The sequence below is a fragment of the Phytophthora cinnamomi genome (genome assembly GCF_018691715.1).
Source record: "Phytophthora cinnamomi strain GKB4 chromosome Unknown Contig21, whole genome shotgun sequence".
Lineage (NCBI taxonomy): Eukaryota > Oomycota > Peronosporomycetes > Peronosporales > Peronosporaceae > Phytophthora > Phytophthora cinnamomi.
The window spans coordinates 2,961,963-3,018,027 of NW_027150954.1; the positions used below are offsets into that span (position 1 = coordinate 2,961,963).

At 51.6% G+C, this 56,065-nt stretch overlaps 7 protein-coding genes across 8 annotated transcripts; 1 reads left to right on the plus strand and 6 right to left on the minus strand.

Moving 5' to 3' along the window:
• Positions 1-17,650: 17,650 nt before the first annotated feature.
• Positions 17,651-18,547, minus strand: IUM83_03827 (uncharacterized protein; the record flags this gene model as incomplete). The annotated part of the gene is made up of 1 exon (XM_067927858.1): positions 17,651-18,547. One exon carries the CDS (start codon positions 18,545-18,547, stop codon positions 17,651-17,653), a length of 897 nt encoding a protein of 298 aa, XP_067795356.1.
• Positions 18,548-19,458: 911 nt separating this feature from the next.
• IUM83_03828 (uncharacterized protein) lies at positions 19,459-19,719 on the minus strand (the record flags this gene model as incomplete). The annotated part of the gene is made up of 1 exon (XM_067927859.1): positions 19,459-19,719. One exon carries the CDS (start codon positions 19,717-19,719, stop codon positions 19,459-19,461), a length of 261 nt encoding a protein of 86 aa, XP_067795326.1.
• A 4,045-nt stretch (positions 19,720-23,764) lies between these two features.
• Positions 23,765-24,256, minus strand: IUM83_03829 (uncharacterized protein; the record flags this gene model as incomplete). Its single annotated transcript, XM_067927860.1, has 1 exon — positions 23,765-24,256. The coding sequence occupies one exon, from the start codon at positions 24,254-24,256 to the stop codon at positions 23,765-23,767; it is 492 nt and encodes a 163-aa protein (XP_067795515.1).
• A 2,885-nt stretch (positions 24,257-27,141) lies between these two features.
• Positions 27,142-29,577, minus strand: IUM83_03830 (Kinesin heavy chain; the record flags this gene model as incomplete). The annotated part of the gene is made up of 2 exons (XM_067927861.1): positions 27,142-27,520; positions 27,917-29,577. 2 exons carry the CDS (start codon positions 29,575-29,577, stop codon positions 27,142-27,144), a joined length of 2,040 nt encoding a protein of 679 aa, XP_067795568.1.
• Positions 29,578-30,288: 711 nt separating this feature from the next.
• On the minus strand, positions 30,289-30,957 carry IUM83_03831 (Reticulon-4-interacting protein 1; the record flags this gene model as incomplete). Of its 2 annotated transcripts, none has more annotated exons than XM_067927863.1 (1): positions 30,289-30,957. In XM_067927863.1, the coding sequence occupies one exon, from the start codon at positions 30,955-30,957 to the stop codon at positions 30,289-30,291; it is 669 nt and encodes a 222-aa protein (XP_067795569.1). The 2 variants fall into 2 exon arrangements, with proteins under 2 accessions (XP_067795569.1, XP_067795570.1); XM_067927862.1 differs by having other exon boundaries at positions 30,289-30,726.
• A 432-nt stretch (positions 30,958-31,389) lies between these two features.
• IUM83_03832 (Reticulon-4-interacting protein 1) lies at positions 31,390-36,776 on the minus strand (the record flags this gene model as incomplete). The annotated part of the gene is made up of 2 exons (XM_067927864.1): positions 31,390-31,905; positions 36,618-36,776. The coding sequence occupies 2 exons, from the start codon at positions 36,774-36,776 to the stop codon at positions 31,390-31,392; spliced, it is 675 nt and encodes a 224-aa protein (XP_067795567.1).
• Positions 36,777-38,966: 2,190 nt separating this feature from the next.
• Positions 38,967-43,788, plus strand: IUM83_03833 (uncharacterized protein; the record flags this gene model as incomplete). Its single annotated transcript, XM_067927865.1, has 2 exons — positions 38,967-39,125; positions 43,603-43,788. The coding sequence occupies 2 exons, from the start codon at positions 38,967-38,969 to the stop codon at positions 43,786-43,788; spliced, it is 345 nt and encodes a 114-aa protein (XP_067795573.1).
• Positions 43,789-56,065: the final 12,277 nt, after the last annotated feature.

Here is a 56,065-nt window from a genome sequence, read left to right on the forward strand (position 1 = left end):
CGGGCTCCGCACAACAAGAAGACGGCGCAAGCGGAAAACGCTGCGCAACTCTCGGTCCGGGACCGAGACGCAACAAGAGCAGTCTGCTGGGCAGACTGTGGCGGTGACGCCGAATGTCAAGACGCTAAGCGTCTTGACGCGCACCGATACTGGATTCCAGTATCGTGACATGGAACTCGCTAGTCCTCCGACGACGGCGTCGGAGTTGACTTCGCTTCCAGCCATGAGCTGGAAGCGCTTCACGCGCGACTTGCACGATGGACGCATCGAGCAAGTCTGCGTTCTTTCGGACAGCGAAAGAACGGAGAGCGAGAGCGAAGAGCTGAGGCAGCTCTTCATGGGAAGTACCACTGAGAGTGAAGACACTCTCAGTGCGAAGACGAAGCGAGAGCGCTTCGAGGAACAAGGCTGGGACTCGCTGAAGTCGAGTCCCTATTACGAATTGCTGCGGGAGTACAAAGACGTACTCCCGGAAGAGATTCCTACGGAGCTTCCGCAGGATAAGGGCATTCAGCACGAGATTGATCTCGTGCCGGGCACGAAGTACTGTGTCACGCGACAGTGGCCACTGCCGCGAGAGCAAGTAAAAGCAATCGACGACTTCTTTGAAAGTCGTCGCAAAACTGGACAAGTGCGGGAATCGAAGTCCCCGCACAGTGCTTCGACGTTCTGTGTCAAAAAGCCACAGGGCGGATGGCGCATCGTTCATGCCTACAACAAGCTGAACGATGCGACGGTACCGGCGCAGACGCCGATACCACGAAAAGCTGTTATCGTCGATTCGATGGCCGGGAGCGCCGTTTACAGTGCCCTCGACTTACGAGATGGATTCTATCAGATTCTAGTGCGTGAGAGCGACGTCCCTCTCACGGCAGTGAGCACGCCAAGTGACATGCTCTGGGAGTGGTTAGCAATGCCACAGGGGCTTAAGAACACCCCTGCTGCCTTCAACAGGTGCGTGACGCACTTGTTGCGCTCGGTGCGCGACTTCGCGCCGAGCTACTTCGACGATGGGTTCATCCACAGCCGGGCTGTGGACGGGAAGACCGACGTAGAGATGCACAGGGTGCATCTCCGGAAGCTACTTGATCTTATGCGAAAGCATATGCTCTACGCGAACCTGAAGAAGTGTATCTTCGGGGCGAGCGAGATACCCGTCCTCGGGTGTCTCGTAGGGAAAAATGGCGTTCGCCCTGACCCGAAAAAGGTCAGAGTGATTAATGAATGACCAACACCTTCAAGTGTCAAGGAACTGAGGCAGTTCCTTGGCTTGGACACGTACTTGTGCAAGTACGTGGAGGATTACGCGGGCAAAATCCGCCCGCTGTCACAACTTCTTAAGGAAGAAGCTGTGTGGGAGTGGACAACCGATTGCCAAAAGGCATTTGATGCAGTCAAGCAGGGCTTGACTGAGGCGCCGATCTTGGCAGTGGCTGACCAAGATCGCCCGTTTCACGTAGTGTGCGACGTATCCGACTTTGCGATCGGATGCGCGTTGATGCAGCACGATCACGAGGGCCGTGATCGTGTCGTCTACTACCAATCGCGTCAGCTGAAGCCAGCTGAGCGCAACTATCCGGTGCATGACAAGGAACTCCTTGCCATGAAGTACGCACTCGCAAAGTTCCGAGTGTATTTGCTTGGGAGTATACCATTTGTGGTCTACACCGACCATGCATCACTGCACACTGCGGTGAAGTCGCCACACATATCACAAAGAATGGCGAGATGGCTCTCATTCTTTGCGGAGTATAACTTCCGGGTCGAATACAAACCCGGAAGATTGAATGTGGTGGCCGACGCGTTATCACGTCGGCCGGACTATGCAGAAGCGGTTGACGTCAATGCCATTGACGCCATACGATCGAGCAAACCCACGTCGTCTCTGTTGGATGATGTGAAGGCCGCGTTCGCGCACGACGCGGACGCGAAACTCTTGCTGGCGTACGGCACAGCGCCTTCTGACAAGTCTCGTCAGAAGCTGCCCAAGCACCTTCGTGCGCGTGCACACCGCTTTCGAGTGCACGACGGAATACTGCTTTATAGTGCAGTCGACGACAACGCGGATCGCGTTGTCGTGCCAAATGACCATGACCTGCGACTCAGGATCATGTACGAGTATCATGATGCCCCGACTGCGGGACATCTCGGACGTGAGAAGACTTACGTCCTTCTCACGCGCGACTTCTACTGGCACCACCAGTAAAAGTGGGTGTGCAAGTACGTCCGTGCTGGCGAGGTATGGCAACGCGTGAAGCTTGCGCCATTCGCGCAGGCTCCTTTCCAATCACTACCGACTCCGTCGGAGTGTTGGAAGTCCATGTCTTTGGACTTCATCTTTGGTCTTCCCCCGGACAGCGGACGGAATACCGGTGTTGTCGTCTTCGTCGACCGCTTCAGCAAGTTGGTACATCTTGCTGCGGTGCCGGCAGAAGTGACCGTGAAGCAGACGGCCCGTCTGTTCGTCGACATGGTGTTCCAACACCATGGCATGCCGACCGACATCGTGTCGGACAGAGACCAGCGCTTCACAGCGCACCTGTGGCAAGAAGTGTTTACACTTCTTGGGAGCCAACTTTCCATGTCGACTGCGGATCATCCGCAGACGGACGGTCAAACCGAGCGCGTGAATCGCGTGCTTGTCGATATGTTGAAGAGCTACGCTCACTCGTTCCAATACTGGAGCGAGTGCTTATCGATGGCAGAGTTTGCCATCAATAACTCAGTGCATGCCTCGACCGGGCATACACCGTTCTACGTGAATGCCAAGCGGCATCCACGTCTACCGAGTTTACTCGGAGTGATGGCTCCCACTTTAAGTGGGGGAGGATCTACGACTGCAATACAGCAGCCGCAGAAAACCACTGACACTTGCACAGTGTCAGCTGCAACAACGAACAAACCACGTGAGTCTGCGCTGGGCGTAGACTCCTCCAACAACAAGGACAATGACCACGGGTCTGCGCAGGGCGCAGACACCGCGAAGAACCACGCAGAGGCCGGGCCTCTAGCGGAGAGCGAGCTGAATGACTTCAGCTCGGATGCATTCAACTTCATTACCAAAAGCCAAGCCGTAATTCGGTTTGTCCAGGATGCAATAGCAGCTTCTGTTGACCAACAGAAGCTGAACGCAGACAATGTGGGCAGAGGCAACACAAATGAATTCAAAGTTAGTTCATTGGTTTTGTTAGCTACGCTAAACCTGCCTAAACATGCATTTTCGGATTTCGGAGCAAGCAAGCTTGCTCCGCGCTTCATCGGGCCGTGCACTGTGTTGGCACGGTACGGCAACGCTTACACGCTATACATACCGTCTAGCATGCACCTCCATCCGGCCTTTTACGTCGGGTGGCTGAAGCCATACCTGCAGCACGAGCCATCTAGCTCGGCTGACCCGAAGCCTCGGCAGGAGCCGAGGCAGAAGCGGAAGCCTTGGACTCGTCGACGAGCAGCCTCTCCTCCGTCATCAGGGTCCCCAACTCGACCTGGATATTCGAGGCGGTCTGCGAGACCGCAGCGACCTGAGCCTTCTGGTTCGCCAGCTCCTGTTTCAGGGCGGCGAACTCAGCGCCCTGCAGACGCTCCACGGCGGTCACCCGGTCGTGGAGAGGAGCGAACGGATCAGCGCGGGGCTGATCATACACGGGGCGTGTTCCCACCCCCGCCACCGCCGATCCGTGACGCCCGCGGCTCAACCCGCTGGATTGTTGAGAGGATTTGTTGGCCATAATATCCCGAAAACGAACCCTCATGGGGCTCGTTTTCGTATTCGTTGGAGAGGATTTCCTCCCCATCAAGATTCATGGGAGCCGCGGAACGTCTTGCTAGAGGACGTTCCGGAAATGGTGAGGGCGAGCAAAGACCAATACGCACTGGCTTGACAGAAGTAGAAGGAACGCTGCGATCATCAACAACGCCCGGAGCCTCACGTGCTAAGAATTTAGCACGGAGCTCTTTGAGACTCTCGGTCACACGGAACGACGTGTACCCGTTCAGGTCGCGGTCGCTCAAGCAGACCGCGCCTGGGAAGCACTTCGTGCATTGAAAGCCCTCGGGCACAGCGCACGGCACATTAGCCTCCTCCGCAGCAACGTGGAGTTGCTCCAACTTTCCACGCTTCGAGTACGTCTCGAAGCGATCACGCGCTTGCTTAATCCGATCACGGTAAGCACTCGGCCTCTTGTTGAAGTTTTCAACAAAGGCGTTCCAACTTTGACAAAGTGCCTGCCATTCGGGCACTTTGCTGCGAGAAGATGTCTTCTTCCTTTGAAACCATCGGAGCTCATGGAAGAGTCCGATGTAGTAATCGCGCCTTTGATGCGTTTCCGCATCAAAGTGCAGCTCGGCAGCCACAGCGTCATCTTTGATGGCGCTGCATACGTACAGCGGCACCTCATTCGGAGGCACCGAGTTCCCATACGGGTCCGCGATCTCGGACGCGGACGGCATCCACGGATCGCGCGCTGCAGGCGCAGCGCGCGGAGAGCCTTGAGCTTTGAAATCACGCGCTGCAGCAGCAGCGCGCGGAGTACTGAGAGCCCCAGCGGAAGCGAGTGGGGTATCGCTCTCAGTACGCGAACGCTTCGAACTCGAAGCGTCCGATTCGTCCCCTTCACGCGGACGAATGTTCTTGGCATGAGGGTCGAGCGATTCGCTCGACACTGATTCCTTGCGCTTAGAGGGCGAGTCCTCCTCGCCCTCCATGTCTTCATCGTCGTCGCCGAAGTCGACGACGTTGCAATACTTCGCAGTCTGGCGATCGAAGTAGTCATCGATGGAGAGATGACTCTCCACCGCCTTCGGAGTCTTCTTTTCTTGGGGCGCGCTCATCGTTGTATGAGCGCGGGTTTCTTCTCCAAACGCGGAGAATTGACGAATGGTGAATTCAGAGATTGACGAGCGAGGACCCTGCGCGTCTAACCTTAAGGGGGGTAATGGGGCTACACGCACAAGTGGCTACAAGCCACTTGTGATTTTTAACAGATAAAATATTTGCTAAGAGTTTTAGATACTTCCTCACCTTGGTGTAAGTCACACCAATGGATACATTGAAGTGGGCCACCACAATGAGTGGTCCACACCTACCCAAAGATCCTATTGGTAGAAAGCAGTATCTTTCTACCAATTAGAGACGTGCATATTGGCGGGGCTCTGACAGCCAGCCGCAGTCAACCCCTTTCATAGATGATAAACATTTTTAGCAGATTTAGGATGAAGATCAATTTGCAAACAATACAGTTCTCATTTTACCTAAACAAAGTCAATTGGAGTCTTTATTTGACGTATATTATACTTGTGTACTCAAGTATAATTAACTCAAGTTATTAATAACTTCGCTTCCTCACCCACGTAGCGCTATGTGTAAGCTAAAGTAGTGAGTCAAGTTAGACCTACTGCAATGCTAGATAGTGAGCGCCATGCATTTACATCAAGACAAAGAGAAATATACTCAGTTTGGGATTAACATTCAAAGTGTCTTGTGTTGACTCTTGGAGTCCGTAGGATGTACGGACTCGTACGTCGTTCTGGTATTAGAACGACCGCTACCGTTAGGTAAGACTCGGTGACTCAAACCCGTCTTCCTCTGACGCAACGCTGCGACGGCACCGCTTCAGCCTCTCCCAGATTACAACAAGTGCTACCAGATGTAGGGACTGGTGAAATGGAGCAGAGGAAGAAGATAACTAGTACGAAGATCCACAGAAGATGGCTCGAAGAGTTGTTATGCGCGGTCTTGGTGGAGGAGGCTTCAGAATCTTTGTGGAGACTCGAGCCGAAGTTAGTTAAACGAAAAGTGGTATTCAAATGGTTAGTTGCTATGGGCTACCTTGAGGAATGTACTCCGTTGTTACCCTACGTAATTATATGCGTTTCACTATACTAGATTCTCCGTAATCCTTGAAATTGAATCTCGAAGGTAGGTAAGCTGAACCGGTCCGAGGTCTTACTTGAGCCGTGCATAGTAATTTCAAATGAAAGAATGAATGTAGAAGTCGTGCACTCCTTAAGTTGGTCATCCGAACATAAAGATTACCTGTGACCAGAGGGCGTGCCTGTACAGTAACTTAGTGGTTGAAATTATTATATAATGAGTACTACTCGATGCCTCAGCGCCCTGCTCGGCCCATCGTTGCACTGTAGGAATACTACAGTAATTAGTCTGGCCCAGACTAAATTTGAACATCGATTTTTTTCACTCACAATAAATAGTCTGTCTTCAAAAGGACAAACTAATTTTGAATACCTAAATAGTATGCTGATGGTAATGAGAACGTGTATTTATGTAGTTAAGACTGCCGTTTGCAGTGCCAGGTTTTGTATAAATGATGGACATGGTTTTTTTTTTAATGTACTGTGTACTGAGAAAATAAATTTCAGTGGTTCCGCTAATGCGGCTGTTTCGGGTCTCCTTTTATAATTGGTGGCTTCGCAGATTTGATATGGCCCATCCTGCCGAATTAGAGATGCACGACTGCATTCGAAGGCGGGCGACGAGCATTCCAGGGACTCGCGCATTGCACTCGCCAGACCATATTATTTTTATAGCGCGAGCAAAGCGAGCCGCGAGGACGCCGAAGAGGCGCCCAGCCAAGCGGAGTGTGTAATGCGCTAAGCAGGAGTTATTGTGGTTTTATGTGCTGGTCAGGTCCTCTCAACCAGGGCTGGCAAAACCATGGTATTGCGGTTTTAGTGGTTTTATGTAAATCCATGGTTTAATGGTTTTAAAACTAAAAGAACCATGCAAAAAACCAAATAACCACGGTTTTACTGGGTTTTCGACAAAGAGCCGTTTCACGTAAGCTTGAAGTTGCAACAACGCTGTCAGAAGATCGCACTCGCACTCCACGGATCTTTCCCCAGTGAGAAGTGTCAGGCCCACCTCTGGCCTGCTGAGCAAGCAAGCCAGAGCGATGCGGCGCAAAGGCTCTGGCGTGCTTGCTCGCGGCCAGAGGCTTGAAGTTCCTGTGGCAGTTACCCGAGAGGGTCAGCCGTCACAGTGAACATGCATTTTGTAGGAAAAACATGAAAAAGAAACATGGAACATGCATTTAGTAGAAAATAAATGAAAAGAAAACAAAAAGACGCAGGGTAGTACATAGTCAAGGAAAACCCCAGAAATACGCAAAGAGAGCCCTGTGCTCGCGTAGGAGCACAGCGAGGCATGCATGTTAAGCTAGCAGTAGCAATTCAGTATTAAATAAACCGTCTACCCCACACATCGACCACAACTACCGCGCTTCTCGACAGGACCAACACTCGCACCCACTTCAACGACAAACACTCTTCGGGCCCAACGCGACATCTGGTAGCACTTGCGGGGGGAAGGCTCGCTGCTGCACGGCACTCAAGGGGAGGCTTTTTCAGCTTGAGGTGTAAGTGTCACGTCAGCGTGACCAACCCAGCTGTTGGGGAGACTTTGTTACATTAACAGGACAACCTATTATTGTACGCTGACCGTGGGAAATAACTGGAGGGCAGCCGTGGTGCAAATTTGTTTTGCATCTGGCCCCGGTGACAGCCCATTTGCCCAAGTAGCTACTGTTCTCAAAAGACTGCACCGCATATAAATCAAGCACTATAAGTCTCGAAGCCTGTTAGTCAGTTTTTGTTCTTAGTAGCCCGGCACAGCAAAATTTTGGCGAAGCGAAGACCAGGACGACAACCGTCAGCGCTCGACCTCTCACGCGTCATCGACCTCTCACGTGTCATCGACCTCTTCAAAGGCATCGAAGAAGTCCAAGACCTCCCACAGCGCATAACTCGGTCAATTTTAGGAAGTAGCGTAGGCTATTTTCTTTAACAGGTTTTTTCTTTTACTCTCTTTTAGTCAGTGCCCCTAAAAGTAGATTGCTCCCACCGGTATCAATTTTCAAGGGTGAACACACAAAGTACGAAGTTTTCGCGTGTTTAAGATGGCGGATCCGGCCCAACTAATGCATAGTATGTTGGCGGCCATGGAGAAGCAGACAGAATTGATCGACGAGCTGCGCAAGTCAAGGCAGCTGTCGCAACTAAAGCTGGATGGGGTAAAAATGCCCAGCTACGGGGGGACGCTCAAGGAATCGTTCCAACTATACCGGGAGCAGGTGGAGCAGTACTTTTTAGCTAAGGGCATAGACTGGAAGGATAGTAAGTTGAGTGGACGCATTTTGGCTGTGTTAGCGGGATCGCTGAAGTATGGAGCCGCGCAGTGGTACATCGTCAAGAAGGACGATGTGAAGAGTGTGGAAGACTTCTTTTTGAAGCTGGAGGAAGAGTTCGTGCCTCCGGATCTGCAAGAACGTCTTCGGGACCAGATGAATGACTTGAAGGAGCGTCAGTGTCGAGACTTGCCCGATTATATCAGCAAGTTCAGGCACTTGATTACTCAAGTCAAAGAGATGAGCGAACTGGACAAGATCATGTACTTCTTGTGTGGTCTGCCGTCAAGTATTCGGGAGGAAGTCCAGTATCGCAGGAGTGCAACGTTGACCGACGCTATTACCATAGCGCTCGACTATGACCGGTCTCACACGCATCGTGGACGCTCGGATGGAGCACGCGACAGACCGAGGTACCGATCGTACGACAACAGACGATCGAAGAGCAACAACGATGGACCAGTGCCGATGGAGATCGACAACGTAAGGGTACCGTCGAAGGAGGAATGTATGCGCCGAAACCTGTGTTTCCGGTGCGGGAGTAGCGCCCATCGGGCTCGTCAATGTCCGATACAGCCGCAGCAGACGCAAATGGCTAAGCGGAATGTGCAGAAGTACAACAACTCGGGCAGTAATCAAGGGCGTAAGCCGAGGATGAACATGGTCCTCGAGGATGACGAACAGGTGGATACTGTCGTCATGGATCGCGTGACTATGAGTGTGGCTGACATCCAGGAACAAGCGGATGGGTTACAGGCATTCATGGACAAGGCACGTGTACAAGTGGAAGAGACTGTCACTGCAGCGTCAGAAATGACGGAAGATGCTGGCTCGTGTGGACTACAGCCAGTTGAAGAACCGAGTTTGCATGCGATGCAACCGGAATTGGAGTCTGGTGTGTGCGGATCGCCGCCAGAGCAGGAAGCTGAGTTGCATGAGAAGCAGCCAGTGAAGTTGGTTCAGCAAGGATCGCAACCAACAAGTACAACGGAGACCTTGAAGGTTAACGCAGTGAAGTCCGAACGTACGAGTACCCTTTTCATCAGGAAGGGTCGCATCAATGGCAGAGATGTCCGAATTCTGTTGGACACGGGTGCAAGCACGAACTTGATTATGCCAGGGTTGGCTAGTAATGTGCTTCTGTCAAGACGACTTCAAGCTCAGCGCTTTGATGGCACGTTGACGCCGGCGACGGATGTCAAACACGTGGAAGCGCCAGTGAGCATGGATGGGTACTTCTTTCCAGCGATCGAGTTCGTGGAATGGAAGTTGCCGGAGTCGCACGACGTCATTTTGGGGAAACCGTGGTTTAAGGACTACAACCCTCAAGTGGATTGGCAAAAGGAGGAGGTTGTCATACCTGACCGGATGCAATTCATCGACGTCGATGCACCGTCGTTCTCGCACAACTTGAAGGAAGGCGAGTATGAGCAGGTGTTTCGGGTGAAGATACAACTTGTGCCCGAAGTGGAATGAATTCCAGAACCGATCTTCGACGTAATCGGTAAGGAGTTCAAGGATGTGTTTCCGGAGCAATTACCAGACGGATTGCCTCCGATGCGTGAAGTCAACTTTGAAGTGACGTTGAAGAAGGGGGCTCAACCAAGCTCTCGTGCACCGTTCCGCATGTCGAAGATGGAACAGGATGCTTTCGAAGAATTTGTCAAAGACAAGTTGAAGAAAGGATGGATTGAAGTGTCGAACTAGCCGTGGGTTTCGAACATTTTCGCTATCCCGAAGAAGGACCCAGTCACAGGTCAAATGCCGAAAAGGGCTGAATGGTTGCGTAGCGGCAATTTGAAGATTCCGTTGCGTTGGGTGTTCGACTACCGCTATCTCAACAGCGTGACTGTCATTGCCAAGATCCCGTTGCCATTAATCGAGGAGTTGTTCGATAAGATGGTAGGTTGTGTCATCTACACGTTGATCGACCTTGCACAGGGATATCATCAAATGCTGGTGGTGAAGTCAAGTCGTCCGTACACTGCGTTTCGAACACACAAGAAAACGTATCAGTGGTGTGTAGCGCCCATGGGAGTGGCTGGAATGCCAGGGACATGGTCCAGGCTCATGCACAAGCTGTTCGACAAGTACGAATTTGTCGTCGTGTATCTCGATGACATCTGCGTCTTCTCGAAGAGTATGGAGGAGCATGTGGAGCTTCTGCGTGCAGTTTGTATGGTACTGCGTCGCGAGAAGCTTTTTGCGCACATGGCAAAGTGTTCGTTTGGTCAGTCCGAAGTGGATTTCCTAGGACATGTTGTCTCGCAGGCAGGAGTAAGCGTTGGTCCGCGTAAAACGGAAGCGATAGCCAAATATCCGACTCCGACGAATCGAAAGGAGTTGTTGAGTTTCTTGGGTTTGGCAGGATATTATCGCAGATTTATCTGTGATTTTGCCGAGATTGCTCGTCCGTTGAGGGATTTGACAAAGGGAGATGCCCCATGGAATTGGACGAAGCCTGTGGAGGACGCGTATTTGCATCTCAAGCTCGCACTTCAGCAAGCGCCTACGCTGAAGTTGCCAGACTTTGAGCGACCGTTTATCGTGACGACGGACGCGTCAGGACATTGTATTGGTGGAGTTCTGTCACAGAAGTATGATGGAGCAGATCATCCGATTGCCTTCTATTCGAAGAAGTTGGATAAACATGAGCGTGGATGGCCTACGCATGAGAAGGAGCTACTAGCTATCAAAGTGGCTACGGAGAAGTGGAGACACTATCTGCATGGACGCCCATTCGACGTCTACACGGATAACGCAGCGTGTTCGTGGATGTTGCATCACCCACGAGTGTCACCAAAGATGGCTCGCTTGTTGACGCACTTTTCGCAATACACGTTTACTTTGCATCATGTGCGAGGTAAGATGAACGTTGTAGCGGATGCGCTCTCACGGCTTCCACCGGATGGACTGGAAGACGAAGAGGAGAAAGAAGCACCTCTTCCGGATGTGACGTATACGGTTCATGACTGCGACGACGAATGCGCGAAGAATGCCGCACCAGTTCATGACCACCGTATTAAGTCTGCAGTGTTGCGCAACTTGTCAACGGATGATACTCACGTGTTACTCGACGATATCAACTTACGGGGGGAGGGTCGCCCGATTGGCGTAGCACAACAGCAAGTCAACAGCGTCGACTATCATTTTGTAAGTCCGCACTTGGCCCCTGAGACGAAAAGAGCGTTTCAGGAAGGATACGAATCAGACCCTGCTTTCAAGCAACAGTGGTCTAATGGAGCTGGAAAGGAGAAGTTCGTCAAGCACAATGGGCTTCTGTTTTTCAAACAGACGAAAGGCGAAACTGTCTACCGACTTTGTGTGCCGAAGGTAAAAGAGCTTCGCACAAATGTCATGATCGAATTTCATGATGGAAAGATGTCCGCACATCCTGGAAGTCGACGTACGTACCTGAAAGCAGCGCAATGGTACTACTGGCCGACAATGGACCGCGACGTAAGGGAATATGTTCGCACATGTGAGACTTGTGCACGATGGAAGTCCAGTAGCCAGAAGAAAAAAGGACTACTGATGCCGATACCAGTGCCAAAGGAATGCTGGGAAGTGGTGTCAATGGATTTCATCACGGGTTTGCCAGTGTCGGAAGGGTTTGATGCAATACTAGCTGCAGTGGACAAGTTGTCCAAGCGAGCGAAGTATGCACCAACGTATTCGACAGCTGACGCGAAGGACACGGCTAAAGTGTTTTTTGATGCAGTTGTTCGGCATCACGGATTGCCGAAGGTCATCATCAGTGATCGCGACTCGAAGTTCATCTCGGACTTTTGGAAGTCATTGATGAAGTTGATGGGTATCAAACCCAGCATGACAACTGCGCACCGAGCTCAGGCAGATGGCCAGACGGAGCGCCAGAACCTCGTGCTCGAAGATGCATTGAGATGTATGATCTCATATCACGGTGACGATTGGGTTAAGCACCTAGGGACTATCGAATATGCGCATTCGACCCTCGTCAACGCGTCTACGAAGTTCGCGCCATTCGAACTTGACACAGGACGTAAGGTGTCAAACATTGTGGCAGAGGAGATGAAAGACCAGCTGCAATCGGAGAATGATGTGACACTTGCGGAGTTCGCGAAGAACTTTGCGAAGGAGCGACAGGAGATCGTAGAACGTGCTCAGAAGAATTTGGAAGAAGCTCAAGCAAGACAAAAGGAGTACTACGATCGCAAGCGCAGACAAGTTGTCTTTAAAAGAGGTGACTTAGTGCTGCTCGACACGAAGAACTTACCGCTGAAAACCGTAAACAAGAACACGAAATTGAAGAAAGCGAAATTAGCGGCTAAGAAGGTTGGACCGTTCGTGATTGAACGTATGGTGAACGACAACGTGGCGAAGTTGATACTTCCGCGCACGATGAAACGTCTTAATCCGACATTCAACGTGGAGTTACTGACCCATTACCACACGAATCGTGAGGATTTTCCGAATCGACCGATTCCGAAGGCTGTACCTCTAATCTTGGACGAGGACACTGGAGAAGAACTCTACATTGTGGAGAAGCTGCTCAAGAAACGAACTAGACGTCGCAAACGTCAATGGCTCGTGAAGTGGCATGGGTTGCCGGAGCATGAGGCAACCTGGGAAAGCGAAGCGCAGATCAAGCACGTTTCGAATTGGCGTCAACTCCTGGATGAGTATCGACTCCGCCAACGCGAAGTCAACCAGGGGGAGATGTCAGGCCCACCTCTGGCCTGCTGAGCAAGCAAGCCAGAGCGATGCGGCGCAAAGGCTCTGGCTTGCTTGCTCTCGGCCAGAGGCTTGAAGTTCCTGTGGCAGCTACCCGAGAGGGTCAGCCGTCACAGTGAACATGCATTTTGTAGGAAAAACATGAAAAAGAAACATGGAACATGCATTTAGTAGAAAATAAATGAAAAGAAAACAAAAAGACGCAGGGTAGTACATAGTCAAGGAAAACCCCAGAAATACGCAAAGAGAGCCCTGTGCTCGCGTAGGAGCACAGCGAGGCATGCATGTTAAGCTAGCAGTAGCAATTCAGTATTAAATAAACCGTCTACCCCACACATCGACCACAACTACCGCGCTTCTCGACAGGACCAACACTCGCACCCACTTCAACGACAAACACTCTTCGGGCCCAACGCGACAAGAAGCCTCGCTGGCAATGGGACACCCCTCAAACAATGAGCGCTTGGAGTTCATCGACACTGGGGTGGAATGCAAGTTCAAGCGAACAGAGCATATCGGCAGACACTTTGAAGCTGATTATCGTGATCGGGAGAAGGAGCGAGATATCATCATCAACAAGAACAGGACCTTCGCGTCTGCACTAACTGTCCCTTCCTCGCTGGACAAGCCTCAGAGGATTCAGTGACGGATCGAGAATTATAGGAGCCATCTAAAGAAGTGCGCGTACTACAAAGCCTTCATTCAAGCCCATGGGAGTTCTCCGAGTGGAGCAGCCATATCACAAAGGTCGGAGGAATCCAACGCATCGGCACGTCCACGTGAAGATAATAGCGCACCTTCGTGGAACAGTGAAAAAAGGCAGAGGTGCGGCGACGACTTCTTCCGTGGCAGTTCTCGGGACGCTGAGTGCGCACGACTTCAGCGCACACTCGTTGAGTTTCTGGCCGACAACCTACTTCCTGACAGCTTTATCGAGCGTCTATCGACGAAGCGTTTTCTTCGTCAAGTACAAGCGATGAAGGAAGACATTGTTTCACTCCTTCCTAGTCGCAAACAGTTGGGAGGAGCCATTCTTGATGGGTACGCGCTGCAACGTTAAGGTGAAGACTCCAGTATTCTCAAGGATTATAAAAAAACAACAGGAGGGCGAGTGAACATCCTATCTGATGGCTGGGAAAACATTTCCAAAGCACAGTTAATGGGCTGTCAGCTGACATTGTTTGGACGTGAGATGACTTACGATCTCATACCTACTGGATCTGAGCACAATGGTGTAGTAATTGCAGAGCAAATGGACGGGGTGATTATGAGGATGATTGCTGACGGGTGGAATGCCGGAGCAATAATAACTGACAATGCAGGGCAATGTGGCCGTGCTCGACGAATTCTAAGTCTTCGATGGCCCCAGTTTGCATTTGTCTTCTGCTTTGCGCATGCACTAAACAATTTCGTGAAAGCTGTGTTGAACTCAGCTTATGCAACTGTCACCAAGCAAGCATCTGATGCAGTGAATGCTCTAAATGGATCAGCGACCAAGTGGTTGATGGAAGCTAAGAAGTACATGACCAACGGGTACGATAGATTTTGGAAGTTTATTTCGCTATGTGAGACGCGATGGAACAGCATGCAGGGGTGTTTTTCGTCGTTGCTTCGTGTACGGTGTGCTATGGAGACTTTGGCGCTGGTTAATCGCCTAAACACTAAATTTCCCAGTGCCTTTCTCGTGTTTAATGACCCCACTTCTGGGAGGATTTAGCCAAAGCAGAATCGATTGTGCGACCGCTTTCCTACGCATCGCTGAAGTTGCAAAGGGATTAAAATACTCTCGCAGATGTTGTTGGATGGTACATCGACATTTTTACGGGGTTTTCTGTTGAGGATGCCCTTGTTCGGGAAGCTGAGAGACGCTGGTATCAATGTGAGCAGCCCCTTATGCTTCTGGCACTATTCTTACATCCTGTGCTAACAACAAACGCAAAACAATTGCTTGATAAAACACCACTCACTTCAAGCGCCTCAATTTGTTACATCGGCGAGCACTACTATCGGCGATTTGTTGGTGAAGACACTGCTGGATTGATGGGGGAACTACTTAGCTGGGTTGAAGGAAACACTAAGTCGCCTGAGTACAAACAAGTCGGGGCAATCCCTGCATTTTGGAAGATGATAAGCAGAATGCACCTCAACAGCAAGTTACCAGCTCTAGCCATTGTGGTTCTATCGATTGGTGTGAATACAGCGACTTGCGAGCGCTACTTCAGTGAGCTCGCATTATTTCATTCAGCAAAACGCAACAAAATGGCACCACTGAAAGCCCGAAAGATTGCAGCTGTGCGCAAACAAGGGCGTGAATGGAATCGAAGCGAAACCAATACTGCCAACTCACGCAAGAAAAGGTTGGTTAACCCAACAGAACCCCGGCGTAGTGATGAAGGATTTGAGTACGTTCAAGTCACGGCTAACGAGAAAAATGACGACATGGAATCTGACTCATCCTTATTTAATGAAGGAGTCGCTCCTGAACGAGGGGTCGATCATTGGCGAGCTGTGCTAAGTGATTTGGACAACGACGACGAATTTTGGATGGATGCCGAAGAAGCCGCAGTAGCCGCACGTGATGCGGAGCGTGTGGAGCTTGAAAAAAAGGTTTTGGAGATAATTGATCAGGCGAAGGCTCCGATTCCCACAGGCGACAAACGGCCCTTTCCGGATCCTAATGACACTCGAGGCATTGACACGTTTCCACAAGAGAAAATGAAGGGTTTGCGTGCGCAGAAAGTTATGTTGGCTGCACTTTGCAAACAGGGTGACAGGTGCGAGGCACAACCAGGCTAGCTTTGGCTGCATCGTTTTATCTATGAAATCACAACACTTACTTTAACGTTTTGCAAACAGCAGCGCTCTTTATGAGCCCTCAACGCGTACCTCAGAGGAGGTAAGGTCAGCGTCTACAATGAATGAAGAGTTCACCAGTATGTAATCGACTGGGGTCGCAAACGCTGCTAATGCACAGCGGTGGTACTATGCTTGGTTGTCACCAAACGCAGCACCCATTCCCCTTCAGGAGTGCTCGTAGGAGAGAAGAGATGAATGTACTTCGTATTGCCACGGCTTACGTGCATATACATTACATGAACATCCTTACCAAAAAGCTTCACCTCACCATGGCCAACGCAGCAAATGCCGACTTTGGTTGTGCCAACAGCGAAACAGATGCGATAGGAAATCAAACTCGACCACCACATCGCCATCCTTTGCCGCGGGTGCAGAGTCGCGTTGATGCGGTGCGCGATCACCAGCACCGTATTGAACGTATCGAACATTTGCTAGCCGTGCGCTGGATCAGCGCGCCCGTGGCCGTGGCCTCGTCCAGTACCACCACCTTGTTGTCCTTGAGCAGTGCGAGCACGATGCAGATGAGCTGGCGCTGCCCCACCGACAGATTGCCGCCGCGCTCCGTCACCTCGAAGTCCAGCTTGGCGCCCCAGCCACGCAGGTATGCCGCCAAGCGCACCTGCTTCAGCACGCGCCACAGACCCTCGTCCGCGTTCTCGTGGAACGGGGCCAGGTTCTCTTGCAGCGGGCCGCTGAACATCACCGAGTCCTGCGGGATGATGGCCAAACTACGCCGCAGCTCGCGCAGCTGAATGCTCGCGATGGCCACATCGTCGATCAGCACGCGGCCGTTGTCGAAGTCGCAAGTGCAGAAACGTCACCATAAGTGAGCTCTTGTGTGTCCCCCAGTTCCGAAATTGACGCAAAACACCTGATTTTGCTTCACTGTGCTCCGTAGAGATAGTATCCGCCGACCTCAGCTCCAGGAACAAGTGAGTTCAGCTTTAGATCATGAAGATTATACACGCAAGCACGCTAACAACTCCAACGCTTTTCTTACCTTTGGAAGCATCACAGTTAGACGGCTGCCCGGAGAAGAAAGTGGCCCGGGACGGGCTCCAGAGATGGCCGACGGTCAGGTGAAGAATGCAACGCATTGAAATCGCCTGGTGTCGTCGGCGCTCCGCTGCCACGAGCCGAAGTGCGCGTTTTTATGTAAAACCAAAAACCACCCGATAAACCACCAATACCAGAGGTAAAACCATAAGAACCTGGCGTTTGGTTTTACCAAGGTTTTATTACCATGGTTTTGCCAACCCTTCTCAACTGCCAAAGAAAATGTCACTGAGGTCAAAAACGAATTCCTCTTGTACATAAGGGGAACACTATGATCTAGCTATGTTTTGGATGAGAAACACTAGTTTTTATGTATTTTTGGATACAAAACCCAAGGTAATATTAATGTGGCAAATCTTCCCAGTAAATATTTGAACCAACTAAATGCGCTCATATGGAAGAGCTTTGTTTTGGAAGAACAGATACGTGGTGTTCACCATCATTGTACATGTACGGTACAATGTACCATAGTAGGTTGCAGTTGCTACGCTGTATGTATTATACTTGGCACTCATTGCTGCACCCAATTCGTGCACATGGGACGGGACAGGATGGAGTTACGACACCCAAGCAGCACCCATCCCAACCCAGTTGTGACCGTTTGGCACCCATTCTGTGCCCACTACAGCACCCAACTCGTGAGAGCCTGCGTAAAAGTTATACACTATACGCGTATATCCGGAAGGTTTAAAAGAGCCGGAGCGGCATGGCATTGATAAGTGGTGGCAGCCAGAGTCCGAGGCAGGAGAAATGTTCTGCTGGGCAGGTTTTCTCCTTCGATTTTTAAAGCCCACATCAAACATATAACTCTACAAACATAGTTCAATGCAACGATTTCAGTGACTTAGCTGCAGCTACTCCTACTTATTCCGTGCTAACAGCCCTTAGCTACTGCTACTTCTTTCTTCATTCATGCACATGCGCAAGTAGCGGTAGCGCATGCATTGCAGAGTCTTCTTGTCGAGGTGGCCGAGCGGCTCTGACCCGCAGAACATCTCGAAGGCCAGCAGGACGTACACACCGCAGTTGTAGCTGTCGCTCTGGACGCCAAGGCCAGGATCGTGGGTCACCAAGCGAGCACTGGGTCTGACACCGTCTGGTAGCATAGTGTTCATCTGGTGCCACAGCACGGATAGTGGTAGCGTAGGAGGACGCCATCGAGTCGTAGACGTACACAACCAGTTTTTCACGAAGTACGCCTCAAACGGGTGCTTGCACTCATCACGCGCTCCACCAACGATGCCCAACTCCGCCCGACTGGTGCCCAACTCAATACCTCCAGACCAAGCCGACACAGCTGACACTCTACCAGTCCCGACATCGATAATATGGCGCATGTACTCGCGCAGTCGCAAGCACTGCCGCTCTGTCTTTGCGTACACTAGCAAGTTGATCAATCCGTTTAGTTGCTGCTTCTGCCATGCGTTGAACCCATAGTCCTTTGACGCTATCTGCTCTCGCAGATATTTCAACACGTGAAACTGACACAACAGCAACATCGCGTCCGGGAAAGTTTTTTTCAGCACGCTGATCTCGCCGAAATCCTTGTCGATCAAAATGCATTTGATGCGACTCCACGCCGGATTGTAGCGCTTGAACTGCTCTAGGGCTGTCAAAAGCGTGGGATTGCGCTCGTTTTGAATGACTGCATGCTGTACGAACTGACCCTTGCCGAATGCATCGTGAGCCATGATCGAGAAAACCTTGTACTTCGACAAGTTGGTGCCGTGCGTGGCGTCAATCATCACGACCTCTGGGAAGCGGGCGAAGAGCTCCCGCATGTGCTTCGTCTGTAACGTGATACAGGTAGCGATAGTCTACAATATAAGAACAAGTTAAACGAAGGATAACCAAGCAGCAGTTGCAATAGCATTCGCACCTTATCATGGACGGTGTCGACGAAGACGCCTCCAACATTCCCTGGCTCTTGCGTGAACTCGGCCATCCATTGCTTCAATCCTTTTGCGGATGTTTGAGCTGTATAGGTCTGCTTCTTCAGCCTACACACCAAATTGTGTACGTCCTGGCTCGTTGGGTTACACCTGGAATTTTCGTGGATGAATTGTAGGATGCGTTTCTTCTTGGATCCGGCTTTAACAAGCTCGCTGACAGTCCTCGCCAGCTCAGGCTCGAAAGAAGTCCGGTTGTGCGGATAATGGTCAAACGTATGTCTAGACTGCGGATGGTTATGCTCCAAATTTGCCCCAGTAGTTCGCAGCACGAACGTGGGAACAGCTGCCGCCGAATCGACCACTTGCACGGATGCATTGATCTACGAAACGATACAAATCCCACATGAGCCCATGAACGACCTCCCAGCACCCAATTGTACACCATTCGAACCCGTGTGAACCCAAACGAGCCCAAGTGAGCACCATACATACCTGCACGCCACAATCAAGAGCTCGCGGCTCTTGTCGCTTTCTCTTTCCTTGGCCTCGCGGCTTATACCTTCCTGCGTGGGTGCAGACGAATGTCTTCGAGTAGTAAACCCACTCCTCAGGCACAAGCGGCTTCGTGGACCCGGAATCTTGAATCTTCTTGTTTCGCGTCTCGACCTTGTTGTTTGTGCGAACACGGAAGCTCTGCATGAAGCAGTTGAATGAATAACAAGTTAGATTATGCGAAACCGCAGCAGCTGTCCTATTCAGAACAGCAAACGTTACCTGGTACTTCTCGGCTGAATATCCTTTTAGATACTCGTCCAACGCTCCCAGTAAACAAACTCGGTCATCTCGGGGGACGGCGCCATCACAACTGGCTGTTTGTCGCTCTGCATTGTCTGGAGACGGTCGAAATCATCCGAACGACGCTGCTTGGACGTGGAGCTGCCGGTACCCGACGACTCCGCCGACGAGTCAACCCACTCCTCGTCGCTGTCCACAACTACTTCCCTGTCAGTCGCCCACCCGTGGCGCGGCGGTCGCACCACCGCTTTGACGCGCGGCGCCATGGCTTCCTGGCTGCCGGTGATTTCCCCCGCTTTAAAAATGAGTGGGGGGAGTACCGCTATACGCTATACGACGTATACCCGCAGGACGGATACGGTTTCCAAGGGTTAGGGAAAACTGGGTCCTGTCCCATGTGCACGAGTTGGGTGCAACACTCACTCTTATTATGCTTTGCAATGCGTCTGTTGTTTTCACCTAGTGTTTTGCCCGAGTTATAATATCTGGTGCCCGATATAAAAACAGATGGTCACTAACTCGACTAAGTTATTTTCATCAGCCTCGATCTCGATCTCGAGCGAGGCACCGCAACTTCACATCGGTCATCCTCTAGTGCGAGGCGAGGTCACTACACTAGTGTCGCGTAAACAGACTGAACATCAGCGAGGGCATCTTGGGATCGGGGTCCGTACATGCATTGAGATACATGTACTGTACCTGGTATACAGTAGTAAGCTTATGTTGACGCCTTGGCCCAATCATAAATGTGAGCTTGCACGTTCCGTGCAAACAGCATGGCGCAGTCCATCCCTGGCCAAAAGCCAGAGGGCCACTCGTTTGCCGTTCAAAGCTCTTCTCAAGTCACCAGATCTTGATTCAGCTGGTTCCCTTCACATTGCGAGTCTTGGCGACAAGCTGAATCCGTGATGCGCTTCACGGGCCATGTGTTGATTTTGGCGTTGTTTGGTGTCCTCGCAATTAGCAGCAGCTTCGCCACAGATGCAGCGTACGACGACACCTATGCAGGGGCAGGTGGTCCCGTCAGTGTCGAAGCTGGAAGATCCCTGCGAGGCACCTAGACGAACGACGCCGACGCTGTCGACGCGGAAGAGAGGGGCGCTCAAAACGCGAGCAGGTGATGGAAGCGTTGAAGATCCCGAAGGGGCTGAGCGCCGCTGAGCTGAAGGAGCACGCAAACTTTAACACATTCGAGAAGTTTCAGGTAAAGAATTGGCTCAAGTCCGACACCCCTACCTCGACGGTCTGGAAAATCCTCGGACTGTCCCAGGGTACGGGACCTACATGGAGTATGTGTTTGCGCTGGAGCGAAATACAAATCCAATGGAGGGGAAAAGCCCAAAATCACCGTCAGCGATAGTGAGCTGGAGATGAAGCACCACGCGGCGCTATTGAAATTGAGAGGTCGGGACTATATTTGGATTTCCGGGGTACTGAACGGCATTATCTAACGATAAATGTGGTGGGTTTCCGAGAGTCGTACTGCTACCAATTACAGTAAACGATTGTTTTGCCGATGGTGACTTTACCTTTGTAGTCATATGTAGCAATCTTAATGACCAAACACGAGTGTGCTCAGTTAACTGGTCAACCCCCATCTAAGAGTCTCATCGCACACTCGAATAGCATTCAGCACTTTTGCTGATGCGGTTTAACTATGTCCTTACGCCCTGGCCGTCTTCATAGGATGTCACTAAATGTTATTTTCCGTGCTTGCAAACCGCAGAGGCTTCAACAGCGCTCGCTAAAAACATGGAATTTCCCGATACACCAAAAGAAAATATGTGAAGACAAATGAATAATGTAAGGTAAAGGCCACTACGACTGGACCCATGGGCTTCGATGCTCAGTCTACTGTACAGTAGAGAGCGTCATTTGGTGCGATTCAAGCTGTGTCTGGCGCAGAAACAAGCTGACTGTGTTCTAAGGATCAATTTGAATGAGGAAATTTTCTTCTTCTTTTTTCCATATACCGAAGAACAGGACTACAAAAGCAAGTTTTTTTTGTATTTAACCAACAAGATTAGCAAATTCGTTTCGTTTCGCATTGAGGTACATTGGTGTCACTTAACTTCTTAGGCTAACGACAACTACAACCTTGTCGGCGGTCGTCTCTATCCAACCGCCCTATGATACCGCTCTAGGCAATGCCAGAGATACCTCACACCAAAGGTGTGAACGCCGCGGACTCCGAAGAGTTCTCATCGCTGTTTTGCTCCATCCAGTGACCAACGTCACCGGAGGCATAATTGTTCACGTCGCTCCATGTCGAGTCGGAGTCACATACTCGAGAGGGTATTCATTGAAAGATTAGCATATTCGAGTTCGTAAAAGAGTATGCTACCTGTGCTTAGGATAGAATGGCAGTTGTACAAGGAGGTCATCACCCCAAGTAAGCCATATAGTACAGACCACAACAACTCCAATTTATTCGATAATACCGAATCGTATATTATAGTACTTCCTCTTTGTAGCCGCCGGGGAAACAGGCATTCCCCAGATTCGAACTCCTGAAAGACTACACCTCCCCCACAATGCGTTTCGGGAGCGATCTGCGATTCCTTGCGTTGTTCTTTGTCAAGTTGAACGGTACTCTCACTGTTGACGCAGCTACTAATCGATCAACCGTTTTAAAGGCCAAGCTCAGCAGTTCCAGCACTACAAGCTTCTCAGAACCTCCACAGAGTCGCGCGAGGTTCCAGGCGCCAGAAACTCGAAAGCCAGAGTTCTGGATTCGTGGGTTAAACAGCTGGAGGAGAAACTCTCACGGTGGCTCGACGTAAAAGGGAAAATAATTAATACCTGTTGTTCTAGAACTACTAACCTGTTGGCGATGCACAACTCCTATTGACCTGTCAGCGACCCTGTTCAACTGTCATTTTTCAATAGATAATCAATATTGAAAATCTGTTAGTCCGAGAAGCTGTTGCTTACCTGCAACAGAGCACTCCGGAGAAGATCAAACATCATCACCAGTATGCAGTATTCGAATTGTTGTTTCCAAACAGTGACTCGATCAGTGTGAGGGGGCAAAGCTCGTGTAGGATTAATTCGTTTCGAGCCCACGGTAGGGTGTGGTGAGGCGGGTATCGATTCGCCGCTCCGAAGGAGGTTCTGAAGTGAGCTGCGTTTGGCCTTCAGCGTGCCGCCTCGTCCTGGGGAGTTTTGTCTAGCTACACCTAACTATGTCAGTGGTTTCCTGGGATCTTGTCGCTACTGGAAATAGACCCATCCGTGTCGGACTGACTTCGCTAGTGTGAGTTGTGAGGTCGTGTAGCTGCAGCAAACATAGGCAGAATACTCGCCAAGCAGGGCCGCGCAATAATTGCAATCCTCAAATTGCGGAGGAGGCAAGCACTCCGGCGAATGGACCCGTTGCCGCAACTCAGGGCTAGTTTTCTTTTTGGGGATCTGTGGATGCAACCCCACCACACCTCCGTCTTAAATTACAGGTTGGATAGACACCTTGCGAGAATGGAACAGTTGGAAAGTGATGATGACAGGTTGGTAGGAGCTGGAGAGAGGCAACAGGCAAACAGATCAAAAGTAACAGGTGATAATATCACCCACGTTAAAGTGTGGGTGAAGATGCGAGTGACCGAAGCGAGTGTGGAACAGAATTTGGGAATAGCAGGGCTAGGAGGAAAAACGCTAAAAAAACGAGCTTTTCAAGTGCTTTGAGTATGCGAAGGAGAGACGCGAGTTGAACGGGCTGGTGGAATACCAAGTCTCGACGCAGTACCTATGGCAAAAACTGCAACTAGAAGAGGCAGAAGAAGATTTAATCAAGACCACGGACGCGTTCAGAACCTCCACTCGGTGCGCGAACAAGGTTGATGACGACGTATAGGAGTTCAAGGCGGGTGGATTGCACAAGAACGACCTTTTATAAACTACGGAGGCCTCTAAAGAAATTGTTTTTGAAAGTGGAGCAGGTGGTATGTGAAGAACCTACTAGGTATAGATAGTCTCGAGGGGAGCGCGCTTCCAACTCACCCACGCCACGTTTACTACGAAATGCTTTTGCGGCTACGAGGTAAGCTAAAGTAGGACAAGCGGATCAAAACCTAAAAAAAATGCCTAGATCCCAGCGACTGAATTTGAAATGGCAATGTGGACGATGCAGGCAGTGCTCTTCATATTATGGCGTCAGTCTTCCGCCCTAAAGTAGATATGTACTTAATAACTTCGAGCGGATTCAATATCTAACCAAACCTCTCAACCGATTCTACATGTAGAGGGAAAGCAGTGTATCTATGTTACTGGACTGAAGTAGGGTGTGTAAATGGTCGAGTGGCAACATTGGCATGTCTACTGCATCTCCTCCAAGCGCTCCAACCCCCTTTCCTCAATGAATGCTCGCACGCGTTTCGGATGATACTTCACTCTGGGATCGTTTTCCAGATAGTCTTCTACCACATACTTGAAGCGCACCCATTCCGGAAACTTGAGTACGCCGTCGATAGTGTAGTAGTCGAACACGTCGCCTAACTTCACTTGAGCGTGGTAGAAGCTGATGCGTTCCGGGTCGTACCATTCGCACGAGTTCATCTCGTCGTTCCAGCGGGAGGTGATCTCACCAATCTTTTTATCGTAGAGCACGCGAATGAAGGCGAGCAACGTGCTCTCCCGCTCGTCTCGACGGCATATTTCACTGGTGGCGCCAAGAACAAACGTCCAGTAGTACCCCAGCAGCTCGGGATTCATCGGGCTGTAGGAAATGCTCTCCTTCCAGTAGAACCATTTCTCCGCATTCGCGATTCTTGTGATCGGAAATGGGACATCATCCACGCCTTGCTCCATGACTCAAAGGACTCCAGTCGATGTTGAACTCGCTGGCAATATCGAATCACGCATTGTGCCGTACTGAGCCTGCGAGCATGAGCATCGATGTTTCATTGGTTTTCGGCTCTTATGGCGTTAAGAACTGAGAAACCCGTCCTAGTGTCTGAGCTGGCCTCGGTCTTTATATATATACCAATCAAACTTTACCAACAGTTTTGGAACGCGAAACAATGTTGTAGAATTATCTTCGGTTAAGAAATTGACGCTAAGAGGACGTTAGACTCGGGCGCGTGTTAGAACGACGCACACTCGGATGACGTGAGATATATTTTACGATGGTAAGCCGTGTGCGCACTGTATTTAACGCTGCAGGTGGGCGGTCATAGCCACACTTGATCTTTCCTTCCAGCCCTCAAGACCCCAGTGAGCCCAGTGCGTTTGATCACCACGCTTCTGTTTGCTGCTGCGTCGCTTCTAGCTACGTGTGACACGATTTCGGCGAGTCGCTGGTCGAACCAAGACACGCTAGCAACGGTGGCGTCTGCTGATATACTATGCTGAGGGCTATTACGAACACGGGCGAAACTAATGCGGACTTGGGAGTGGAGCAGAGGCGCTTTTAATTTCTTCGAGGAGCAGTTCCGCAAAGCTGAAGACGCTGCCAAAGCCGAAGAAGACGAAGCTGCAAAATCTCAGAAGATGGACTCGGAGATGAGCGGCGTACCGGGTGTATTAGAATCGCTCACCGTGAGGGTAAAATTCCGTCTGCACAAAACGAAAATCTACGAGTGGGTGATCTACGCACTGCGCACTATGATGGCGTGATGTAATCTTTGGGCTCGGAAAGGACTAAACGGTCTCTGCAACTTGAGCCCATCGAACTTTCTGCAAAGTTGCAGCTTCTATTTGCTGCCTCAATGGAGGGAAAATCAATCGGAAACGTGTAGCACATGCTTTGATTTTTTGCGTTTTGAACATGTCAGACCGAACACCTGCCTCAATATGAGATTTTCACGAAATAGCCCGCGTATTGCTTTACCAAACGCCAGTTTCAGGAGATGACTTAAATTCAAGGAATGACTATGCCCGTCGTTGGTATGTTTCATGGATTGGCTCATCAGAGGAGTGTACACTGGGGACTACGTGAGAAAGGCTTCATGCGGAATTGAAGCAAGATCGACAGCATAGCTGGATTTAGTTAGACGATGCCCGCAACTTGGTTTAGCTGTTGCTGTTGTCCATGAGTGGCCTGGAGCGAATTCACTTCGCATTTTGTGCCGCAGCCACCAAGTTCCCGACCCCCAAAGTACTGATCATGCGGCTGACATCCATTATTCTGCTGGTTGTGCGCACCCTTCTCGTCAGCACCAACGCCTCATCGGAGTCGGAGAGCAACGTCGCGGCGACGAACTCTCTGAGTGCGGTGCTACTGGACAATGCGTTTGCTTTAAAGAGTGCGAGGTTTTTAAGACGTGTCAAGATGAAGGAAGTCGACGACGATAAGGCCGCCAACTTGGATCCAGAACGAATGATCAGGGGGTCCAACTTCAAGAATCTGACTCCAATCGACGATCTACTGGCGCAACTGCAAAAAGTGGAAACTCTAACGTTGGTAAAGCTGAACAAGATCGACGACGACATTTTGAAGCAACTCCAGCGAATCTCGAAAGGCGAAGAGAGAGTGGAGGACTGGAAAAGCTGGAGTGGAGCAGACTTACATCGCGAATATGTTTAGGAGTGAGTACCCAAGTCTCTCGCCTAATGGGCCAGAATGGAAAACCTTGAGGTTATACGCAGCTCATTACCTGAGACAGCACAACTCGCTGCACCAACTTTGGCAGTGTAGTTTGGGCTGGAGTCGACGAGCCTGCGACTCGGGTAATGATAATGATTTCGAAACACACCACTTTGGGGTTTTCTTTTGTAGTGTCATATGGTGATGGGGTAGTACGAAGATAAATTATAATACACCTCGTTATATGTATATTTTATCTACGTACTAGTTCCGTCACCCCTTACTCTGCTTTGCGGACTCGGTAGAAAATAGAGTCGTTCTCAAAATCAATCGAAAGTATACTTCCTTGACGTCAACATCAGAGCTGCTCGATAAATCTCGACTACCGATAATCGACTAGCATTTTTTTCTCACGTTGGCTTAAGCATTTCAACAAACATGCACTTTAAGACGTCATTAGGCAGTACAGAAAGCTGTAGTGCAAAATGATTAGCCCCTGATCTCGATCGTAGCGAATTGTGAAGTTGCCTCATTGCTTCTGCAGTGAAGGCATTCTCCAGAATGAGTTTTGGCACGCCCATCTCTATCGGGCTTCTTCCCCTTGGCGTAGCGTTCTCGCAGGTAGGTCAAGGATGAAAAAAGCTCGTAAATCGTTTCCAGCACTGGAGATCAATCGAAAAGTAATACACTTACATGAACTAGGGGTTCACTTGACTTGGCACCCTTGAAGTTCGTTCTCCAAAAACTCTTTTCACAATCGGCGCTTTCCCTACTTCCCCCATCTCAAACGCAACGGGTGGTATGTACAGTGTTGAAGAAACAACATTTTACGCCTGCGTATGTGGGCTCTTCAGCCATGAAAATTCATGCGAGGCATCCGTCTACCCTCTACAGTACCCTGTACTTCGTAGGTCGAGAAAAACTACCTTAGTTTTGGGAACCTTCTCGTCGAACGAAAGACCGCTTCCAACGGGCTCGAGTACATGTAAAACGAGCAATAGTGCAGCAACTTTGCAGCTTAAGCAAAAACACTTAAAACTTAAACAAAGAAAAACTTGAATGTTAAAGCGTACACCCCGTTCGTAGACTAATTGACTGGCTCGCATTGATTCTTCTGGTTGCTCGGCACCCTAACTCGTCCGCCCAACACGCACTCCCAAGAGTGTTTCTAGAACGCGTCGCTATTAACGCGGTTACGCTCCACGAATCCTGGCTGGCTGCTTGTTCCTTCGATACCGCGGTGGGGGTCGTCTGTAGGCTCGCCTGGCTCATCATAGCCCTGGCTGCCATTCTCGTGCGAGTGTCCGCCATCGCTGAGGGTGTCGCTGCCATCTTCCTCCTCTTCGCCATCCTCACCTTCGCGGTATTTGAGCAGGCTGCGCTCCACGAAGGGAGATGTTGTGCGGTACTGGTCCGCCACCCAAATACGCAGTGTCTCGAGGAAACGGCCATCTCCTTCACTGACGCCGCCGCCCACGCTGCGCACAGGCGCTTGGTTGTCATCCTCGAGCTCCCACTCCGTCTTGACTTCAATGTCTTCGCGGTCACTGCACACGCGCATAAGCAGAGGCACAAACACCTTTCGTACATCGCGCCTGATACTCGGGATCTCCAGAGCGCGCGCCTGCAAGTCTCTTGATGTTTTGCCGTTGACAATGTCGGCCAGCCAGTTGAGGACGAAATTGAATTTGCGCAGATTCGAGCGACAAATCTCGAAGCGCATGAGCTCCAGCAGATCCACCTCCTCCGCCAAGCGCGTGCACCGCGCGAGTACGAGCTCCTGCACGCGGTAGAAGAGCTCGTCCGAGTTTTCGAGACCGTGCCCGCCAAGCGAGTAACAGTTCTCGCAGAGGTCGAAGCCGACACATGTCGAGCAAGAGTAGCGCTCTCCCACGATGGGAGTCATCTTACAGAACTGGCACGACGTGCCCTCGTGCGTGTACTTGGCGTTCTTGAACGTCGCAGCCACGCGCTGCTTGGCACCCGCTGCCATCGTGCCGATAAACTTGGCAGCATTCAAGCCTCCCCACTTGCGCTTGGACGCCGTCACGTCGGGCACCTCCGACGTCTCGGAAGCTGTGTCCATGTCATCTGTGTGCTCGCTTGCTCGCTCGAGCGGAGATGACGCAGGCACAGGGGCCACCGGGTCGGCGTGTTTCGCCTTGGACACGTAAATGGCCTTGCTTCCGGTACTAATAGTACGCGGCATGTGGGGCACGAGTTTGCCCACGTCTTCGGGGGACGGACCAAAGAAGATGTGGTCCTTGCCGAAGCGCTTCTCGCCGGGCACGAACCCGCCGAGCACGGAGTCGCGGCGGCGCTCGATCTGAATGCGCACGTCGGTCACGAGCGTGCGGCGCTCCATCGTGCAGTACGAGACCTTGAGCGCCGGGTGCGCCTTGAGCAGCGGCAGCAGGAACTCGCGCAGGTCCTCCTGGCGCTCCTTGGACAGGTGGCGCAGCACGATCTGCGACTCGTTCACGGGCTCGTCGGTCGACTCGGGGTCCAGCGCGCCCATGAGCACGCGGCTGGCTCCCTCCTGGTGCTCGAAGGGCAGCTTCCTGATGAGCTCGTCGAGTCTGTCCAGGTCCAGCGCCTCGTCGTAGCTCCTGGCCGCGCGGATCTTGCGGTCCTCCGTCCAGTCCCGGATGGTCTGGTCCGCCGTGGGGTCCTCGGGCGGGAGCAGCCCGCCGGACGAGATGGGCGGGGGCGTTCCGGGCGGGGTGTCGGGCTCCTCATCACTGCCGAGCGTCTCGTCGCCTTCGCTGATGTGGCTGGCCTTGAGTCTGTTGGTGGGGCCGAAGCCCACCATGTCCCTGCCCTCCTGCTCGGCCTGGGCGAGGGCGGCGGCGACGCTGGAGCGTCTGCGCATCTCCATCTGCTGCACCTGCGTCTCGAGCTCGAGCACGCGGTCCTGCTTGTCCTTGAGGCGGGCCATGCCGGCCTCCTGCTCGTCCTTGAGCGCCTGCTCGAGGCCGGCGATGCGCTCCTTGTGCGCGCTGACCTGCTCCTCCTGGCGCGCGAGCTCCTCGTCCTTGCGGTCCACGTCCTTGAGCAGCAGCGCGTTCTCGGCCTTGAGCGCGGCCGTCTCGCCGGCGAAGCGCTCCTTGTCCTCCTGGCGCGCGCGGCGCTCGGCCTGCAGCGCGGCGTCGGCGTCCTCGCTGCTCTTGCGCTCGGCGGCGAGCGCGGCGGCGGCCTCGATCTCCGAGTCGCGCGCGCGGGCGGCCTCCAGCTGCTTGGCGCGCTGCTTCTTGTTGGCGGCCTCGAGCGCGCTCACGAGGCCGCGCAGCGCCGCGCCCTCCTCCTCCTTGAACTTGATCTCCTGCTGCAGGAAGGCGATCTGCTTGTGCGACGCGTCCAGCTTGCCCGTCTCCAGCGCCAGCAGCTCGTTCTCGCGGAACACGTACTCGAACTTCTTCTTCCAGCGCGCCAGGTCCTTCTTGAGCGTCACGTAGTTGCCCTCGTAGATCTGGAGCTCCTTGATCTTCGTGGCCAGCTCCTCCTGCAGCGCGCGCACCATGTCGCCCGCCTCCGCGCGCTCCGCGTAGCGGGCCGAGTTGCTGCTGAACTGCGCGGACGACGCCGCGCCCTCCTCGCCGCCCATGGCCGTAAAGGGGACGAGCGTGCGGAGTGCGGAGTGCGGAGTGCGGAACTGAGTCGCAGAGTGAATGTGATGGGGCCGGAAGAGGAGGGGAAAAGGGAAAGGAAGGGATGGAGTGGACCACGCACGACGAGACGGGAGGGATAACACGAGTCAAAGTTTTAAACAGCAGGTGGGTGGGGAGGAAGGCGCCGTTTGGGTACAGAGCGTACATGTACTGGAATTGGGTAATGTCGTTCTGGAGGGCAGAGACATGCTCTCATCTCGGGGCTTTGCTGGAAAGGAAGCCATTTCGCCCGTGCCAGATGGCTACAGTGCGCGATGCCACGTGTGACCAAGACTGGCTTGCTGGCGACTGGGAACGTCCGACACCCCCAGCGCGTTATATCAGGTCCAGTAGGAATAGTGCTGCTACTGTGGATACACTGTTGTTGCACAGTGAGTAGGCTGAGCTGCTGCGGTGCAATGCGCCCGTCGTCGTCGAGGGCTTTTTTTTTTTCGTGCCGTCGCGAACCGCATTTGGTCACCTCGGCGGTCGACCCGATTACTTTTAAAACGTTAAAGTACATCCATCGGACTGCAGCAGCAGCAGTCGAGTTGACTCAGATACCAATCAGTAGATCTACACCTCACAGAACCCATCAGCACTGCAAATTCTACGCAGCAAATGACCGACGGTTCGAGTCGTTAACCTCAGCATTCGACCATCGAACGTCACCCCCGGTCGACCGCGTAGATCTCGTCGATGTACATGAGTGGGAAGTCCAAGTTCAGGTCCAGCACGGAGCGGGGTCCGCATTGCACGTTAGCAGGCTGCAGCTCGGGGGCAACCATGGCGCAGTTCGGAGTTCCGTGCATGTAATTCGCCTTGCGCACCTGCGTCTGCGTCCACGCCGGTAGCGTCGACAAGTTGGTCCCCTGCAGGTCCAGCCGATCGATGAAGGTCGTCGGAGTCCCCAACCGATCTGGCAATTGTTTCAAAGGGTTCTCGGTGAGCGACAGCTCCGGCACCTCCGGACCCGGCGGCATGTCTTCCAGTTGAGGGATGGCCTCGATCCGGTTGCCTTTCAGCGACAGCGTAAACACCTGCAGCGACAAGAGCGACGCCGGGATCTCGGTGAGCGCCCTGTACTCGAATGCCACGACAGGCATCCGGTGCCAGTGCGACGGGAGGTCGTCAGGCAGAGAGGTGAAGTCGGTCACGCAGAACTGGATGCTGAGCAGCGAGGCCGGCAGTGGCTGCAGAAGTCCCGCTGGAAACCCCGACGGAAAGTGCGTCCTCGTGACGGCCGTGACGAATGGTCGAGGGTGGGCGGTGGCCGAGATGGAGTTCGAGTCGCCACCCCACTCGACGACAGTCGAGTTGTAGATGTTGACGACCATAAGGTTGTTGAAATTCTGGAACGCCGGGGGTATGCGGAGCCCGAGGCAGTAAGCAAATGTGAGCGTTGCCAGCGCAGTTTCGTCGATAGAGTGGAGGAGGCTGTCGTCTGAAGAATCGATGTTTCTTCTGTGGCAGTTTACGACGAGGCTCACGCACGAAGATCGGCTGGTGAACCACGGCCGGGTGAACGCGCGACAGCCTTCAATGAAGGTTAAATGGGACTGAATGGCCGCGTGAAGGTGGAACGCCATGATGATGGCTCCCCACGCGCCAAGAACAGTCTTCACGAATTGTGCGCCTTCGCGCTACCATTCACCACCTGCACCTTTAAGGGGGTTAAGCTTGCCATTCGAGGTGCGCTTTTTGGTGGCGACTGGGGAGTTGCAGCGCTCCTATTCAGTTTGAGAGGCTGCATGTTCTCGATGTTCTCGTTAATCGAAGCGCTCCGGGGTTTCTATCGTTTTCGCTACGGAGGCAGCGTGTTGGGTCGATCGAGTAAGTAGCGACCCGATGGAGCGATCGACATGTAGACTGCGAGATGAGGGATCACTTTGGCCGCAAAGTGTCAGGCTCAACGCGAAGGTGAGCTGGAACTCCAGCACCAACCTCGTGATGAACACTGGGTCGTACAGCTGATCGGGTTCTTTGAAGCTGGAATTGGCCGTGTCCATTGCATTGGCGTAAGGAGCCACCAGTAGGCACGGGACAATGGCGCACATCGCGATCGAGATCGCTGCGTCCACCAAAATGGCCACGACGCGCTCCAGAGCAGGCTTCTTCCCCAGAAAGTGCTGCACTACTAGTGTGGACCAGCAATTGATCAGCAGCATCGACACCAAAAGCGTATTGAGCCACACACGCGGCAGACAGCGACTGTACTGGTAGGCTTGATACGTCTGGCTCGAGAGCTCGAGAAACTCGCGTAGTACGTAAACTTTCAGGAAGTGCTGGCTCTCGACACCAAACGATCCTTCTTGGGAAAAGAGCGCTCTCCATATTTGCTTTATCGGACGAAGCAGTCCTGTGACTTGTTTTCGATACGAAGCGGTGCTACGCTTTGACTCCCGCGCTTGGACGTGTTTTATCGTAATTTTTTTCTTGCGCTTGAACGCAAGCTGGCACTCGCGAATGGAGCAGTAGATGAGTTTGAGCATCCGACTCGGATGAAGGAAGTATATGCACGCGAACACCATTGCGTACAAACCATAGTTCTCGTTTTCTGTCTTGAGGGCCACAAGGGCACGTAGTAACCCATGATGGGATCCGTGAGGTAGTAAGTAGTATGCAGCTGCGAAGACGAGGAGAAACATTCCACAGAGCGAGTGCGCAGTGATGGCAAGGACCCAAGCGAGCCGAAACAGTCCGGGACGAAGTTCAATTATTACGGAATCGTTGTTCGAGTGAGCTATTCGGGAAACTTTCTAGCAGGCCCATCGGGTTTTGTGGTGGCCACATCTGAATATGGAGCCACGGTTGTCTGTTTGGACGACGGAATACGAAGCATAGGACCTTGATTCGATATGTGCTGTTCTAAGAATGAGAACTCTGTGCGTTAAAGCAGTATCGTCGGCTCAGATGCAACAGATGAACTCGAGGATCCCTCAACATAAGGAAGAAATAAGGCGACGGATGCCTTGAAAATGTCGGTGGCACTTTACGAACGCCAGTAGCAAAAAGTAACGCCTATGTAGTGACGATCCGTCCTCGAACCTTATACCTGCTTCTGTTGTATTTAATACGTAACGTATATAGCCCAACCCAGCCTAGAACTTCGTCCAACTTGGACCAAGATCTAAGGCTGCTACGCTAATTTGGACCATTCAAAGATGACATGCGATCGGAAAATAAAGTTTCATTTCTAACCTTTATCGATCGCGTAAAGCTCGTCCATGAGAGAGATCGGGAACTCAACTCGGTTGTCTGTCGCGGATCGAGGACTGCACTGAGCATTGAACTGCCGAACCGTGTCGGAGCAATACGGAGTGCCATTCATGTAAACCACCGCCAAAACCTGAGCTTTTGTCCATGCAGGTAACGATGAAATAGTGGTGCCTTCCAAATCCAGGCGACCAAAAAAGTCTGTGGGATTCTTCAAAGACGACGGAAGTTCTGAAAGCGGGTTTCCACCAAGAATCACCTGAGTAACGGTTAAATCTGGCGGTAGATCTGCAAGTTGGGGGACATTCTGCAAACGATTGCGTTTTAGTGACAGTGATGCTGTCTGAAGAGACAGGAGCGATGCAGGAAATGTGGTCAACTCGCCGTATTCGAAGCTAACCGAAGCCATAGGATGCCAAAATGACGCTAGAGTGTCTGGAAGCGATTTCAGGTCCGTGATAGAAAATTGAATGCTCACTAGTGAGGTTGGCAGAGGTTTGAGAAGACCTGTGGGAAACCCTGCAAGAAATTTGGTACGAACAGCAGCGACGACAATCATTCGAGTGTGCACTGAAGGAGTTAGTGAGTTTTGCTCTATCCACTCCAGAACCGTCGAGTTGTACACGTGCAAGATCATGAGGTTTTTGAACCGCTGAAGTGCAGAAGGCATACGTAGAGCAGGACAGTGAGCGAACGTAAGCGTTGTGAGAGCAGGGATATTTAGATTCTCAAAAATCTCGTCACTGGGTGATACAATATCGCGAGAATGGCAATTCACGACATAACTGAAGCATGAAGCACGAATTGAGAGCCACGGTCTAGTCGATGCGAGACATCCAGGTACAACGCTGGAATGGGCTTGATAAGCAGCATGCAGATGACAACCAAGAACACCGGCTCCCCACAGACAGAAGATAATTTTTACGCTTGCGTGCATCCATCGCCAGCGGCTTCTCTGTGCTGATATTAAAGCGCGGCTGGGTCCAGCTACCTGCGGCGGAGGTGTTGACGCCACTGAATTGAACGTTTTCGATCGCCTGACTACTGCTTCGCTGATGGTGGTGAGGCCGAACAGAATTGAAAAGTGTGGGATGATCTTTGCTATGAAATCGATGGGGCCCGTCACGAAAACGAGCTGGTTTTCGAGGATAAATGTGGTGATGAAGACCGGGTGATACGACATTGCCGGGTTCTTGAACATGTGCTGCGAGATATCAAAAGCGGCGGCGGACGGTGCAAGGATCAAGATGGTGTTCACGATGCTCATGGCGATACAAATCAAGACGTCAGTGGATAGCGCCACAACACGTCCGAGAGCTGGCTTTCGAGAGAGAAATTGGTCCACAGCTAATGCCGACCAGCAGTTTGTAACCAGTAAGCCGACCAACAGCGTGTTCAGGTCTATTCGAGGCAGATACAAGCTGGATCGGTAGGCTTGATAAGTCTGCGACGACAGCTCAACGAACTCTCGTAGCACAAAAATGGTTACGAAGTGTTCGCTCTCCACACCAAAGACGCCTCGCTTCGCAAATAGTGATCTCCACATTTTCCTGACCGTCCGAATCCATTGGCGTATCTGGCGCTGAAATTCTTTGTTTAATAAACGTGCAAGTACACCAGGATTGGCAGATCGGATGCGATTTACAGTCGGAGGCCCGACAGCACGAGCTGTTTTGCTCCGAAAGGTCAGCCTCTTTACTTGAATTGACCGGAATATCTGTTGAAATACTCGAAGCGCGTGGAGAACTCCAATAAGACCGAACCCAACGCTGTAGAATGCGTAGTCGTGCTGTCTTACTGCAGGGGCCCAGAATTTTACGTAGAAAAACATTGTCGAGTTGGTAAGGTACCAATACACGCACGCCTCGGCAGTCAAAAAGACTGCGCACATCAAGTGAGTTCCAACGATAATAAACCATACCACTCGAAATACTGCAGGTGGAACCTCAACCGCCATCACCGGATCGAAGCCACCCAGAAGACTGGAAAAGATGCGGTGTGAGTCAATTATACTCCGCCGAGAGGGTATCCGCGGTGACCCAAGTGCCCCCGAGATCATAGGCGGAGTCGGACCGACACTGACCGGGCTTAACCACGATCGATCGAGCTGCAGCGTCATGATCGACACTATGTTCACGGAACCTGGAATGGCCAAACAAGGATCTACTAAGCATCCTGAAAATAGAGCCGTCACGTCTTCGATCACTAAAAATGACGCGAAGTTTCATGTGACGCTGTTCCTATTAGCGCGATGTATCCCCGCATTCGTGGTTGTAAACTGCGCAGCGTCAAAAGAGCACAAGGATCGCCCTGATTCTCAACTGCCTTCCAGCCGGAAATCCGACGGTACTATGAGGTGCTTGGTGGGTGTCTTCCGCAGACGACGGAAATGACCGCAGGCATGCACTTTGGAGATTTGCCAACGACAAAAGCCGATGGGCTCGTTTCCTTACCTTTCTTCAGCACTGAAGTACATGTATCAGTAAGTATCAGATAACTACTTGCAGAAGGACATCAGTCAGCTATGCATAGCGCTCAGTGAGTGATGATCGAATTCAGGACTGACACTATGACTCGTGCAGTTTCGTAGCGTATTCGGCCCTGTGCCTTCACTCAAACCAGATTGAAGCACTTCTTCCTGTAGATCAGCTTGACGAACATGCGCTCGTAGCAGCGTTTCCAGCCCAGCTCAGCGCACTTGGAATTACTTTCGGTTGACCAGCTGCGTTGGCAAGTGCGACGGCGCAACCCATCGTCGAATTCGCAGTTCGAAGAACTGTCGTTTGGGGCTGTTTTTCGGATGTCAGGAGGGATACGAATTGACAACTGCGATCGGTTGTCGAGTAACATTGGTGCAACGTTCTCCTACCCCAGGGATGTCATTGGGTAACATAGGTAAACACCAGCCATCTCTGGAATAGAAGGCGGTTAAACATCAACAGCGCCTGCAGTCATCCAGAGATCTATGACTACTTCGGCATTCGACAACTCGTGGGTCATGAGGGACGTGCTGTTCTGGCTGCAGGGAGAGTGCACCTTCATGATGCCGCCGCCGCACCGGCTGCGCCGCCCGCTCACTATAGCCACCCGGCCGGTTTCTTCGTCTGGCTCAACGACGAGCCTGTGAACATCTACGTCGAGCATAATTTCGAGGTGAGCGTGTGCGGAGCATGAACAGGGTAGTTGTCCGCACGGCGCACTGTAGAAGCCCAGCATCCGCCGGTCTTCGTCCAGTTTTGCATGAATGGAGCCGTCGCTGCGATACAAAATCACATCCTATATGACGTTTGTTTCAACTCGGCTCGTGATGGCCGTGTGTTGATGTGTATTCGCGAAGCGAGCGCTGAAGAGTGAGGTGTTGGAGTATTAAAGAATCGCGGGGTATGCTACTGCAGTTCGCGTTAGCGCAATTTTTGTTGAAAATAGAGGACTGCACTAGAAGCAGTCTATATGTCGTCGTTTGTTTCAACCTTCGAACTGCGCCTCCCCCCAGGGTCCACCACCCGGGTTCCCGAATTTACCTAGATCCGGTTGTTACTGGCGATTTCAACACAGGCAACAATTTCCGCCAGTTGAAACGGGTTCAGTCGTTGTAGTCAACAAGTTTTCTAGAGCACAAAGTCATGGCCACGATGACTGGTACAATCTCAAAGCAAATGTATTAGCGAATCCGAAAGACAACAACTTGGGGTTTCTTCTGCTCTCGGTCAGCAGCATCTAATGCTACGACACTATATGCTGCCGTTCTCTAGTGTTGAATGGGCGGCGGAGGCGGGATCACACGGTTGTACGGGCTCTTGGTGATTGGCGTGCGCACGTAGTATAGCTTGCGCTCCTCGGGCGTGTTCTCCTTGACGTCAATGCTATTGATGGCGGCGGTAGGAGCGAAGCACATCATGGTGGCGACGGTGACGATGGCGAGTGTCTTGACGAGCTGCATGGGTCTTGGTGTCGATTCTTCAGTTGTTGGTTGTGGAGCGCGAGGTGAATTGAAGAATGGCGATGTAAGGCCAACCTTTACCGTTCTGGAAGTAAAGGAGAAGACCTGGATTTGCGACGCTCCAAACTGCACAAGATTGCATGTTGCTACCGAATGGGTTCGTAGACAGGGCCAATAATCATGGGGCTGGTGAGGATTCATTGATGGGCTGTGTATGGTACTTGCTCACGTTAGTTCGTGTTATCCGCATCTACTGTCCTTGAGTGGCACACTTTAAATCCCTGCACATTCTGTCTGCTGACTGCGTTTCTGGAGTATTTACTGTCGATCAATGCACATACTCGAATAGCTATAATAGCTCTACTCAATTGCCGGGCTGGCAACAAGAGTAGTAGCCCTAGAACTAGCAATGGTTCTACTAGTACATGGTGCTCGTCCTCGACGAAGGATTTGCAGGTTATTGCTGCGGAGCAACAGCAGGAATGCCAGTTCGTTGAGCAGATCTCCAGCTAGTGCATGCAATTAGGCAACCTTGCCTGAATCTCATCCGAGCACTGAATATCTGCAGCTATCATTCAATAGCAGAAAGCTTGTTGCGATGTGGCTGGGTTCTCACCATCGGACTATCGTGTCAGACGCCTATCTTCAAATACTATTTTTGGCGTACTGTACTACTGACATCGGATTGACTTGGAATTGGTATGTCAGTCCAATTTTGAGGCTCATCAGTAGTACCTGACAATTATCATAATTGTTTTGACGAATCTCAGTGAAAATCACTGATTTATGGAAATTCCTCGTTGAGCAGATCTCCAGCAGGTGCATGCAACTAGGTAGGCACCCCATCTTACCTGAACCTCATCCAAGCACTGCATCTGTTAACCTGAAACGTGCACGATTTCAGGGCTCCCGAATTGTCAATTAATTCGGAATTGAAACGTACGGATAGCAGCGGTCATACCGTACATCTCAAATGAAATGCTTAACAACTAAATTGCCATTTCGTCAAATCGGCCCAATTCTTTATGAAAAAATGCTATTTCTTAACACCAAGAAAGCGGTTTAAAACCAAATCTAACAATAGGGTTTTACTAAGTTACAGGCTTACTTCCTCATTTCGCGGCCACGATGAAGACGTTCCTGCTGCAAGATGGCTCGAACGCGAGCTGGGTCAAGGCGCAAGAAGCATGCGCCAAGAAGAACAATTTGCATGATCAGATTCGACGCCAAGCATTTCCAGAACGATAGCGAAAATCGCTAGATACCATTGATCTCAAAGCTGCGGAAGCCAGGATCAAGCAGAAATAGCTCTACAGGCTTTGTGGCGATGTCGTCAGGGATGTTATCGATGTTGTTCTCGCGACGATAGATGTCGACGATGGAAAGCCATCTCGACCAACTCGTGCTTCCGCCAAATATTACCGTACATTTCAAACCGCTTTCTTGGTGTTAAGAAATAGCATTTTTTCATAAAGAATTGGGCCGATTTGACGAAATGGCAATTTAGTTGTTAAGCATTTCATTTGAGATGTACGGTATGACCGCTGCTATCCGTACGTTTCAATTCCGAATTAATTGACAATTCGGGAGCCCTGAAATCGTGCACGTTTCAGGTTAACAGATGCAGTGCTTGGATGAGGTTCAGGTAAGATAAGGTTGCCTACCTAGTTGCATGCACCTGCTGGAGATCTGCTCAACGAACTGGCATTCCTGCTGTTGCTCCGCAGCAATAACCTGCAAATCCTTCGTCGAGGACGAGCACCATGTACTAGTAGAACCATTGCTAGTTCTAGGGCTACTACTCTTGTTGCCAGCCCGGCAATTGAGTAGAGCTATTATAGCTATTCGAGTATGTGCATTGATCGACAGTAAATACTCCAGAAACGCAGTCAGCAGACAGAATGTGCAGGGATTTAAAGTGTGCCACTCAAGGACAGTAGATGCGGATAACACGAACTAACGTGAGCAAGTACCATACACAGCCCATCAATGAATCCTCACCAGCCCCATGATTATTGGCCCTGTCTACGAACCCATTCGGTAGCAACATGCAATCTTGTGCAGTTTGGAGCGTCGCAAATCCAGGTCTTCTCCTTTACTTCCAGAACGGTAAAGGTTGGCCTTACATCGCCATTCTTCAATTCACCTCGCGCTCCACAACCAACAACTGAAGAATCAACACCAAGACCCATGCAGCTCGTCAAGACACTCGCCATCGTCACCGTCGCCACCATGATGTGCTTCGCTCCTACCGCCGCCATCGATAGCATTGACGTCAAGGAGAACACGCCCGAGGAGCGCAAGCTATACTACGTGCGCACGCCAATCACCAAGAGCCCGTACAACCGTGTGATCCCGCCTCCGCCGCCCATTCAACACTAGAGAACGGCAGCATATAGTGTCGTAGCATTAGATGCTGCTGACCGAGAGCAGAAGAAACACCGCAGTTATTGTTTTTCAGCGTTGCAAGATCACTGCTTATACAGTTGATGTTAAGGATGTCCTGCAACTGTGCCATTGCCCGTGTCAGTTGGTGGCATTTGCTAGTTGCAAATGGCATCTCTAGCGAAAGTATCTCTTTAAAGCAAGGCTCTTCTTTACCTGATGGCGTACCGGCGTTGGTACAGATACGAAGCCTGCCACTCCGAGCAACTTCTGGAGAGATTTGGGTATACGCGCAACCGAAGTTGGGCTCCGGTAGTCCTCTTCTTCCAGTGTTGGCTCCACAACGCGCGGGTCCGTCTCAATGTTGTGCGAAATTCCTTGTTGAGGTAGCGCGCTACGCAACTTCAGCTTGTTTAGCTGCTTCAGGAGATTTTCATTGGGAATGGCAATTACCCTCTCTTCCTCTTGGTAGTCCCTGCCCTCGCTTTCGTCTTCCTCTTCATTTCCACAGGCCCTGTGCCACAGGCTCAACGGTTCGTAGGAATCGCGCACCTCTCGCTGGAGAAGAGTCGAGTATTGCACGGTCATCGTTTGGGGCTCGGCCTGATCTGATTCAGGGACAGCTCATGGTGAGAGTGCATGTGGTCACAAGAAGGATCGAGCTGAGACGTATTGGCAGCTCTTCCTTGCGTTTTGCGACACGAATTGCAAAGTGAAGGTTGGTGGTAGCCGAAGACGTTGGTCAACACTGTGGTGAAGAAGATGCCGCATACGCTTTTGATTCCTTGGATAAACTTCTGGTGTGTAGAATAGTCGTCGACTCGCAGATTGGGACTCTCACTAAGTACTGACAACACTGGGTTCCGATGACTACTCCCCTTTAATTAATCTCCCGAAAAGGCTTTTCCAGCTGACCAGTGTCGAGGATTCAAATGCTACAGCACCTACAGCAATTGTGCTGGAAGGCGGAGTCGCGTTTTAAAACTCAATGAAAGTGTAGAGCGTATTCAACGTTGGTAGTTCATAAAACACGATAGCATTGGTACAGTATCTAGATAAATTCTTCCACCTGATCTTGCTGCCTAGCCCTTTTTACGAAATTACTGTAGCACCTTGACAGATAGGGAGGGGTTCCAGCCCAGCTCAGCGCACTTGGAATTACTTTCGGTTGACCAGCTGCGTTGGCAAGTGCGACGGCGCAACCCATCGTCGAATTCGCAGTTCGAAGAACTGTCGTTTGGGGCTGTTTTTCGGATGTCAGGAGGGATACGAATTGACAACTGCGATCGGTTGTCGAGTAACATTGGTGCAACGTTCTCCTACCCCAGGGATGTCATTGGGTAACATAGGTAAACACCAGCCATCTCTGGAATAGAAGGCGGTTAAACATCAACAGCGCCTGCAGTCATCCAGAGATCTATGACTACTTCGGCATTCGACAACTCGTGGGTCATGAGGGACGTGCTGTTCTGGCTGCAGGGAGAGTGCACCTTCATGATGCCGCCGCCGCACCGGCTGCGCCGCCCGCTCACTATAGCCACCCGGCCGGTTTCTTCGTCTGGCTCAACGACGAGCCTGTGAACATCTACGTCGAGCATAATTTCGAGGTGAGCGTGTGCGGAGCATGAACAGGGTAGTTGTCCGCATGGCGCACTGTAGAAGCCCAGCATCCGCCGGTCTTCGTCCAGTTTTGCATGAATGGAGCCGTCGCTGCGATACAAAATCACATCCTATATGTCGTTTGTTTCAACTCGGCTCGTGACGGCCGAGTGTTGATATGTATTCGCGAAGCGAGCGCTGAAGAGTGAGGTGTTGGAGTATTAAAGAATCGCGGGGTATGCTACTGCAGTTCGCGTTAGCTCAATTTTTGTTGAAAATAGAGGACTGCACTAGAAGCAGTCTATATGTTGTCGTTTGTTTCAACCTTCGAACTGCGCCTCCCCCCAGGGTCCACCACCCGGGTCCCCGAATTTACCTAGGTCTGGTTGTTACTGGCGATTTCAACACAGGCAACAATTTCCGCCAGTTGAAACGGATTCAGTCGTTGTAGTCAACAAGTTTTCTAGAGCACGAAGCAATCGCCACGATGACTGGTACAATCTCAAAGCAAATGTATTAGCGAATCCGAAAGACAACAACTTGGGGTTTCTTCTGCTCTCGGTCAGCAGCATCTAATGCTACGACACTATACGCTGCCGTTCTCTAGTGTTGAATGGGCGGCGGAGGCGGGATCACACGGTTGTACGGGCTCTTGGTGATTGGCGTGCGCACGTAGTATAGCTTGCGCTCCTCGGGCGTGTTCTCCTTGACGTCAATGCTATTGATGGCGGCGGTAGGAGCGAAGCACATCATGGTGGCGACGGTGACGATGGCGAGTGTCTTGACGAGCTGCATGGGTCTTGGTGTCGATTCTTCAGTTGTTGGTTGTGGAGCGCGAGGTGAATTGAAGAATGGCGATGTAAGGCCAACCTTTACCGTTCTGGAAGTAAAGGAGAAGACCTGGATTTGCGACGCTCCAAACTGCACAAGATTGCATGTTGCTACCGAATGGGTTCGTAGACAGGGCCAATAATCATGGGGCTGGTGAGGATTCATTGATGGGCTGTGTATGGTACTTGCTCACGTTAGTTCGTGTTATCCGCATCTACTGTCCTTGAGTGGCACACTTTAAATCCCCGCACATTCTGTCTGCTGACTGCGTTTCTGGAGTATTTACTGTCGATCAATGCACATACTCGAATAGCTATAATAGCTCTACTCATTTGCCGGGCTGGCACAAGAGTAGTAGCCCTAGAACTAGCAATGGTTCTACTAGTACATGGTGCTCGTCCTCGACGAAGGATTTGCAGGTTATTGCTGCGGAGCAACAGCAGGAATGCCAGTTCGTTGAGCAGATCTCCAGCTAGTGCATGCAACTAGGCAACCTTGCCTGAATCTCATCCGAGCACTGAATATCTGCAGCTATCATTCAATAGCAGAAAGCTTGCTGCGATGTGGCTGGGTTCTCACCATCGGACTATCGTGTCAGACGCCTATCTCCAAATACTATTTTTGGCGTACTGTACTACTGACATCGGATTGACTTGAAATTGGTATGTCAGTCCAATTTTGAGGCTCATCAGTAGTACCTGACAATTATCATAATTGTTTTGACGAATCTCAGTGAAAATCACTGATTTATGGAAATTCCTCGTTGAGCAGATCTCCAGCAGGTGCATGCAACTAGGTAGGCAACCTTATCTTACCTGAACCTCATCCAAGCACTGCATCTGTTAACCTGAAACGTGCACGATTTCAGGGCTCCCGAATTGTCAATTAATTCGGAATTGAAACGTACGGATAGCAGCGGTTATACCGTACATCTCAAATGAAATGCTTAACAACTAAATTGCCATTTCGTCAAATCGGCCCAATTCTTTATGAAAAAATGCTATTTCTTAACACCAAGAAAGCGGTTTGAAATGTACGGTAATATTTGGCGGAAGCACGAGTTGGTCGAGATGGCTTTCCATCGTCGACATCTATCGTCGCGAGAACAACATCGATAACATCCCTGACGACATCGCCACAAAGCCTGTAGAGCTATTTCTGCTTGATCCTGGCTTCCGCAGCTTTGAGATCAATGGTATCTAGCGATTTTCGCTATCGTTCTGGAAATGATTGGCGTCGAATCTGATCATGCAAATTGTTCTTCTTGGCGCATGCTTCTTGCGCCTTGACCCAGCTCGCGTTCGAGCCATCTTGCAGCAGGAACGTCTTCATCGTGGCCGCGAAATGAGGAAGCAAGCCTGTAACTTAGTAAAAACCTATTGTTAAACTTGGCGCTCCGTCCTGCCATCGATTCCGACTGAGTTTACCTCCCTTATAAATTTGTCCGAGCTCTCATCTCCAGAATCAAACGGCTGGATCGCTCGAGTAAGGAGGGCATCTGCACATTTACATTTGAAATTTCGTAGCTGAATCTTAACAGGAAGAAAGCATGTTTGCAAGCTGAGAGCACATCTTAACGTTAAGAAAAATGCAATTCATGATTCCGTCAAACCATTTCATTTGTAAGGTACGGTATTGAGTGGTACATGTAGCATTGTACAATTTTATGTATAGCATATCATACGCGATTGTCACGCAATCTTGACATAATACTCAAATACATCTGTCGTGGGCATCCCAAAGTACTATCCCAACCCGATGGCAAACCATGACGTTGCTGCTGTGTTAATACAGCTGCTTTTCCACGCTGGGGTATCAACGACCAACAACCCAAGGACATTGGCTCGTCGCAAGGCTTCACAAGAAACGCGAGATTTGTTCAAGCGGTTTTGTAGTCAACGAGGACCTTTCCCTTTTCCGAGAAGATCAAACTGATAAAGGTTGCTCATTCTCCAATTCACCTCGCGGTCCACAACCAACAACTGAAGAATCAACACCAAGACCCATGCAGCTCGTCAAGACGCTCGCCATCGCCGCAGTCGCCACCATGATGTGCTTCGCTCCTACCGCCGCCATCGATAGCATTGACGTCAAGGAGAACACGCCCGAGGAGCGCAAGCTATACTACGTGCGCACGCCAATCACCAAGAGCCCGTACAACCGTGTGATCCCGCCTCCGCCGCCCATTCAACACTAGAGAACGGCAGCATATAGTGTCGTAGCATTAGATGCTGCTGACCGAGAGCAGAAGAAACACCGCAGTTATTGTTTTTCAGCGTTGCGAGATCACCGCTTATACAGTTGATGTTAAGGATGTCCTGCAACTGTGTCATTGCCCGTGTCAGTTGGTGGCATTTGCTAGTTGCAAATTGCATCTCTAGCGAAAGTATCTCTTAAAAGCAAGGCTCTTCTTTACCTGATGGCGTACCGGCGTTGGTACAGATACCAAGCCTGCCACTCCGAGCAACTTCTGGAGAGATTTGGGTATACGCGCAACCGAAGTTGGGCTCCGGTAGTCCTCTTCTTCCCAGTGTTGGCTCCACAACGCGCGGGTCCGTCGCAATGTTGTGCGAAATTCCTTGTTGAGGTAGCGCGCTACGCAACTTCAGCTTGTTTAGCTGCTCCAGGAGATTTTCATTGGGAATGACAATTACCCTCTCTTCCTCTTGGTAGTCCCTGCCCTCGCTTTCGTCTTCTTCTTCATTTCCACAGGCCCTGTGCCACAGGCTCAACGGTTCGTAGGAATCGCGCACCTCTCGCTGGAGAAGAGTCGGGTATTGCACGGTCATCGTTTGGGGCTCGGCCTGATCTGATTCAGGGACAGCTCATGGTGAGAGTGCATGTGGTCACAAGAAGGATCGAGCTGAGACGATTTGGCAGGTCTTCCTTGCGTTTTGCGACACGAATTGCGAAGTGAAGGTTGGTGGTAGCCGAAGACGTTGGTCGACACTGTGGTGAAGAAGATGCCGCATACGCTTTTGATTCCTTGGATAAACTTCTGGTGTGTAGAATAGTCGTCGACTCGCAGATTGGGACTCTCACTAAGTACTGACAACACTGGGTTCCGATGACTACTCCCCTTTAATTAATCTCCCGAAAAGGCTTTTCCAGCTGACCAGTGTCGAGGATTCAAATGCTACAGCACCTACAGCAATTGTGCTGGAAGGCGGAGTCGCGTTTTAAAACTCAATGGAAGTGTAGAGCGTTCACGATGAGATTCAACGTTGGTAGTTCATAAAACACGATAGCATTGGTACAGTATCTAGATAAATTCTTCCACCTGATCTTGCTGCCTAGCCCTTTTTACGAAATTACTGTAGCACCTTGACAGATAGGGAGGGGTCTGCGGGATCTCGTCGTGCAAGTTTAATTCTCAATACTGCAAGTACAGCTAGGTTCTCAACTTTAGGAAAAAAAATGTTTCCCGTATTTGGTCCGTAAAAAAAAAACGCCTTGAAAACCTATTTGCCGAGGTCGACGATGTTTCGGTAATTGTAGTGACTTATACCCACTTACTCGCGGTTGAAATCCTGACGGTGCCACGCTATGTTCAGCGATCAACGGCGGTGGAAGCTCGATGAAGAAGAGCGTTTTCGGATCGACGTGAACACTGAACGCAGCAGCATTGTCATAACAGCATGGCGTATTGTACATGTATGCTGCTTCCAAAACTTGCGTGTCTGTCCAAGTAGGCAACGCAGTCAAGTTTGTACTTTCGAGTTTGAGACGAACTAAGAAATTTCTTGATAAACCTAGTGAAATTGGCAGCTCGTGTAGTGGTTTACCTCCATTGAAAATACAGGCAGGACTTGAGGAGATGCCGATTGCACAAGTTCTGGTATGGTTTCGAGTTTGTTTCCTTTTAGCAAGATCGCGTAAGCTTGTAGAGACAGGAGAGAAGGTGGAAATGCTTTCAGCTCGCCAGATTCAAAAAGCACTGCTGCCATCGGAGGCCAATACAGGGGCATACAATCTGGGATTGACGTGAGGTGCCGGGAAGGGGCTGAAGAAGACCTTCGAGGAAGACTGACGGGAATCGGGAACGGATGATAAGTAGTCCTGCCATGCGAGGGTGAGCTATGGACGGAAAATCACTGGTTTCCCTACCACTCCACGACAGTGGATTGTGATGTGCAAAATCCTGAAATTGTTGAATTATTGGATGGCTGAAAGAACACGAAGCTCTGGACAAGGCGTGAACGAGAGTGCAGCTAACGTTGCCGAGTCCAGAGCATCAAATAGGTAATTGCCCGGGGATGTCACTCCACGAGCATGACAACCAATGATATCCGTAGAGAACGAAATCTGCTGCGAAAACCAAGGTCGAGTGGATGCGAGACAGCCATTCCACGTATGCGTACGCGTATGAAACATGCTATCAGTTGTAAACCGAGAATTCCAGTATCCCAAGCCAAAGAAACGACCTGTATGGCAACGTCAAACCATGGAATGGGGCAGCGCAGCTCAATTTCTCGCTCAGATCGCTAGGTAACTGAACTTGCAACCGACAAGAGTGAAATGCCGATAGTATTAGAATCCGATTGCCTTGTGAGCAATTCACCGATTGAAATTAGCGTCAATAATGTGGCAAGATGAGCGACAAACTTCGCTCCAAAGTCCATCAAGCCTGTGGCAAACACGAACTGGTTCTCTAGTGAGAAAGTTGTTATAAAGAGTGAGTCGTACACGAGTACTGGTGTATCAAACAAGTGGCTCGCCGCGTCAAAGCCAGCGGTGTATGGCACCACACTTACCGACGGGATCACCACACTCATGGCGACGCAAATTACTGCGTCTACACTCAAAACCACAATTCGTTCTAGTGCCAGCTTGAAAACGAGAAATTGGTGCACAGCAGGCGCCGACCAGCAATTCGTCACGAGGAGAACGACTAGCACCGTGCTAAACTACTGGTGTTGGAGCAGATAGCTGGACCAGCACGCCTGGTAAGTTTGCGAGGCCACTTCAATCATTTCACGGACAACGAAAATCTGTAGAAAGTAGTTGCTTTCCACATCAATGAACCCCTGCTTCGAGAATAACGTCTGCCGAATCTCGCCTATCTCGCGGCTCGACAAACGTACTTGGTGCCGTGGCCTCTTTGAATTGGGATAATGTGCTTGCAAGTTGGAGCGATCCAGCGTAATTTAGTCGAAACGACTGCACGAACCCGAACTTCTGTCTGGAAACCTTGTTGCTTTGCTTGAAGAGCAAAATAAACGAGCTACAGGATCCAGATAATGTGAAAGAAGCCAACAAGTGCAAACGTTAATTCGTAGTGATCATTCCTTGAAATTCTGCACGTAGAAACCCAAGAGGTGGTTTTGTGTGATACCAATACACTCTTGCTGCACCTGCCAAGGACGCGGCACAAAGAACACGGGTCCTGAAGACAGTAATCCAGACAACCCCTAGGTGTCAGTGCCAGGGCCAAACTGGGGGGGGGCTTGAATGCTTGAAAGCACGCTTCGAGAGGTTGTGAGAGTGGGCCCGGTGCGGGGATTGGCAGTAGGTGGAGGATCCGCAAACACTTGGTCAGCACATGATGAATTCAGTCTAGTCAACATGATAGAGAAGTGGCTATGAGCGATGGAAAGACTACTTAGTATATTCCATAAAGCTAGGCAACGCTGTGGTGCGAACAATGTGATCGAGTAATTGCGGTGGGAAACGTTGGTTGAGCTCCTTAGTTAGTACTTTAGTACAACAAGCAATTTGGTTGCTTGGATTCCGAGTTAGTGTCATTGCAGTAAGGTGCTCCATGCAGATACACTCCAGTTGTAATCTGAGTCTGAAGCCACTTCGGTAGAGTGGAGATGTTGGTATTTTCCAAGCGAAAGCGTGCAATAGAGCTCGTAGGGAATTCCACAACAACTGGCAGTTCTCGTAATCGATTCTTGCTGAGGTCGAGCTCGAGCATGGCTGCTCACTCAGCTAGCTGGGGGATAATTTCTAACTTCCCCAGCTGCAGCAAAGACGCAGGGATGCTGTGAACTGGCAGTACTCGAAGGCCAAAACAACCACTGGATGCTACACGAGCGGTAAATAGCTCGGTAAAGCCGACAAATCTGTGACGCAGAAGTTTACAGGAGAGCAGATAATATCTGCTCTATCATAGTTCACTCCCCAGTAACCGGAAAAACCCGCTTTGCTTTCATGACCAGATCGCCATCGCCATCGATGAAAAGCCAGATAAGAGTTAACACGGAGAATCTTGTCGGGGGTAAAGTAGCTTTTTGTTTGTGTTTTTGAGATTGTTGGAGTACAGCAACTGCCAAGTGGCACTACATGGAAAAACTGAAATGACGGCATATTGCAAGCCACCTATAGCTCGAACTCTTCTTCGTGCACGTCAAAGTGGCGGACTCCGATGTCCGAGATGGCGCTCTCCATGCCGTCCTTGAGTGCGCGTGGGCCCGAAAAAAAGACACCGACGGTCGAATTCCCCGGAGCTCCGACGCCGGGGTGTGTCGCTGCGAACTGCGTGTGGCCAGCGTAGACCTTGCGCATGAGCTCGAGCATATTCGGACGCTGGCCAACAGCGACGCGGTAGTCGGTGACCAAGTCGCGGAACGTGTGGGCGTCGCTGGCATAGGGTTGGATGCCTCCGGGTGTCATGAGGTGTCCAAAGGCGACGGCCGCTTCCCTGCCCCTCTTATTCTCAACAAACGTGAAAGCGTACACGCCCAACATGGCCACAACGATCACTAGCGAAATCTCCACGAAATTCTGCAGGGGCCAGAGGTTGTCGTTGTCCCCCTGCACCTTATTGCCGTACTTGACAATGATCCAGATGAGGAAGGTGAGGAAGAACACCATCGCGTACATGACCAACTTGTTGGTGCGAGATCGCAGCGGCTCAGCAAACGGACGAGGAGTCTTCGACGTGGAGGCGTTATCGTAGCGAGTAGCAGACACGTGCGGCTTCCCAGCGAGCCGACCGTGGTCAAGTTCCTGGTCGAGCTGATCATCCGTCGGTGCGCGCGTGAGGCTGAAGTGGAGACTGAAGTACTGCTCCTGCAGGTCGATCTCCTTGACCTGCATCAACAGCGGGTGGATCTCCTCCAGTAGCGACAGCTCGCGGAACGTGAAAATGAAGAACACTTTCTTGTGGATGGTTTCGCCGTGCTGCAGCTTGACCACGATGTCCTCGAGGATGGAGAACAACGGAGTGACGCCGATGCCACCACCGACGAGACAAATTGTCGAGTACTCGTCGTACATCTCGAGGGACCCACCGTAGTAGCCGTCCATATAGATGGTCGGAAGTACGTTGTTGTGTTTGCAGTCTTCCGAGTATTTCACGAGCTCCTCGGTCCAGTCGCCGAGCGACTTCAAAAGAATTGTAAGCGTGTCGGGGCTGGCACGTGGGGATGATGCAATGGTGAAGGCGTGCCATTGCAGCTTGGAGATTGCCGGCACGTTGATGTAGACGAACTGACCGACCTTAAAGTCGCCGGCGCGGGTGGTAGAACGCGAAAGCACCACCTTGACGACGTCGTGGGAGATAGTCGTGAATTCACGAACCGCCACGGGGGTGAATCCGTTGGAGCTTGAAAGCGCGCGGCAGATGACGTAGAGCATGACCGAGGGGAAGATCCACGCGAGAATCGGGTTCCAGTGCAGTACGGCGAAGACGGTGCCGACCAGGAAGAGGTGGTGCACGGAGTAGAACGTGTTGTACATTTTGCGGCGCACCCACGGAATGGATGTGAGGCCGATGGCCAGGAACGACAGCAGAGCGATCTCTCCGAAGAAGTTCATCCACGGGTCGTGGCCTTCCTGACCAACCTCGCAGTTAAAGCACGGCAAGGCTTCCTTGACCCATGTCCCCTCCTTGATCCAGGACCAGTAGTAGCCAAGGCAATGCAGGAACGCCGTCACAACTGTGATAACGCCCACCCAGCGGTGATACTTGATGCCGTTAGCGTACGAAATGTTGAGGAACTCCATCCACACGCAGTTGCGCGTGGCCGGCAGGAAGAGGAAGGCCATGTTATAGACGCACACGAAGCCGAAAGTGAGCGCGATCATCTGCAGATACGTGCTGAAGTCCAGGTCGGGGCTGCGGGTCTTCATTCGCTCCACGCGAGCTCGGTAGAAGTACTGGAACACGTAGATGTTGCCTCCGATGAGGAATCCGAGGAGGAGGAGCTCGCCCAGACTCTTGCTCACCACGCGGCCCATGATTCTCGGCTTGAGCCGCAAGAATCTTGCCAAGTTCAAAACGTAGCCCGACGAGATGCGACGCACGTTAAAGTGGCGGAGGAACTCGAGGAGAACGATGGACACAGCCATCGGGATGAAGCAGAAGAGGAAGAAGAACATCGGACGCACCATTTCTGAGTGGCCCCCCGTTCCTTTGCCACCGCCGACGGGGACTCCGAACCACGTTCCGATGGTCGAGCTCACCGTGTTCGTGTACGCGTCCGAGAAGTAGAAAAGTTGGCCGTAAGCGTACACGAAGATGGAGGCCAGAACCACGACTTGAGCCAGGTTTCCGAGGAAAGAGTACTGGTCGGCCCAAGGAGAGGCACCGAATATGGGGTTGGTGCTGAGACTGCCTCGTTTGTCCTGCAGATTGTCCGCTGGGGTCTTGATGTGGGCGAACTCGATGTCCGGGTGTGGAGTCATCGCATTGCTTGGCGCCATGGCGGACTGGTACTTTACTCGTGCAAAGGTCAGGTGGGCAATTCGGCTGAGCAGTCGAGGGGAAATTAGAGAATGAGTCGACGAGCTCGCGTGCTGCAGTTTGTCGTCGTCCAGAGCTCACCAGAGGAACCGGCGTTCGCGAAACAATGGTCAGCGCCAGGACTACGAATTGCGTCGAAGATATCGCCTTGAGGCCACCAACCGTGTCAATTCTCGCAATTAATGGGTGAATGGAGCACGCAATGCCGGCGGTTTGCAACGCGCAGTTCTGAAATCTCCGGTGTACATTCTCTATGTGATGCCAAGCTTGAGCTGTTAGAAGCGCGCGTCGGTCGTCCGACCAAACGGCATATTGCTGAGCCGTCCAGTATTGTTGAGCGTGCGCCGTTGGACCAATGACAAGCAAGTCGATCTGCAAAAAGTTGCGGATACTTCATACCATGGTTGATTGCCAACGAATACAGCGCATCTGGCCAGAAAATAGTGTGGCTTGTCATGTTGTTGGTAGCTGAAAGCTGAGGTTTGGCCCAGCTGACAAAAATTAGCACCCAGCCAATTATACCAACGCTAGCGGTGAACTAGACCGCTACAGCTTCTTGTTGCTGAAATGGATCGTCATGTAACCCATTCCTACCATTCCTGCTTTCGCTCTTTCCTTTAGCGTCTCTCGAATGCAGCACTAAACAGAGCAATGATCGTCGAAAACTTTCTTGCAGCATTTGTATAGTAAAGATCCCTGTTGCGGGGGTTGAGGCAGCTCGAAGCAGTAACGCGTCGGCGGTTTGGAACCGTGCGGTGCCAAGCTGAACTTGAATTTTGGATCCATTCGCGACTTCAGCTTGAGCCATTGCGCTTGAGCGCGTGGCCCGCGCCAATAAAAAGCTAGTCGCACGGCCACATCGATATACATTGCGCAGCTCGATCTCCGCTGCGCTGCTTGACAAGATCACCAGCAGTGGTCAACACAGAGCGTGTAGGGGGTGAAGAGCACCGTGCTCCATTATCCAGACACTGCAGATATTATGAGTCTCGATGGTGATGTGATCGTTGCCGGGGTTTTCTTAGGATCCTCGAAAAGTATCTTGCCTTGAGACGGGGATGCAACGGGGGATATGCTACAGTCCGTAGGACGCGGGTTGAAGGTTAATCGAGGGGGTCGCGCGCTTAACTGGGGCAAACCAGTAATTGTAGTGTTCCTAGCCGATCATCAGCATCTCCACCGGAACCACATTGAGCACGCGCTGTTTCAGGCCCGAGCTGGCCTCATACTGACCTGTTCTTCGTTTACAAGCCACATAACGCGCCTTGCAAGCCCAAACAGTGTACGAGTCATTGGTTGCCGGCACGCTGCTTACCTTCAACTCGATGGATCATGGGTGGCCCTCAGTTTGTACATCAATTGGACCCAATTGATGCGCAAAGAGGGGAAAGTTCGATACATCAAAGAAGATGGAGTCAAGACGCATGATCTTACTTGCGTCAATTGCGCCATCAAGTATTATTAATAAATCTCATGCTACAAGTTTGAGCGAAAACTGTATTACTTTGGTCGCAAAATTGGTAAATTCATATAAATGGTCAGACAGCTTACAGCTCGAACTCCTCCTCGAAGACGTCGAAGTGGCTAGTACCAATGTCAGCGACTGCGTACTCGACCGCGAGCTTCATTTCTTCCGGTCCTGAAACGAACACTCCCACCGTCGAGTTGCCCGGAACAATGGACGCCGGGTTGGTCGCCATGATCTCTTTGTGGCCCTCGAATACCGTCTGCATGAGCTCGGGGATGTTGGGGCGGTGGCCGACTTGAACGTTGTACTCGGAGACAAGGTCCTGGAACGTACGCACGTCCGTAGCTAGAGACGGAAGAGCACGAGGTGTCTCCGCCACGTCGTACGTGCGGCTGAAGTCGCTCTTCTGGACGCGGGTCTTGCCTTCCAGCGCGATGCTCGCGTACACCGCGACGAAGGCCACGGTCATGAGCAGCACGATCTCCACGAGGTTCTGTAGGGGCCACAGGTTCTCGTCGTCAGCCTGCACCTTGTTGCCGTACTTGACGAGGACCACGACGATGAGTGTCACCAGGAACGACGCCGTGTACATGGCCACTCGACTGACTCCGGAACGCACGCACACGGCAAACGGGGTCGGCGTCTTCGACGAGTCGTACCGAACCGCAGACACGTGCGGCCTTCCACCAAGACGACCGTGGTCGATTGTCTTCTCCAACTGTTCGGTGGTCGATGCGCGCGTGAGACTGAAGTGGAGACTGAAGTACTGTTCCTGCGGGTCGATCTCCTTGACCTGCATCAACAGCGGGTGGATCTCCTCCAGTAGCGACAGCTCGCGGAACGTGAAAATGAAGAACACTTTCTGGCGGATGGTTTCGCCGTGCTGCAGCTTGACCACGATGTCCTCGAGGATGGAGAACAACGGAGTGACGCCGATGCCACCACCGACGAGACAAATTGTCGAGTACTCGTCGTACATCTCGAGGGACCCACCGTAGTAGCCGTCCATATAGATGGTCGGAAGTACGTTGTTGTGTTTGCAGTCTTCCGAGTATTTCACGAGCTCCTCGGTCCAGTCGCCGAGCGACTTCAAAAGAATTGTAAGCGTGTCGGGGCTGGCACGTGGGGATGATGCAATGGTGAAGGCGTGCCATTGCAGCTTGGAGATTGCCGGCACGTTGATGTAGACGAACTGACCGACCTTAAAGTCGCCGGCGGGGGCGGTTGAACGCGAAATCACCACCTTGACGACGTCGTGCGAGAGCGTCGTGAATTCACGAACCGCCACGGGGGAGAACCCGTTGGAGCTTGAAAGCGCGCGGCAGACGACGTAGAGCATGACCGAGGGGAAGATCCACGCGAGGATGGCGTTATAGTGCATAACGGCGAAAATGGTGCCGACCAGGAAGAGATGGTGCACGGAGTAGAATGTGTTGTACATTTTGCGGCGCACCCACGGAATGGATGTGAGGCCGATGGCCAGGAACGACAGCAGAGCGATCTCTCCGAAGAAGTTCATCCACGGGTCGTGGCCCTCCTTGCTGCCGACCTCACAGTCGAAGCACGGTAGTGCGTTCTCGGACCATTCGTCTTGTCGGATCCAGGACCAGTAGTAGCCGAGGCAGTGGAAGAGCGCCGTCAAGACGGTGATAATGCCCACCCAGCGGTGATACTTGATACCGTTGGCGTACGAGATGTTGAGGAACTCCATCCACACGCAGTTGCGCGTGGCCGGCAGGAAGAGGAAGGCCATGTTGTAGATGCACACGAAGCCCAACGTGAGCGCGACCATCTCCAGGTACAGCTCGAAGGTGAACTCGCGGCCCTTCTTGTGCATCTTCTCGACGCGGTGAACGTAGTAGTAGTAGAACACGTACACGTTGCCGCCGATTAGGAAGATCAGGAACAGAAGCTCTCCGAGGCTCACCCGCGCCACCCAACCGAAGATCCGCGGCTTACGACGGAGCACCCGAGTGAGGCTGAGGATGTATTGGGAACTAATCCGACGGACGTTGAAGTGCCTCAACAATTCGAGGAAAACCAGCGAAGCCGCGATGGGGAGGAACCCGACCAGGAAGAAGTATGTTGGGCGCACCATTTCCGAGTGACCGCCGGCGTCCTTGTCGCCACCGGCAGGAACGCCGAACCACGTGCCGATCGTCGAGCCCAGGTCGCTGTAAGTATCCGAGAAGTAGAAGAGTTGGCCGTAGGCGTACATCACCATGGCAGCCACGATCAACACTTGCAGCAGGTTCCCGAGAAACGGGACGCGGCTGGCCCATGAAGTTGCGAGTTGGGGTTCCCCAACAAGACTGTTGCGCTTATCATCGGGGGTCTTGAGCGACGAAAATGCCGCCTCGACGCGCGGGGTGGCAGTCGGTTCCGCGTTGCTCGGTGCCATCGTAGACAATTGGGACTCGACTTGATCAGTCGATGGCAAGTTGCGGAATGACCAAGTGGGTGTACACTTCCCAAGTCTCTGCTTTTTGGCAGTCGTTGCCGTTTGCTGAGGTCAACGCTGGACGTGTCGAACTCGGGTGGTGGTGCGAGGTAGAGGTGTCGAGAGGAACCAAGTGGCTGGAGCAGGCAACGGACGACAGGCGGGTGCACGCAAAAGCTGGACCATCAGCTCGGAGGCACACGCCCTCGGGCCAATGGCGGCTTCTTATTACAGCGTGAAAACCATTGTTGTGTTGACGGGTGGAACCGTCTCAAGCACCCAGCATCAAAGGGTGATCTTCTCGGCGGGACTTGCGTGGATCGGCGTTATCCCTCGCAGGGTGGCTGCAGTCCAGTGGAGTTTAGTTTAGGATACATGTACGCATGACATTGCGAGCCACGACGACGCAGCGTATAGAGAGCATTGCATGCGTGGGTGATGGCAGCCTCTCAGCCAAGCGTTAACGTAAAGGGCACTACGTTTACTGCCAGCGCGGGCATGAGGACGTCTGCCGGTCACCGCCGCGCTGTATCTTCGACTGCGACGACGGATTCCAGCTGCGTCGGGGTCTCGAAACCGTGCTTTCTTGTCAAATCTCGACGGTGTATCGGCGATACAGCTCCGTACACCGGGCGGCCCTCGTGCCACCCGCCAATGGCGTTGCCACCGAGCTTGCGTTGCTGGGAGGTCGGCTGGTCGGACTCGTCCAGTTCTGCTGGTCCGTTCTGGGCATACCGAGCCAGACGAAGGTCGGCGCGAATCCCAGCCGCGAAGCTCGCTCCAACACTATCGCTCCCGAGGGCAAGTGTACATGCGTGCACACTGCACGTGCTTGTTTTTAGTCCGATTTTCATGGCTGGTTTGGTTTAATCCGGATTGCGCTTCGACTAAAGATCAGGATAATCGGATTCCGGAATGCCAAAGCCGCGCCAACAAACTCCATACGAACTGTGTTTTCAGTCGCTACGATGGCAAATAACTCACGCTCGCAGCGCTTGGTTCAGCACCGACCCGAATGCTTTCCCAATGCTACAATGTAAGCCCAAAAGTCGTTGCATGCATTAACTGCAAATTTTGACAAGCAGAGACTTTGATGGAGTATCTTTCGCGGTACAGTGCTACTGTACCGTTGATATGACCGCGTGGTTTAGGGTTATCTTGAGCTAGTGATTTTACAGGTATCAAATCACAGAGGAATAACCTGGTTCAAAAAATGTTTACGTTTGGAGCAATATCTAACGATAATAACAGGGTAATCAAATGTGGCGGGGACCACTGTACACCATACGAAGGCGCTACGTGACGACGACACGAGCATCCCTCCTCGCCCCTGCGCGCCACGAACAGTGCGATTTATTCAACTCTAGGGCTAAGGTTTGGGCGATATACTCTGTGTATTACTGTAGCTTGGCGTCGTTAAAGCAACGAGGTGATTGTCGTCAACTTCGTCCGGCAAATCGAGTCTCGGATAGCTGCCACCTCGCACCAACTTGGTGTTCGAAAACACCGTGGAGGCCAACCGTCGAGAAGTTCTCCTGATGTACCGCAAGACAGTATCCGGGAGACGCTAGAGCTACCGAATTTAGGGCCGACATTTTGTCGATACACGTATTCGTTTTTTTTTTTTCATTTTCAAGGATCGACGTCATGTGGGGCAAAATGTTTTTTGTTTGTTATTATTTTTGCGGAACGTGGACTGTATCAGCAGCAAGAGCCACCAACCGTTTGCGTGTGTATCCGACGACGGGGCTCACGATCCTGAAGCTATCACCGAGCTGCTTATTGGCGAAAGCCACACGTCCCCATGCCAATCCACGGCGATGCAAAAGAGTGCAGAGACCACGCTCGGCTCGCTGGATTAGACCGCCGAAGGC